The 72,089-nt window shown below is 32.7% G+C and overlaps 1 protein-coding gene across 1 annotated transcript; it reads left to right on the top strand.

The window, feature by feature from the left end:
- Nucleotides 1-21,595: 21,595 nt before the first annotated feature.
- LOC126888509 (uncharacterized) lies at nt 21,596-63,036 on the top strand. The gene is made up of 2 exons (XM_050656851.1): nt 21,596-23,029; nt 62,944-63,036. Exons 1-2 carry the CDS (start codon nt 21,596-21,598, stop codon nt 63,034-63,036), a joined length of 1,527 nt encoding a protein of 508 aa, XP_050512808.1.
- The last annotated feature ends 9,053 nt before the right edge of the window (nt 63,037-72,089 follow it).

The raw sequence follows: 72,089 nt of genomic DNA, 5'->3' as shown, positions 1-72,089 counted from the left end.
TATTTATATGTATATTGCATGGAAACAGGAAGGGACTGACAAAGTTTTAATTATCTACCGGCAATATCCCATAAGTAATCAATAGGATTCATGTCGGCAGTGTCAGGGGACCAATTCAATATCCGAATATTTATCTTACTTATATATTGAGTAACACGTGAGGAGGACTTGCCTTATCATGCATTAAGAGGAACTGATTTCCTGTATAAAGGGCGAAAGGAAGAAAATGTTCAAAGAAAAATGTCTCTTCAATGTACCTTTCGCTAATTAAAGAGCCTCCACGTAAAGAAATCAAATATTTTCTTGCTCACAATTTTGTTTTTGAAATTCCACCCCAATCACAGAGCCTCCTTTAAATAGTGATGCCTCTCTTATGTTGTCGATATCTCTAAGGGTAAGAATAGAACAAGTGGGTCGCGGTGGAGGTATAGGTGGAGGTGGTGGTCGAGGTCGATGTGGATATCCATGTAAAACAAACACATTGTAGTGAATGGGAGAGAGTAGAGCAGGTAAGTCGCGGTGGAGGTTTAGGGCGATGCCATCCAGGAGGTTTACATCGATGCTTTTGAAAATAAAATGAGTTTATTTTACATGGATGTCTACTGCGCGGCCTACAAGGATGCTTCCCTGTGATTGGTCTGTTCGAAGCCAAGTTGTCATTACCTGCGCTATCTGAGTTGATACTTTTTATATAATCCCTTTTTTGTATTCAGTTTATTTTTAAATTTCTAAAGTAATTAAATTCAGTAAATTTTTGAAATATGAAGGAGGATCTGATTATTTACAGCTTACATTTCATCACTATCATCACTTGACTGACACAACATCGCAAAAGCACAGTCTTTTTGTCATTCAAATTTCAATAAACTACTTTACTTGATAGTGGTACTAGCTCGACTGACAGCGCAGGTGACCTCCTTGCTATGTGGTTACAACCGGTCAAAAAACCGGTTATTTCAAAAACCGGTGTTCGGTTTTTTTAATCATGGCGGATACCCAATAGGTTACATTTACATTGCGCTTTAGTTTGCGACAATTCATTCGAATCCATATCAGTATAAAAATCAGTCATCAGTATTGTGAAATTGGTTTCAGTCAGTTTAAAATTTCTCATTTAGGCGCGGGGCAAAAAATTTTCCCATTTTTTTCTCTGAATTCAATATTTCTCCGCTTATCCGGTTTCTCACCGGTTATTATTTTATAAAGAAAAAACCGGTTATAACCGGGACAAAAAAACAACCGAAAAAACCGATTATTGAAGAGGAAAAAAATCGGTTTTAGGTTAAAACCGGTAGGTTTTTCCCATCCCTACTGTCGACATCGACCGCGACTTAACTAGTAGGATCCACCGCGACCTACACCTCCACCTCGACCTACACCTCCACCTCGACCTACTTGTTCTGTTCTTACCCTTAAAGTATCGATCAGAACTGTTAAGGTTTGTAATGTGTTTTTCTGTTTTTAAAGTTTTGTTAAATGTTATTTTTTATTGATAAGTTTACTTTTATTAGTACTGTTTTGCTTAACCTTCAATTGTTATGGTGATTTAGTTAACCATTTAACGTATGTTGCGTCAATGGTGACGCAAAACTAAAAATCCTGCACTTTTATTACATAGGTACGAAATATGTAATGTGGTAATTAGTTTATTTTATTAATGAAACGTTTAGAAAAAATATACACACCTTAATACTTAGAGATTATGTATATACATATGCTTTTTCTCATGAGGATCTTTCAGTGCGTCACAGTTTTTCGATTTCTTTCTAACGCATTAAATTGTATGTGACATAAAAAAACGCACGTCGGTGATTACATTTCGTCGGTGACATTTATAACATTTTTTCTAGTTGTCAATAGATGGCGCTATAATCGAAAAAAAAATTATTTACTAATTATATAATATATCTACGAATATAATTTGTAAAATTTACAAGACTATACAAATCAAAGAAAATACCATTTTATAAATGCAATAAACACAATTGATTTGTTTTTATGTCAAATTGCAAATAAAATGTGACAACTCTCAGATTTGACTAAAATGTCATGTTAGAATAAATGTCATAAATGTGTATTATCACGGACTTACATTTTTTTCTATCATTTGTGACGCACTGAAAAATGCTCATGAAAGGAAACATATTCTTTTTCTCATGATCATCTTTCAGTGCGTCACAGTTTTTCGATTTCTCTCTAACGCATTAAATTGTATGTGACAGAAAAAAGGCACGTCTGTAAATACTTTGGTAATTATTCTAGTTCGGTGATTATTCTAGTTGTCGATATATGGCGCCATAATCAAAAAAGAATTATTTATTAAATAAAATAATAATATTATCAATATAATCTGTACAATTTATAAGACTGACTCTAGTTTCAACCTTCGTACCGTTAACACGTATCGAATACGAGCTAGATAGTTATTAAAAAGTAATTAGCAGAAAATTTATCACTCATTAAGTAGATATAAATAAAAGTTTATTTACATACAAGTTAAGTTTTTGTGAAAGTGGTAAATACAAGTAAGTGATATACGGAATATTGACTACTTTTCACGTAATTATTTGAAACAATAAAAAATATTTTTATTGTATTTTAATATACAATTGTATATACTAGGAACATTTTAAACACATTTTCAATTTTATTTGCGGTCTATACTTACAAGAACTGGAGTCGGTTACCAATAGGAGGACAGGGCCGCACTCACTCTTGCGGGTGATACCTGTTCTTCTAAAATGATCTCCACCGAAACAAGCATGGATCAACAATCTCAACACAACATAAATTCACCGAAAAGCTACTCACAGGTGACAAATCAATTCAAATTCCCTTCAAGAGACCAGGCACTAGTCTTCAGTGCAATCGAAAATACTCCACTTCATGACTACCTAATCCCTCTTGGTAACATTATTCAACCTAAAAACATCATTTTCGCCTCCCGCCTTTCCAACAACCGGGTTTGCATGTACCTCGCGAATAAAAATATCCTAGATCAGTTTTTAGATAACTATGGCCAAATCACTATCCGAGGAGAACTTTTAAAGGCTAGACGACTCATAACACCAGCCGAACGAATTGTCATGTCAAATGTATCCCCGACCATCCCACACCATGTTCTTGAAAAAGAACTGCTAAAAATCGGTTTACATCTTGTATCTCCCATAACATTTTTAAAAATCGGCGCAAATCTTCCCGAGTACAGCCATATTCTAAGCTTTCGACGGCAAGTATATGTTAGCCCTCATAATTTAACCATCCCAAGCGCCATAACAATAACATTCGAAAACACAAACCAAACAATATTATTTTCTCAAGATGGAAACGTCTGTTTCAAATGCAAAAATCCGGGACATAGGGCAGCAGCCTGTACCGAACCTACAAATATATCTACGACGCAACAAACTTCACTAAGCTCTACAGCTTCAAATACTACAACTGCAGCTGACTCGGCTGCACAAACAACAACAGCATCGACTCCTACGCCCACCCTCACCAGTACGACTAACCAACCTGAAACGTCCCAATCTAAACAAGCTCCAACTACATCATCACATCAAAGTACCTTTTCAGAACATACTGAGCCAAAATTACCAAACGTAAATACAGAAGTAACTGAAAACAAAGACACTCATTTAAAACGCTCTATCAGTGAAGTCGCTTCTCCAGAATCCGACAATACACTTCAAGAAAACCCATTTACAGTACCAAAATCTACAGCATCTCGAAAGAAGATAAAGACATCTAAACTTGAAGAAACGCATTCGAATGTATCCATTTGCTCCATGATACATCCTGCCAAAACCTTCATTGATAATCACGAACCACCATTTCCGCTGAACAGTGATCAATTAGTCTGCCTCCTAGAAAACATAGCTGGCTTATCGAACCCCATAATCCCAATCAATGACTTCACTTCTGATTTTAGAGGTCTAAGTGACATGTTAAAGGAAATCCGTCCCTACTTAAAAGAAAGGTCGATAAAAACAAGGCTGACTAACTTGAATAAAAAAATACTTGCTCACCTTGGAGAGGTGGGCTCCGGTATAGAAAGTGATGCATCACAGTCATCATAGATCAGCAGCTGGTTTCTATCCATTGTTATATTCCATATTTTATATTCTTTTTTTACATTCAACTCAATAATACACTGGAATATTGATGGATTCTTCCATCGTCTAGCTATGCTACAGATTATCATTGCCGAAAACTGTCCAGATATAATCTGTCTGCAAGAGACCAATTTAAAACCCCAACAAAAATACAGTCCCAAACACTACACATGTTTCCGTAAGGACAGGATGCTTTTTAACCATGCTAGTGGCGGTGTTATTACATTAGTAAAAAAATCCCTCGACGCAGATTTATTTCCCGTAGTAAGCAATTTAGAAGCGATAGTCATCAAAATTGAATCTTCCATGTCCTTCTACATATGTAATATCTACATTCCTCCCAATTCACAGGTAAATTACACAGATTTGCTACACCTTATAGACCAAATTCCAAAACCACGTATAGTCGTAGGTGACTTTAATGGACATAATATAATATGGGGATCTTCTAACACAAGTTCGATGGGAAGAACAATAGAAAACTTATTATATAACTTGGATTTAAATTGTCTTAATGATGGAACGCCTACTAGGTTCAACTCAGCATCGGGAGAATCCTCAGCAATTGACTTAAGTCTCTGTGATCCAATTTTAACTCCATCCTTATCTTGGGAAGTGCTGTCGTTCACCTATGGCAGCGACCACCACCCCATAAAAATCTGCAATACTAATACTCTACCGGAAATACAAGACACATTTGTTCCAAAATGGAAAACCGAGAAGGCTGATTGGGTGAGTTTCTCAACATATATTGATAATTCCATAGAAAGCTGTGAAATTAACTACTGCGATATCGATAGAACAATCACCAATTTTAATGACTTAATACTAAAAAGTGCCGAACTTTATATTCCAAAAACAAAAAAAATATACAATCATCATCCAGTACCATGGTGGAATAAAGATTGCGAAGAAGCAATGCGACAAAGTAAAAAAGCTCTAAATAGGTTTAAACGGCACAAAACCCAAGAAAACAAAATTGAATTCAAGCGCCTAAAAGCCAGAGCCCAAATAGTTATAAAAAAATCAAAAAAAGCCTCATGGTCAAAATACGTCTCTGAAATAAACAGTTCTACTCCAATGAGTGAAGTTTGGAAAAGAGTAAAGAAAATCTCCGGTTTGAAGTATTCCTCATCAATTAACACTCTTAAAATTAATAATACTATAGTCTCTACCTCACAAGGCATTGCTGAAACCCTTGCTTCCACCTTTGAACAACATTCCTCTAGCGAAAACTACAACAGTAACTTTAGAGACTACAAACAAGACAAAGAACACACTATCTTGTCTCTAGAAGAATCCTACGAAAACCCCCTATCTAAACCTCTTACTATCATGGAACTGAATAGCTCCTTACAGGACATGAAAAACTCAAGTCCAGGACCCGACAATATCCCTGTTCTCTTTCTTAAGCAACTGTCAATATTGGCAAAACAACATCTTTTGCTAATTTTCAATCAAATCTGGCAACGTCGGCAATTTCCGTCTACATGGTCAAAGGCCACAATTCTACCGTTTTTAAAATCCAGAAAACCTCGACTTGACCCAGAATCATACAGGCCCATCTCTCTAACATGTGGCATGGCTAAATTAATGGAAAAAATAGTCAACGCCCGGCTTATGTGGACACTGGAAAACACTCATTTTTTCTTACCAGAGCAAAACGGCTTCAGACGTAACCGGTCAGCAGTCGACAATATTGTAGACCTACAAAGTGATGTCCAAGAAGCATTAGCAATGAATCAAATGTGCATAGCTATTTTCTTCGATCTAAAGAAAGCCTTCAATACGTGTTGGAGATACAGCATCATCGAAAAACTGCACGCATCCAATATTCGAGGACACTGCTTAGCCTATATCGAAAATTTCTTAAAAAACTTCTCCTTCCAAGTAAGAGTCAACAACGTTTATTCAGATTTTCATACTGCAGAAAATGGTACTCCACAAGGCTCAGTACTCAGTCCTACCCTATTCCTAGTTGCCATAAACAACATAATAAATAAATTACCTAAACCTCTCAAAGCTCGCCTCTATGCAGACGATTTAGTGGTGTACATTAAAGGAGCAAAAAAGACTCTTTGTGCCGAATAGTACAGTCATTTTTAACTCGGCTAGAAGAATGGACAGCAAGTACAGGATTCGAATTCTCCGTTACAAAGACAACTGGGATGCTGTTTTCGAAAAAATCACCCGTTGCTCCAGTCCTTTATCTTCACAACAGCGTCATTCCCTTGGAAAACTCTGTGAAATTCCTCGGTATGTGGTTAGATCAAAAACTTTCCTGGAAAAAGCACATACAACACTTGGCGCTAACATGCAACAAAAGACTCAACTTGCTTAAAACCGTATCAAATCGTTTCTGGGGGTCCGACTTTTCTACGCTGCTGCTTCTGTACAAAACACTAATTAGATCCAAAATCGATTACGGTTCAATTGTTTATGCCTCCGCAACTAAGACTACCTTAAAACCACTAGATACAATCCACAATGCCGCACTTCGGATCGTTCTCGGAGCTTTTCACACTTCACCAATAGAAAGCATATATTCCGAAACTGGATAACCATCATTGCAGTATAGGCGGACAATTTTAACACTTTCACATGCTTCTTCCGTAGCTGCCAATAAGGATCATCCACTATTTGAAAATACCTTTTCCAAAAATAATCACGACTTTTTCTCCAATAGACCTCGTACCGGAAAACCTTATTACATGCGAATAAGATCAATTTTAAATGAACTCGATGCAACAATTCCAGACGTGTTTCACTGTAACATCCAATATCCCACTCCATGGTTCCCCCACTCCCCCCATCCTAGAAATTAGTCTGCCTCCCACTCCAAAAAATACACTAACACCTTACTTATAAAAAACAAACTGAACGAGATTCTTGAACGAGACTACCTAAACTGCACAAACATCTTCACCGATGCCTCTAAGTCCGTTGAAGGTATTGGTTGTGCATTTGTAACTCCAACGTCTACTTTTCAATTTAAACTACCGCCTAGTTCAAGCGTTTTCACCGCTGAACTATTTGCTTTGTATCGCGCCCTAAAACATGCAAACCTTTCAAATATTTCAAAGCCTCTGTTTCTCACCGACCCGCTCAGCTCTCTTCTCGCAATCCAGCATCTGTATCCTGAAAGTCCTTTAGAGAAACTAATAAAAATTGAGCTACAAATTGCCCAAGAGAACAACACAACTCCGAAATTTATATGGATCCCATCACATATAGGGATTATGGGCAATGAAGAGGTAGACAGAAGTTCTCGTAATGCAGCAACAAGTGCGATGTCCGAATTAGTGCGCGAGTATGTATCTAAAGATCTCAAAACGTTTTTTAAACAAAAAGTAATCGGTCAGTGGCAACGCGAATGGTTTCTATCGCAATCGAAACTAAAATCGGTAAAACCAGATACACGACAGTGGAAAACAAGTATTAGTTCGAGGTTTATTCAAACGGTTCTAACGCGCCTACGTATAGGGCACACCAAGATTACACACTCATATTTACTCTCGGCCAGTGAACGTCCCATGTGTGACCTATGTGCTACGCCTCTTACCGTCACCCATCTGTTAATCGAGTGTCCAAAATATCAACGTGAACGTTCAATGAACAATCTACCAAACACTCTACTAGCTTTATTAGGAGAAAACTGTCCAGTAAAAGACTTACTCAACTATCTAATATCTATCAATATTTTGTATCAAATCTAGTTATTTTTTTTTTACTTGTTAAAATAATTGTTAACCTTTGTTTATCAAGTAATGCCGCTAATAACCTGTTGGTGGATGCGGTAATTTTCTTTAATAAAAAAAAAAAAAATTTATAAGACTATACAAATGAAAGAAAATACCATTTTATAAATGCAATAGACAAAATTGATTTGGTTTTATTCCAAATTGAAAATAAAATTTGACAACTGTCAGATTTAACTAAAATGTCACGTTAGAATAAATGTCATAAATGTGTATTATCACGGACTTACCTTTTTTTCTATAATTTGTGACGCACTGAAAAATGTTCATGAAAAGGAGAATACCTTATTATTATGAATTAAAAGTAAACATTTAGGGCAGTCAATGAGGGTATTTGGCTCCGAATTCCATCCTACTAGATCGATTTACTGGATATTTTCACAGTAAGTAGGGAATAGGTCATAAAACAAAGTCTACATTATGCCGCATAGATGTGTGCTTTTATCGTGGGGGTGGCTCCCACCCCTTGTCGGGGGTGGAAATTTTTTTGGTTAAAATAGCCACGGAAATGGCTAGAGAACCTCATTTTAAGCAAAAACTGTTCCATATATTTTTTTGAAAACTCAATAATTTTTGAGTTATGCGTGGTTGAAAATTGACCATTTTCATTGAAAAATGACACCTTTGCGGACGGTTTTTTGCGAATACCCTAAAAACTGTGCATCTAACGAAAAAATTTTTTAAAATATTTTTGTAGCTTATAAAAAAGCAAAGAGATTTGTTCTTTTATAAATCTTCTAGTTATAATACAAAAAGAGATGTGGTAGGTGAGAAGAGTTTGTTTTTTTGGTGCATGCTCAAATCGGTGTATTTAACCTGAAATAACAGAGAAACGGTAGATTTTACGTGTATAATGGTACTTTGTTCCAGCAGAATGTTGAACCGATGTTGAACTGATTCAGGATCGTACTGAGCGTGCGCTTTACATAAAACGCGTACGGTTTTATGTAAAGCGCACGCTCAGTACGATTCTGAATCAGTTCAAAATTCTGCTGAAACAAAGCTAAAATACCTTTTTTAGTCATTGAAAAGATCCTTAAAATGCGCAACATTAAATGTCAATTACATTCAAACTGATCGAGATATGGTGCAAAAAATTGATGACTAACGTATTTTAAGAAAAAATGAGAAGTATATTTAACCCCTCATCCGTCAGAATTTAAATACATCGTTTTCGTTCTGCAATACTTTTTACAGTAGTGTTATTTCTATGTTCAAAAAGTTGGACGGGTTTAAAATATATGGTTTTTGAAAAAAATAAAATCAAATTATAGAGCGCATTTTTAAATTTTCTTAAAAATGTTTTTTCTCCATGTAACTCGAAAATTATAAGAGAAACGAGAAGAAGATATTACACAAAATGTGGGGTCTTTTTAGATAATTTTTTTTATTTTTCATTACTGTATCTCTTATCATTTTCAAGTTACATGGAGAAAAAGGAAGATTTTTAATAAAATTTAAAAATGTGCTCTATAATTTGATCCTATTTTTTCAAAAACCATTCATTTTAAAACCGTCCAACTTTTTAAACATAGAAACAACACTATAATAAAAAGTATTGTAGAAGGAAAACGATGCTTTTAAATTCTGATGTATGAGGGGTTAGATATACTTCTCATTTTTTCTTAAAATACATTAGCCATCAACTTTTTGCAGCATTATCTCGCTTAGTGTGAATGTGATCAACATTCAATATTGATCATTTTAAAGGTATTTTCAAGTACTACAAAAGATATTAGTATCATTATACACGTAAAATGACCATTTCTCTGTTATTTTCAGTTATCTTTTTTTATATACACCGATTTGAGCATGCACCAAAAAAACAAACTCTTCTCACCTACCATATCTCTTTTTGTATTATAAGTAGAAGATTTATGAAGAAACGAATCTCTTTGCTTTTTATAAGCTACAAAAATATTTTATACAGATTTTTCGTTAGTTGCATAGTTTTTAGGGTATTCTCAAAAAACTGTCCGCAAGGGTGTCATTTTTCAATGAAAATGGCCAATTTCAACTGCGACTAACTCAAAAAGTATTGAGTTTACAAAAAATATTGTAGAACAGTTTTTGCTTAGCATTAGGTTCTCTAGCGACTTTCGTGCTTATTTTCACCAAAAAATATTCCACCCCCGAGAAGGTGTGGGAACCACCACAAGATTTCATTAAAATCCATGCATTAGGATAGAATTCGGAGGTAATATCCTATTCTTGCTCCCATTGACTGGCGTAATTGCATTCTTTGCACTTCGACACAAAAACTAACAAAATAATAATACAAATATTTTAAAAACGTTAATTTGATTATTTTTTTTTTACTTCTTTATATTCGTCCTTAAAAAAAAAGAAATAAAAATTAAGATTTTTCGTTAAAATTTCAAAATAGAGGGTGTTTTGTACCTTGAAATTATTTGAAACTTTAAGTTTTCAAAAAAACAGTCGCCCGCACGCACAATGGTAGTAGGTCAACTAAGAGTGCTGCAGAAAATAGGAGAATTCATAGTTGGTCAGTTCCGTGCACCGATTGCAATATTAATTAAATTGTCACACTAAATTTTGTTGGGTCAATATTGACCCACCACACCAGTTAAGAGTTAAAACACACATTAAAGAATACATTAGAATATGTATTACATTATTTCGATGTATACGCATCCTTGGAGTCTGTTCACTGTGCTGGGTGTTTCAAATTTAAAATCAGAAAAACATTCCTTTTCTTTCACCCAGTAAAAGCTCAAAAAATAAATTTGAGTAAACCTTTGCACAACAGTTTAAATAACACAGAAAAATAAATAATAATAAAAAAACTAGCTGAATGCCTCAATCCATTCACGCAAAAATCCACTTTTAAATGTATTTTATATTAAAAGAAAAATTTTCACTAGTAATACCACTAGAGGTCAAATTATTTCCGGAAATTTTTTTGAGATCATGAATATTTTGAAAATTTCCCGAGTCGCAGACGAGGGAAATTTTCTAAAAATATTCATGATCAAAAAAAAAAAATTTCCGGATATTAATTTGACTTCGCGTGGTATTCGGTAAGAAAATTCCACACCAAATTTGCATTTGAAAATCCAAAGCTGCATGAACAGATTAATAGCGCGCCATAGCTTTGTCAGCAATTATTTAGGCTTTCAAATTCGTAATTTCTACTCATTGTAGTTGCATGGGAATGCCATTTCAAGATAGAAAATAGTATATTCTTCAATTTTACATAAATTTTGAGTAACTACAAGTGATAGAAAATTATTTTTTGGCGTTTTATTTTAAATTATATAAACAAATAAAAACCAGTCTGTCAAAAATGTTCTGTTATTGTAAACGTCAAAAAATTTCCACTATAATTCGCTGTTGGGTACCCCACGAGCAAAAAATTTCCGATAAAATACCTCCGTTGCCATGGTGATCTGTCAAAATAACGTATTTTGATTGGTTCAAAATTACAGGTGTGGAATTTTCTCTAGAATTATATTCAAATAATAAGTAATTTGGTATAAACTGCTTAGAATTTCCCTATTTCCCTGTATAGCAACTTAATATGAACTTGTGGAACTGTCGCTGATAGAACTAAGAGCTTATTTCAGTTTATCACGCATACCCATTAATACATTGTTCGTAGACTATCCTTGAGGCCCAAATAGTTTATATTTTATGTAGCCTATAAACATAAGAAGGGTTGCTCACAAGATGAATAGTTTTCTGTTCCCGTCCATTTCCAATTAGCTAAGGGTATTTTGGTATGTTGGTATTTTGATAGAAGCACCTAATATTTTTTGGTTAAAAAATAATTTGAAATTATATTGAATCAACGAGCTGAATTTTTACTACAATCAAATTAAATTTTGGAGCTCAAAAAATGGAGATAGTCATGGAGTGTTATGTCCTTTTCATGAGCATGTTTCAGTGCGTCACAAATGATAGAAAAAAAGGTAAGTCCGTGATAATGCACATTGATAACATTTATTTTATTTGCAATTTGGCATAAAAACAAATCAATTGTGTTTATTGCATTTAAAAAATGGTATTTTCTTTGATTTGTATATTCTTATAAATTTTACAAATTATATTCGTAGATATATGATTCGTAAATAATTTTTTTTCGATTATAGCGCCATTTATCTATAACTAGAATAAATGTTATACATGTCTGTAATCACCGACGTGGCTTTTTTCTGTCACATTGTCACATACAATTTAATGCGTTAGAAAAAAATCAAAAAACTGTGACGCACTGAAAGGTGCTCATGAGAAAAAGAAGTGATTTATTTTAAAATATATTTCGGATCAATATAATCTAGTACCTTGAGTCATATACCTAGTCAAGAGAAGTAAGATTATTTTCAGGACTTTCAATAGTCCAAGTATCTGACAACTAGTTTTTTTGTAGACGTTGTTAAATGAACTAGTTAGACCTTGAACCAGTGCCGGCTTAACCTAACTTCGGGCCCTGGGCGCTGAATATTTAGGGGCCCCCTTAATTGCTATTCATTGTCAGTTTTTTAACAAGAAAACACTTGTATTTATTGTAAAATCCATACTTTTTTAAACCAAACAAGAAGAATAGCAAACGGAAAATATATTCCAAAAAATATATTTAATAATATAAAAAAAAAAACAGAAATTTACACAAAACAACACATGACGAACAAAAAAATATATTCTAAAAAATACATACTTATGACAAAACTTAGATCACTTTTTTTTCTTGACGTCTTGACTAGGTATTAGCAATCTGTATATAATACTATCACTATTCAATTGCTCCAGGTCTTCATTTTCTATAATACAATAGTGATATGCGTCTAGATTTTCTTGGCCCTATTTGGCGTTAAATATAATTTTATTCTTTTTAAAGCCGAAAAAGACCGCTTGCCTGAGGCATTAGAAGTTGGTATCGTGAAATAAACTTGCAGTAAAGGTAAAATATTGGGAATTGTTGCCTTTACAATCTTTACATCTTGGATGACACCAAATTTTATAAATGTATATTTAACTTTTGGCATAATGTTATAGAATGAGTAATTTGATTATGCAAGTTCTCTTTGGTTTCATCAAAATCTTTTTTATATTTCACACATAAAGTATTAATTGACGTCTTAACTGCTTCTTTATCTAGCGTAGAGAAACATCGAAGAGCTCATGTAACATCTTTGTAGCATTTAATTCTCTTTAAAAGATCTTGAGTAAGATTGTGGCCTATAACATTAAATACTTCAATTCCGAATCTTTCTTGTCCCTTTAATTGTTTCACTTTCACCTGATTCATCGAAATAGCTATTTGTATAACAAGGGAGGAAAGTGCTACTTTTCCTCCCGAGAATGAAGTTTACTGCCCGACGCGTAGCGGAGGGCAGTAATCATTCAAGGGAGGAAAAGGCACTTTACTCCCATGTTATACATATGGTTTTTCCACCTTCCTCAAATAACAAGTCATTTTTTCATTTTTACTTAATTTATTTATGTAACTAACCAACAAAATTTATTAGAACTAAAACTAACAAGTACGTACAATATAACTGTCAACTGTCAAATATAAGTCAAATTAATAATGTAAACATTGTTAAATCAAAATAACAATTTACTGTTTTTTACCATTCTGCAAAATACAGAGTATTTTATAAATAAACTTTAAAATGTATAGAAACTTACGTAATAGAAAATAGATATTGTACAAGGCGTCAATAAGTTACATTTCATGAATGAAATACCATGACGTCACTTTTACTTTTCCTCCCTAGGGAGGAAAAATATTTTCCTCCCTAGGGAGGAAAAGTACAACTTTGCTCCCTACAATCAGGTCCGGAAAAGTATACTTTCGGTAGAGGTAGGTGGAAAAATGTTTTTCCACCTACCTCTACCGAAAGTATACTTTTCCGGACCTGATTGTAGGGATCAAAGTTGTACTTTTCCTCCCTAGGGAGGAAAATATTTTTCCTCCCTAGGGAGGAAAAGTAAAAGTGACGTCATGGTATTTCATTTATGAAATATAACTTATTGACGCCCTGTACAATGTCTATTTTCTATTACGTAAGTATCTATACATTTTAACGTTTACTTATTATACTTGACTGGTATTTTATTTTGTATATATAAAATATATGTATTTTGTTTACAATTGTAATGTTTACATTAATAATTTGAATTATATTTGACAGTTAACAGTTATATTGTACCTACTTGTTAGTTGTAGTTCTAATAAATTTTGTTGGTTAGTTACATAAATAAATTAAAAATGAATAACCATTTCCAATTAAAAATGAATAACCATTTCCAAATAAATTAAGTAAAAATGAAAAAATGACTTGTTACTTGAGGAAGGTGGAAAAACCATATGTATAACATGGGAGTAAAGTGCCTTGTTATACAAATAGCTATTTCCCTTCTTTGTTCTTTGAAGGTCAGTCGTATAGAATATGTTTGACGTCGTCGTCTTCGTAAGAAATATTTTTGGTTTCTATTCAATTTCGCTTAACATATTTCTTATGTCTCCAACAGATCTCAAAATAGGTGTCATTAATTCTACTCCAATTGACACAAGTCCACAGTTTCTTCACGTTCACGTTTTGCTTGTTGCATTAACTCGTTCCAAAGTTTTTGTCCAAATTACTGCCAACGGAGCTGTCTCAAAGGTATCCATTTTATTCTGCAATGATTACTTCCAAGAACTCATTGTAAATTTGGTGAGAAAAATAGCTAACTGAACCCTTTCATTTATTGGCATTCCGTTGTAAATGCTCAGCTAAGAAGTAGTCAAATTTAGCCTAGTATACAATTTCCTTTATGACGACTCGTTAAATCGTCATTGGATCAACGGAAAGCTAGTCCTTGAGAAGCAAGTAATTTAGCAGTGACAACAACTCTTCTTAGGACGTTTATCCAATAGTTCGCTTCGCGTTCTACTTGTTCTTTCAAGGCAGCGTCTATAACTCCAATTATTGATGATCTTGTTATTAATGTAATCATAGAGTTCAGATGAAATTTACTTTCTTCGTGAGATTTGAGCAAACTATTCAAATGTTTCCAGTGGGTCCATCCAAAATTAGTTAAACTATTTTTTCAATTGAAAATAATTTGCACGTGTAACAATAAACAGCTTTATCACTTGTGTCGTATATTAGCCAATCTTTCTTTTCTTCGCCTCCATTGAGTTTTTCTCTATAAAAGTTGCTTTTATTTAATCTTCTATAATAAGCTTTATCTCCATCTTGATACATTTATTTATAATTTTCTAAGGAATAACTCGTTGGTTTAAAAGTTCATAGTTTTTATAAAGTCATCAGTCTTAAAATCAGACCATTTAGCGGACTTTATTTTTTGAAGTTATACTTCTTTACCGGCGATAGAGGGTAAATTTTTATATGGGAAAACCTAGCGACCGGGCGCATGCGCATTATAACTTTGTTCTGATTGGATGTTCAAATGACATGTCAAAAATTATTCAATATGGCGGCTGTGGCACAGCTGTAGTTAGATTATTTATGGTTGTTGCGTTTTAAAATTTGTGTGAAAAGAAACAACAAACAGAAGTTAGTTAACAGTTATACTGCCTTTTTAAATAGTTTTCATATACCTATATTTTTGGACTTTTGGACTATTTTGGACAAGGAAAACTCATTCTAATTTGGTAAGTAGTTTTTATTACAACCAAACTGCCAATATTAAAGTGGAAGACCAATTAACAGAGGCAGTCTCCATAGATAGAGGAGTGAGGCAAGGATGCATCCTGTCCCCGGTGCTGTTTAATATATACTCTGAATGTATCTTCGAGCAAGCGCTGGGAGAACTACAGGAAGGCGTATTAGTCAACGGAGTGCGTCTGAACAACATTAGAGATGCCGACGACGCTGTAGTTTTTGCAGACAGTCTAGATGGTTTGCAAAGAATAATGTCGCGCATATCAGATATAAGTAGAGAATACGGACTTAATCTCAATACGAAAAAAACAAAGTATATGGTAGTCAGTAAGCGCGAAATATTAAATACACAGCTTTTGGTTAACCAACAACTAATTGACAGGGTCGACAGCTACGCATACCTTGGTACCAACATAAACAGCCAGTGGGACCACTCAAGTGAAATAAAACAACGCATAGGAAAAGCGAGATCAGCGTTCATAATGATGAAGTCTCTTTTCAGAAGCCACGATTTACCTCTTGCTACCAAAATCTCTATCATCAGATGCTATGTATTTTCTACGTTATTATACGGAGTAGAGGCCTGGACACTTTCCGAGGCTTCTTTGAGAAAACTCGAGGCATTTGAGATGTGGTGTTACAGGCGCATTTTGAGAATTTCGTGGGTGGATCGTGTGACTAATATTGAGGTTCTACGTAGAATAGGCAAGGAATGCGAGATTATTAACATAATCAAAGAGCGCAAACTAGAATATCTTGGCCATGTTATGAGGAATGAACAGAGATATGGCTTGTTGCAACTCATTCTTCAAGGCAAGGTATTTGGAAAGAGAGGACCAGGGAGAAGAAGAATATCTTGGCTTCAAAACCTGAGAAAGTGGTTTAATACATCGACAACCGGACTATTCAGAATAGCAGCAAGCAAAGTTAGGATAGCCATGCTGGTCGCCAACATCCGGAACGGATAGGCACCTTAAGAAGAAGAAGAAGTTTTTATTATAATCATATTGTAATTATACATTTGGATTAGGTTGAAATACATACATTTATTTTCTCAAGAATGCGGATTTTAGAGAAAAATCCCAAATTAGGTCCGATTTTTATTTTTAAATTATGATTTTTTGGCGTAGATTTATTTATCTAGTAGGTATGTAATGCTTTGATTTACATACTTAATTTGATTACCAACAAAAGTTCTACCAATCTTCATCTAATATATTGTTTTCTCACTGTTTTGTTATATTTTTATATTTTCTTCCACAAAATTTAAACTAAATAATTTAATTTTCAAAACAACTCTCAAACAGTAAAACGTTCAGTTACCGTATTTTTTCACATGATAAATAATGTGGGATTGGACGAGTGAGTCTACGCTTCGATTACGAGTCAAAGCGGCACGAAATTCAAGGGTTCAATTCCCGATGCAAGTTTTATTTTTTTATTTTTTTATGCATGTTATGATTGTAAGTGTATTTGTTATATAATTTTTTTTTTCAGAAAATGCGTATTTAAAATTTTTGCCAACAATTATTATCGTTCAGAAATCATTTTTTCTTTGTGGCATTTTTCAATGTGTTTGTGTGCGTTTTATTCTTTTATTTTTTTAAATTTTTGGTATTGTCTTAAAAATCACATAATATGTAGTAGAAGTATAATTTCTTACGTGCGTACAAAGTACACACACATTCTTGTTTATTAATAAAAGGAACGGGTCCCTACTACGGGCCCCTCCGGGGCACGGGCCCCTGGGCGCCCGCCCCAAGCGCCCAGTGCATAAGCCGGCACTGCCTTGAACTGGTATTGTAAAAGAAAATCTACCTGTTTCATGCCAAGAGTTCGAAGCCATTTTTTAAATACATATTAAAAACTTAGGTTCTTTGCACCTGTGCAAAAAACGCGATTTTTTCTATATTTTGCACTCCATTAAAAAGCTATATAGTTGGCATAAAATTCAAAATTTCATTTTTTACAACATTCAAAAAGCTTAAAATAACGGTTTTTAAAATATTTCTAGTTCTAGTTATTATTCTATGCTCTCTGGTGATTTGTAGATATCTTCTCATAAACTTCAATTTAACTCGTATTTTATTTCATATTGTTGTTGTCATTGGCCATACTTCCGCTCCATATAGGGTAATATTCAGCACTCCGCTCTGAAAAATCCTTTTCTTATTTTCTTTGGTTAGAATGTTCAATATCACTAGAACAACACAGTTCGTTCATCTAATGTAGACTGCACAGTTGGGTCTCGAAAACCCTAACTGTTTTTTTAGGAATAAATGTTATTTATTTATTTTTTTCTGCGGTATGTTGTACAAAAAAATGAACAATATCTTATTTTTAAAAAATGTTTACTTAAAAAAACATTTCTCATTAGATCTGATAAACATGAAAAAACATACTAGTGCTTTTATTGCACTTTTTAAAAATACGGAGATATGACCAAAAAAATTAAACAAAATTCTAGCGAAATATATCTTATCTCTTAAAAACCCTTTGAACTAAAATAAAACATAAATGTTATTTAAATTTTATTTAGCCAGTTACAACCTGAGGTACTTAGTGTCATATGTAGTGTGTGTGGAGTAAGTGTCTTGCTACTTTGCGAAGTCGACGTCTTTGTCTTTGCAAAAGAGACGCTAATTGTATCCGAACGTCTTCGGTATAAATGTTGTTACAAGATAACTATTTCTTAATCTTAGCCAGGCACTTCAACTTTGGTTCTGACACACATAACATAATTGAGCTCGATGTTCTAGACAGTACGATGTTCTAAAACATTTTTCCCAGTATACTGGCGATATTTTTTGCGAGGTATTGGGTTCTGTTTTTTCTTCTTCATTATCGTCGTCACTTTGTTCGTTATCAATGTCAGACTGATGTTCAGGAACATAATCATTGTTTTCATCTGATGAGTCTCCAAAATCATCTTCGATGGTCTCAGGTTCATCTTCATTCGTCCACAGGTTTTCAGCTTCCCACTCTAATTGTTTTGTTGTCAGTGGACGCTAATATTTTCTATTAGAATCTGCCATACTAGAAAATAACAAAAAATCACCTCAAAATTTTAACACCATTTAACTGCACACTGGGGTCCGAAGTACCCACAGCTCCACTAAAAGCGTCACAGCAAACTGTACAACAAACTTCGCGGCGCAATGACTGTCTCCCAACGTAGTCGGGTCTTAACTGAATTTACGTGCAAGGGATCGCCAAAAGACACAGGCATGTGCAAGTTACATTGAACGATTCATGCGCCTGGGTTTTTCAGACCCCAGTGAGCAGTTCCAGGGATATTACTACATGGAGTGCTTTCTTAGGTTGTTTTCGCCGTGCCATTTTCAGTTCTACATCTTTCATAAAAGTTCCATCTCGGCTTATCATTGACCTTAAATACTTAAAAGTCTTACAGCTCTTAATAGTCTCTTCTAATCTTAAGTTCTAATCTGCAATCTCTGATCCAATACATAAGTATTCTGTCTTAAATATCTTGAGTCCCCTTTAACTTATATTCTTCGTTATTATATATTCTATATCTTCGCTGTCTTGTGCAAAAATGAATTGGTCATCGGCAAAAAGTAGTAAATGTAACATATTCTCTGGTACTGGTATGTTCATTGATTTACATTTTCTCATCTTTTCAAAGGCTGATCGATGTATATGTTAAAAAGTGTAGATGATAGAGTATCATCAGACGACCACATCTCTAATTGAGGAGTTTTGTTGCGATAATGTTTTTTGTTATTTCATTGCCTAACCTTATTACCACCTGTGTCTCTTTACACAGTATTTGTGTTAGATTTACGCATTTCCCTCTAACGTGCATTCTTCTCTTTGCTTCCCTCAGTTGCTTCCTGGGCATGCTATCATATGCTTTCTCTAAGTCGATAAAGGTCATATGGGTTTCAATATTTTTCTCTTTGTTCTTTTCTATTACTTATCTCATGATGAATTGATGAATATGTTATCTAGACGTGATCTGGCTTTTCGGAATCCAGCTTGTTCTTCGCCGTAATGGTCCATGTATTGTTCTATTTTTTCGTTTATAACTGTGGAAAAGATTCTCGCTATTAAAGGCATTACACTCATTCCTCTATAGTTATTTGTTGACCTTTTATCATCTCTTTTAAAAATGGAAGATATGTATGATCAATTCCACTCATCTGGAACCTCCTCTCCTTCTTCAATTTTATTGAACAACGCCCGTATAAAGGATACGATCCTTGCGCCCCCATATTTCAGTCGTTCCATTTTTAAGATCCCTGGTCTTGGTGCTTTTGTTGTTTGTTGCTTTATTTAATGGTTTCGTTATATCTTCCTCTGTAATTTCGACTTCCTCCGGCATTATTGTCACAGGGTCTTGTGAGATATACTTCGGTTTATCCTCCTGCAATATTTTTGTGTACCACAATATGTCCACTATTTTGATTTACCCATCTCTAATATCTTTTCACTTCGTTTATTACTTCTGATGTTTTTTATTTTTTTTTTTTCATAGTTCCGTTCATCTGTTATAACATATCGTGTTGTTTAGGTCCCTACACATTCTCTTCTAGTATTCGAAGCTTACTTTCTTTTCTTCTAGTATTCGAAGCTTTACTTCTCGAACCTTATTTTTTGCCTCACTTGTTGTCTGAGTGTAACATATTCTTCTCTTGTTCCTGGGGTTGTGTAGTTTAGCCATTTGTGAAACTTTATTTTTTCTTTTTAATTCATTTTTCCTTTTAATAATCTCTCCTAGTTCATCACTATATTTCTTCAAACATTAATTCTTGTGTTGTTCAATACCAACATAAAATAATGTGTCAATTTCACATGCTAAGTTTTTTCCCAACACCAAATCTAATAAAGAGTTGTCAGAATCAAGTAAATTTCGGGCAATATTATGTTTTGTAACTTCCTCAAACTACAAAAATTTCTCTGCCGATAGCAAATATAATGTTTGTTTTATAATTTTCAGAAAGTTCACACATATAATAGAAAAAGTTTTATAGAGTTTATACGACAGTTTAATTTATTTGAGTATTTTCGGAGTACACATCGAAAGTTTTAAAAATTGTATTGGAAAAATAGCTTTTGATCTAAAGACCAATCCCAGAACTGAATTAGCGGAAACCACATAATACAGGGAAATAGCGGCAGAGTATAGTATTACACATATATGGATTTAGCCACACTTATTGGAATAATGAAAATTACATTGTGGACGAAAAGTATTATTTATTATTGGATAGACAGTTCCGCCCTTGCTCAATGACGGGAAAAAACAAGCATAAAAAATACACAACATATATTTGTCAGATTGTCATTAAAATTATTAGATTGATTGTCATAATATAAAATCACATTTTTTAACAATTTGTAATTAATTTTTTAGCTGAATACAAGAAGTTTTTAATATAATATATTACAGTCCATTCTATCAGAAGTTTGTCCATAACATTTGGTACCTTCGAGCCCGAGAAGCATAAAATTGTGTCCGATCGAACCCGATGATTGAGACAATGGTCTAATAGATCCAGATGGGTATGAAGATTATTGGTTTTTGAAGAATTTATGATTCAGCCAGATTGGATCCGCTCTGCCGATTGAATTAAATGTGAGGTTTTTCCATTTATTATCTTGATTGTTCTTTGTTTATCCTTCATATTTATTTCCTTTCAACAAAGTGCCAATAAATTATTAGATTTTTGAGGATTTTGGGGTTCAATTAAAAATTTTGATTTTGCGCATTGAATAGTTGATTTATAACCTATAATTTTATTTAGCTAAAAAATAATTACTTATTAGATTGATTTGTACACCTTTGTGTGTATGCAAATATGTATTTGAGTTGATTTGGAGTATTAGTTTGTGGAATGCTATACGATTTCTGATTATTATTAGTAGATATTGCTATTATTATTGGATTTATTTAAATATAAATGATTATAGGACCATAGCCAATATTCGGCTAAGTTTGATTATTAGATAAAAGACAGATTTAGATTTGACTTTTATTACTTGATTGCTTAACGTTGATTTTTGAGTTCGTACAATTAAATAATATTATTTGCTACGTATTTTGATTAATATAAAGCTAAAAATGCCTATGAAAGCTTCTGATTTTCGTCAATTATATCGCAAAAGAGATATAATTGAACAAAGATTAAACAATTTTATTAAATTTATAGAGTCGATGACAAATATCGCGATTAATGATTTAAGCGAAGACCATTTTTCGCAAATAGAATGGAATACTGAAAGAACTGAAAGTTTAGTTACGGAATTTGATGAAATCCAAATGTCAATTGAATTAAATTGTCAGGATCAAGATATTCAGCAAGAGTATGCGAAAAGACAACGATTAGATACTATATTTTCAAAAACTTTGTCTAAAGCAAGAACGATTTTAAAAAGAAAATGTTCCGATTCATCCAGTTCAGAGTCGAAAAGGTTAGATATAAATCATGAATATAGTGGATTAGAAGGTGTCAAATTACCTCCTATTCAGTTACCTGTCTTTCATGGAGACTATTTGACGTGGATTGAGTTTAAAGATACTTTTGATGGGTTAATTCATAATAATAAAGTATTGGCAGATATTCAAAAATATCATTATTTACGTGCGAGTTTAAAAGGTGATGCATTGAAAATTATACAAAGTTTAGATTTTTCTGCACAAAATTACAATTCTGCATGGCAGACTCTATGCAACAGATTTGACAACTCTCGGATGTTAGTAAACAATCATTTAAAAGCTCTTTTTGAGGTTGAAAATTTAAATAAAGAATCTGCATTAGGTCTTAGAAGCATGATAGATTCAGTTAAAAAGCATTTATTCGCTTTAAAATCACTTCAACTACCGACTGAACATTGGGATGCTATTATGGTGTATTTGGTAAGTGGTAAATTGGATAAATTTAGTTCTAGGGAATGGGAAAAAAGAAAAATAGATAATTCTTTGCCAAGTTTAAACGAATTTCTTGAATTCTTGAAGAATCGTGCTGATTTTTTGGAAACTATAGAGTTAAGCAATGTGACAAAACCGGATTATAAATCTAATTACCAAGATAAACGCTCTAGGTCTCTGCTAACTAGTAAAAGCAGAAGTTGTAATTTTTGTAAACAAAATCATTTGATTTACCTATGTGAAGAATTTCTTAAACTTTCAGTAGCCCAAAGATGGGATAAAATAAAACAATTAAATTTATGCCGAAATTGTTTATGTACCGGACATTCCTACAAACAATGTAAATCGTTCGGTTGTAAGATATGTAAAGCCAAACACAGTTCTCTTTTACATGAAAATAAACCATCTGATATTCATGTTAAAGAAAACAGTTCAATTAATTTCAACCCGAACAATGATTCCGAGAATGAACCAAATAAAGTTAAGTTGTCAACTAATACTTCAGAAAATAATGTTAATAGAAATGAGATTGTTTTAAAAAATAATTGTTCAAATAATGATTATGTACTGTTGAGTACTGCTAAAGTTAGAGTATATGATAGATACGGAAATACTCATATCGCACGAGTAATCCTAGATTCAGGGAGCCAATCATGTTTTATTACAGAGGATTTTCTAAGTAAACTCGATTTAGACACAAATAGAGCAAATATTTGTGTTTCAGGAATTAATAATTCCGTTTCATCTTTAAATAAAAAATGTCAATTAAAAATTGGTTCTATATTAAACAATTTTAAGTCAAATTTACATTGCATAGTGGTGCAACAGATTACTGAGAATTTGCCAACTTATACTTTTAATGTCTCAAATTTCTCAATACCCCCTAATATAACTTTGGCAGATGATTCATTTAATGTAAGCAGTAAGGTAGATATGTTACTTGATGCTAGTTTGTTTTGGGATATAATGTTAGATGGTCGCATAGATCTTGGAAAGAATTTACCCTCCCTCCAAAATACTGTTTTTGGTTATATTGTGGTTGGTAAAGTTCCATATCCAACAAAAAATCATATTAGATGTCATTTTTCACAAATATTTAGTAGTGATGATTTACAATTAGAGAAATTTTGGTCTGTTGAAGAGCCAAAGTCTCATATTTCTTATTCAAAGGATGATGTTTATGTTGAAAATCATTTTAAAAATTCATTTTCTCGATCAGAAACTGGTCAATTTATTGTTAAAATTCCCTGGAAGGAACATCCTTCTGTCCTAGGCGATTCTAAACAATTAGCTGTTAAAAGATTATTGTATTTAGAGGATAGATTTAAGAAATGTCCCGAACTTAAAAATGGTTATTTAAATTTCATGAAAGAATATTTAGATTTAGATCACATGTCAATTGATTATAATTTAGATGCGGAAGGCACCACAGAACCTAATTATTTTTTACCACATCATGGTGTTATCAAAAATGAAAGCCTGACAACCAAACTCCGTGTTGTTTTTAATGGTTCTGCCCCATCGACTAATGGGAAGTCATTGAATGATATCCAATATTCAGGACCAGCAATTCAAAATAATATTTTGAGTATTTTGATTAGATTTAGACAACATGCAGTTGTTGTTGTTTCCGACATCAGCAAAATGTATAGGATGATACTTGTTCATCCCGATGACAGAAGAATGCAAAAAATTGTCTGGAGGAATAGTCCTTCTCAGCCAATTTCAATTTATAATTTAAAAACCGTAACATATGGCACTACCAGTGCACCATATCTAGCCATTAGGTGTATCCAGCAATTGTCATTTGATAATAAAATCAAGTTTCCTGAAGCAAGTGAAATTATTCTGAGAGATTTTTATGTTGACGATCTCATTACTGGATTTTCAAGTGAGGCTGAAGCTATTAAAAGATGTGATGAAGTGGTCAAAATATTGAAGTCAGCTTGTTTTAATTTAAGGAAATGGTCTTCAAACAGCCAATTGGTATTAGATCACTTTAAAGATTATTCCGATCCTTTAAAAGTACTTAATTTAGGAGATCACGAGTGTATTAAAACTCTTGGTATTCAATGGTCTAGTAAGTTAGATATTTTCAGTTTTCATGTTGAAAACCCTGATCTTTTATCAAAAATAACGAAGCGCACAATGCTTTCTGCAATCGCAAAAATTTATGATCCCTTAGGTTTAGCCAGTTGTTGTATAATCCTAGTAAAAATTATGATTCAATCTCTTTGGTCGTTAAAACTTGATTGGGATTCCGAAGTCCCCTCTGATTTGTGTGATAAATGGAAAAAGTTCCAGTCTAAGTTATGTCACTTAAATGATTTAAGAATTCCACGGTGCGTTCTGAGTAATAAACCTAAAATAATAGAATTACATGGATTTAGTGATGCTTCACAATACGCATATTGTGCAACAATTTATACTCGATGCATTGATTCACAAGGTTCTATAAATGTTCATTTGTTATGTGCTAAGACTAAGGTCGCCCCAGTCAAAATATTGACTATTCCTCGATTAGAATTGTGTGGTAGCTTATTATTGGTCCAACTTATGAAATCTGTTTCAGATTCTGTTACTTTTCAGTACATTCCATATTATTGGTGTGATTCACAAATTGTTTTTCATTGGCTCAATAATGACCCAGCAAACCTTCAAGTTTTTGTTGGAAACCGTGTTGCAGAAATTCAAAGATGTACTACAATTGAAAATTGGAATTATGTTAGCTCGTCTGAGAATCCTGCAGATATTGGTAGTAGAGGAATTTTGCCAGACCAATTAGCTCACTGTAAGCTCTGGTTTAATGGCCCTCAATTTTTATCAACAGATTTTGATAAAACTAAGTTCTATCATTTACTTGATATATCAAACCTTCCTGAAATGAGAAAGAAATCTAAGGCATTAGTTTCTATAAAAAATGATTTTAATTCACTTTTTTATAAATACTCGAATCTGAACAAATTAATTAGAATTATGGCTTATTGTAGAAGATTTGTTAATAATTCAAAGTCAAAGTCTAATAGTAGAAGGTATGGCCCGATTTCAGCAATCGAATTTACTGATTCAGAGGTTTTTCTTGTTAGATTAGCTCAGACAGAAAGTTTTGTTGAAGAAATTTCATTATTAAATAACGGTAAAGACCTTTCGTCAAAGAGTAGATTATTACCTTTAACGCCTTTTCTAGATGAAACTGGATTATTGAGAGTAGGAGGACGTCTTAGAAAATCTTCTAGGAATTATGATGGGAAACATCCCTTACTATTAGATAAGATTCATGTTTTAAGCAAACTAATATTGAGACATGAGCATGTGCAACTTCAACATGCAGGTCCACAACTCTTGTTAGCGACAGTTCGTCAAAAATTTTGGATAATTGCGGGAATGTCCCTAGCTAAAACAGTTGTAAGGAATTGCATTAGATGCTATCGGTTTAAACCCAAACCTGGTTCTACGATTATGGCTGATTTGCCAGAACATCGTGTTAATATATCACAACCTTTTTTCATAACTGGATTAGATTACGCAGGGCCAGTTACATTAAAGGATAGAAAAGGTCGCGGATGTAAAACGTATAAAGCGTACATATGTTTATTTATTTGCTTCGCCACGAAAGCAGTACATTTAGAATTAATTAGTTCTTTGACATCTGAAGCTTTCATGGCAGGCCTTAGAAGATTTGATTTTAGACGCGGTAAACCCGGGCATCTGTATTCAGATAACGGTACAAGTTTTGTAGGTGCCAAAAATGAACTAAAAATTTTGTATGATTTCATTAGAAAATCAGAGGATGAAATTGTCACCTCTTGCGCAGCTCAGAATATTATATGGCATTTCATTCCTCCTAGTACTCCAAATTTCGGGGGATTATGGGAAAGTAATATAAAAGGGGTAAAATATCATTTATCTCGTATTATTGGTCAAACCCTTCTAACTTATGAAGAATTCTGTACATTTTTAATTCAGATTGAAGGCACTTTGAATTCACGTCCTTTATATGCTCTATCATCTGATCCTAACGATTACACTCCTTTAACTCCCTCACATTTTTTAATCGGAAGATCGATGACCGCTGTCCCTGATCATACGTTTCAAGGAGAGATAAAAATAAACCAATTGTCCAGATTCCAACTGATTCAGAAATTGTTGCAAGACTTTTGGAAGCAATGGTCAAAGATTTACCTGAATGATCTCCAACAACGTCATAAATGGAGAAGTAGTACTTCCACCATTCAAGTCGGATCTTTAGTGCTCTTAAAATCTGACAATTTGCCCACTTGTCAGTGGCAGTTAGGAAGAATAGTGTCTGTTCACCCTGGTGATGATGGTGAAATTCGAGTGGTAACTGTTAAAACCGCTCATGGACTTTATAAACGAGGAATAACTAAAATTTGTCCATTACCATTAGCTGAGACTTGTTTCTAGTGTTCCTCATTAACTTAGGTGATTTGTGTTTGAACGGTCTTGGAGCTGTTCAAGGCGGGGAGTATGGACGAAAAGTATTATTTATTATTGGATAGACAGTTCCGCCCTTGCTCAATGACGGGAAAAAACAAGCATAAAAAATACACAACATATATTTGTCAGATTGTCATTAAAATTATTAGATTGATTGTCATAATATAAAATCACATTTTTTAACAATTTGTAATTAATTTTTTAGCTGAATACAAGAAGTTTTTAATATAATATATTACAGTCCATTCTATCAGAAGTTTGTCCACATTGTTTAATAAACTACCCTTTGACGTTTGGATTATACTCTTTCCGGAAATCGTTCTCAAAAAGGAAAAAGGAAATTGGTTGCACTATCGTGTATATTATTGCTTTCCTGTTACATGGTGAATTTGATGGATTTTTTTTATTGTTGATCCTCAGAAATTTGTTCAATGTATCTGGTCCGTGGGGCTAAATAGAGAAGAGATTATCTACGTATCTCCAACATACTATTGGTTTTTTTCTTATTTGTGTACTATGTTGTGTTCAAAATCCTCCATGAATATAGCAGCTAATAATGAAGATAAGTAAGAGCCCATAAGTAATACAAAATTTTGTTTAGAAGTCATTGTATATAGTCTAAGAGCTAGAGCCGAAAAATCATCGTCATATGTAATATGGAGTTTGGCATGTAAAATGTGTCTATTGCATATTAATAATTATGACCCCCTTCAGGATATCTCAATGGATACAGGCAGTAGCAATAAGGGATAAAAGGGGAAAGTTAGTGTAGTCTTTAAAGGTTTTCACCTCCTATTTTGTTAAACCTCCATCGATTTGCATGAAAATTGGTGACTGGTTAGAACATACCTCAAGAAATAAAAATGATTTGGTGCCAAGTTGCACTTTTACCCTGGGGGTGGATACCACGCCTTCTCGGGGGTGAAAATGATTTTATTAAAAATAACCCCACAAATCGATAGAGGAACAATTTATAAGTAAAATTTGTTATATCATGTTATTAAAATAAATCAATATTTTTGAGTTATTAAAGATCCAAGATTTGTCTGCTTAAGAGCACATGCGTGAAGTTACGGATGATAAAAAGAACATATTAATTGATTGTATGTTACTAAAAAATTATTTTTATATTATTTCGATATTATAAATTTAGCAAAAGTGTAATCGAATATGTCAAATGTACCCATTATTGGACACCCCCACTTTCTGGATATCTTCAGTTTATAATGAAAAAAAAAAATTCAATTAAATATCGAAATAATATAAAAATAATATTTTACTAACATACAATTAATTAACATGTTCTTTTTATCATCCGTAACTTCACGTATATGCTCTTAACCCTTAAACGCCCAACCTTTTTTAGGTTCCATGTACGCCCAAGGGTGGGTAAAAAATGTTCACCTCGAAAATAGCTAATATATTTATTGAGAGTTGTTAGAAATGGATTAAACTTAAGAATCTTATGCTTAATAAACACAGCATCTTCCAAAATATTAATATAAACAATTTACAAACCTTACAACAAAATTACAATGTACATCAAAATTAACATACCAGTAAAAGCCAGCAATTCAGATTTGTCGATTTTCACCACATTCTTCCTTTCAACCTCCTCATTGGCGGATAATTATGTAGATTATGTAATTGTATGTCGATAATTATATGAATTATCTTCCTGCCAACTAGAAATTATAGAGAAACCTTTAGTAACAAGTTTTACCAAGGGTATACTTTTTATGCCCACCCATATTTAACTCAAGATACTACTTTTATTTTCAAAAATATCGGTAGAACCAAATTAATTAACATTCGATAAAGGGCTGTCTTTTTAACAATAAATAATTTTTTAAAATTTTTTTAACACGTAATAAATATGTTACAGGGGAATACGCATTAGGTGGACATTTTTTACCCACCCTTGGGCGTTAAAGGGTTAAATAGACAAATCTTTGTTCTTTAATAACTCAAAAAGTATTGATTTATTTTAATAACATGATATAACAAGTTTTACTTAAAATTTATCCCTCTATCTATTTGTGGGGTCATTTTTAATAAAATAGTTTTCACCCGCGGGAAGGGGTGGTATTCACCACCAGGGTAAAAGTGAAAGTGGCACTAAATCAGTTTTGTTTCTTAAGTATGCTCTAACTAGTCACCAATTTTCATGCAAGTCGATGGAGGTTTAACAAAATAGGAGGTGAAAACCTTTAATGACTGCACTAACTTTCTTCTTTAATCCCTTATTGCTACTTCCTGTATCCACTGAGGTGTCAGCCTGAAAGGGGTCATAATTGTCAATATACAATGGACACATTTCACAGGAAAAACTCCATATTACTTATGACGATGATTTTTCGGCTCTAGCTCTCCATCTACTAGTTCACAAATGGTATCTGTGCAAGGTGTTATTAGCTCCAAGATATCTGATACATTCAGTTTTGTTTTTTTTTTGTCAATATATCATCCCTTTCTATATTGCCTCTTATTATTATTAAAGTTCTATCCAGTAATAGATTGGTGAAAAAACTAGCATACGTAGTATGGTATAACTAGACCCAAACCCAGACATCCAAAGTGAAAGTTATCCTCCAACACCAAATTGTTCTACATATATGGTCCACATAATGTTCAGAAAAAAGTCACACCATTTTGAGCGTCTGGTTTGGGGGAGAGGGGGGAGAAATCGGTAAATTCGTAGTTTTTTAAAATTCTCCCCAATATTTCTAAAACTATGCGGTTTAGCATAAACAACTTTCTATACAAAAATGTTCTACATTAAATTTGAAGTAAAAAAGGTCCTATGCATAATCCTTCTTAAATGAACGGTTCCAAAGTTACGGAGGTAGTATAGTATAATTGGTCCAAAAAAGGCCCAACCCAGACATCCAAAGTAAAAGTTTCTCTGCAACACCAAATTGTTCTATATGGTCCAAATATTGTTCAGTAAAAAGTTACTACACCATTTTGAGCGTCTGGTTTGGGGGGAGATGGGGAAGGAGTCGATAAATGTGTAGTTTTTTTTTAAGTTTTTCTTCAATATTTTTAAAACTATGCTTTGGCGTAAACAACGTTTTATACAAAAATGCTCTACATAAAATTGCTGCTAACAAAAAAGGTCCTATACATAATTATTGTTACAAAGTCAACGGTTCCAAAGTTACGGAGGGTGAAAATTGGAGGTTTTCGATACTTTTTATATTTTTTTGGGCAATTGATGATGATTTTGGGTGGTGAGGTTGACGCCTCTTCAAGAGCTTATCACTAACATACCATCGGCCACTGAAATAGCAAATTTTATTTACAAAACACAATCCTGTTAAATAAAATTTCTTTCATCAGTAATAACATTATAAATTACCCAAAAAATATAAAAAGTATCGAAAACTTCCATTTTTCACCCTCCATAACTCTGAAACCGTTGATTTTATAACAATTATGTGTAGAACCTTTATTGTTTTAAATTTTATGTAGAACATTTTTTTATAAAACATTGTTTACGCTAAATCACAGTTTTAGAAATATTGACGAAAACCGTAAAAAAAACTACTAATTTACCGACTTCTCCCCCATCTCCCCCCCTCCTCCAAACCGGGCGCTCAAAATTGTGTAACTTTTTACTGAACAATATGTGGACCATATAGAACAATTTGGTGTTGGAGGAAAACTTTTACTTTGGATGTCTGGGTTAGGACTTTTTTTGGACCAATTGTACTATACTACCTCCGTAACTTTGGAACCGTTCATTTTAGAAGGATTATATGCATAGGGCCTTTTTTATTTAGAATTTAATGTAGAACATTTTGTATAGAAAATTGCTTATGCTAAACCGCACAGTTTTACAAATATTGACGAAAAACGTAAAATACTACGAATTTTTTGGATCAATTGTATCATACTAAAATAGATTACACGTCCAAAAATATTCTTGTCAGTTCTGACATTACCAGTCTTATCCTTGTCCTCCGTTCAGTATGTCTCAAACTTAACATAAGAAAAACATTTCTTTTCTTCCATCCGGTATAAGCACAAAAAAGAAGTTTAATTAAACCTTTGCCCAACTGTGTAAATACCACAGAAAAATCTAAAATAATAAACAAAAAAAAGAATGTATGTGTACTTTGTACGCACGTAAGAAGTTATACTTCTACTACATATTATGTGATTTTAAAACCTTTTTATATACTTGGGTTGGTTGGTGTCACGGACTCCGCAAATTTTGTAATCCATTTTAAAAACAGTTCTAGGCTACCTAGACACCTGAAATTTTCAGGATAGCTTTGAACTAGCTAACAATGCAATATTTTACTGCTATTATACAGGGTGATTAATAATTAGTGGGGTGAAGCTCCGTAGATCCGTTATAGTAATGTATAGCGATAAAACTTAATAACAAAAATTGTAGCGAACTTTGAGCTTCACATTACAAAATTAGTTAGAATGTTACAGGATGTTCGATAACATAGTGGCAGACCAAACTTATTTTTTTTTTAAATAGAACACCCTGTATTTCATTTTATATTTGAAATCTTCGTAACTTTTCGATTACAAAAATATAAATGTTTGGTATGATATACGGGGTATTTACAAAGTTATAACCAATTTTATATGAAAATCGTAACAAGTTTAACTACCTGTATAAATAAAAGCAAGCACACAGTCAATGGTTTGTTGACGTCATATTTTTATTTATTGTCAAAATTTTCGTAAATGGTCGTTTTGCTAATTTTCTTTATATTGAATACAGGGTGAGTCAAAACGCAATTACATTATTTTCTCATTAATTTTAAATAGAACACCCTGTATTTTATATCATTATCGAAAAGTACCATTACAATACTATAATTTTTGTATAACATTCCCTATGTGTAAATTTATTAGTTTTCGAGATATTTTCATTTTTCAGAGTAAAATTATTAAAAATTACGGGTCTAAATCTTTCCAAATTTTAAGTAAGCCATGACTGAATAATTGTCTAAAACTTACAATTTACTATTACTGATTATCAATCTGTAATCAAAGTTGGCTACAATTTTTGTTATTAACTTTTATTACTATCTATTACTTATAACAGATCTACAAAGCTTTACCCCAGTGACCAATCACACTGTATGGATAAATCGATCTTTTTAAATTTCAAACTATTTTAAAAATGTGACTAATGCAATGATATTTTAAAATACGTTAATAAATCGATATCTACAAATTGATGGTGCCTCAGTGGCATTAGACTGAAGATCGAGAGGTCCCCAGTTGGAACCCGGCTGTTGCGTATCTTTTTTAATTGTTTTAATAAATAATTAAAAAAAGACTAAGTTTTCACTCTAATGGCATATAAAACAACATAATGCTATTCTACATCCCACCAGAATTAAAACAATGGGAACTTTCTCTGGTTACACCTCCGAGGCTTCTACAATTTGCAAGCCATACGGATGCTGAGGCTAAGGAAGATAAGGGAATCAGAGAGAGCAGCATATGTGCCTCCTGATGAGAGACTAATAAGTTTCGAAACCGGTAGAGGTGCTTGCTGCACTCTCTGATTGGACTAGAATATGGTTCGGCTGTAGTTTCGTTTTGCAACGAAATTGAAAATGGTTATTCATTTTAGATTTACATTTACTCTGATTGGAGTACGAACGGAACTATTCTCGTTGGAACTTTACCGCGCTGAGCAGATGGGACGTGAATTGCAAATTGTATAGAATCCCCTCATCTTCCTTAGTCTCAGCATCCGTATGGCTTGCAAATTGTAGAAACCTCGGAGGTGTAACCAGAGAAAGTTCCCATTGTTTTCATTCTGGTGGGATGTAGAATAGCATTATGTTGTTTTATATGCCATTAGAGTGAAAACTTAGTCTTTTTGCTAGCAGTTGCCGCTAGGGCATCTATGCCACTTCGTTCGTTGCAATCCGGGACTGCATGCCGGGGTTTTGTTTTGGTTGGATCAGGGAGAGCAGCATATGTGCCTCCTGATGAGAGACTAATAAGTTTCGAAACCGGTAGAGGTGCTTGCTGCACTCTCTGATTGGACTAGGACTAGAATATGGTTCGGCTGTATTTTCGTTTTGCAACGAAATTGAAAATGGTTTAAATAATTAAAGGTTTATATACTTAAAATTATATATACCATTTTAAACAACCGTGGTATTTATACTAGTGTAATTTTTGGAATCATAATTAGAAATAACGATTAGTACACCTACTAAAAATTCATATTTTATAAGTTCTTTCCAAACATGATGTGTCCTAGATGTACAATAACAAAACCGTAATATTATAAAAAGTACTTTTTTATTAGAGTGTAATTTTTGGAATTTTAAGCATGTTATCGTTAAATCGTTTATCGTTAAATTATTTTATATTCTTTCCTATAAATAATAAAAAGGTTTTATTATAAAAAAGTTCTTTTTTATAAAAGTGTAATTATTTAATACCAAAAATTTTAAAAAATAAAAGAATAAAATGCGCACAAACACATTGAAAAATGCCACAAAGAAAAAATTATTTCTGAACGATAATAATTGTTGGCAAAAATTTTAAATACGCATTTTCTGAAAAAAAAATTATATAACAAATATACTTACAATCATAAAATGCATAAAAAAATAAAAACTTGCATCGGAAATCGAACCCGTGAATTTCGGGACGCTTTGATTCGTAATCGAAGTCTAGACTCACTGGTCTAATTCCACATTATTTGTCATGTGGAAAAATAGGGTAACTGAACGTTTTACTGTTTGACAGTTGTTTTGAATATATAAATTATGTAGTTTAAATTTTGTGGAAGAAAATATTAAAATATAACAAAACAGTAAGAAAACAATATATTAGATGAAGATTGGTAGAACTTTTGTTGGTAATCAAATTAAGTATGTAAATCAAAGCATTACATACCTACTAGATAAATAAATCTACGCCAAAAAATCATAATTTAAAAATAAAAATCGGACCTAATTTGAAATTTCTCTCTAAAATCCCCATTCTTGAGAAAATAAATGTATGTATTCCAACCTAATCCAAATGTATAATTACAATATATTCTTTCCTATAAATAATAAAAATTACTTACCAAATTAGAATGAGTTTTCCTTGTCCAAAATAGTCCAAAAGTCCAAAAATATAGGTATATGAAAACTATTTAAAAAGGCAGTATAATTATTAACTAACTTTTTTTTGTTGTCTCTTTTCACACAAATTTTAAAACGTAACAACCATAAATATTCTAACTATAGCTGTGCCACAGCCGCCATATTGAATAATTTTTGACATGTCATTTGAGCATCCAATCAGAACAAAGTTATAATGCGCATGCGCCGGGATCATAGGTTTTAACATATAAAAATTCACCCTCATATCGCCGGTAAAGAAGTATAACTTCAAAAATAGCGGAATTTTTAAGCCTGTTCATGAAAAAATCAAATATGAAAATGAGCATAATTTTCTATATCCTCAACTTATGCCTCGCATTATACATACTATCGATGTAGTATTAATAAGTGTGATATTTACATGTCGACTATAATCTATCAGTCATTTAGCGTATAAAAGTAGGGCATTTATACCACTAATTCCTTAATCTGTACAAACATATTTTTTTCATTTCGCAGTTGAATGTTTCCATTCGGTGTAATTGATGGATTAGGATTTTTTGCGAAGCTTTTCCGAAGTTTGTGTCCCGTAAATAATTTTTTCCTTTGCATTTTGAGTCAAAATTACGATTCAAAGAAAGTTATTACGATAACGAGTCTCTTCGTGTAGTATAGCTGGAAATCAATGTGGCCCCTGAATCATTTTTATCATTGATTTTATGAAGTTAGAAATGGTAGGTATCACGAAGAAAAGTTATAACCAAGACGTATATTAAGATGGATGAAACAATAAAAAAAATACTAATCAAATACTAATAAAATAATAAAATTACGCCCAAACCATAGAAGAAAGATAGTGTAGGAAACAAAGGTTGAACCTTGCAAAATGGACACAAGTCCGGTTTTATTTTTTTTCTGGTATATCAAGGGGTGCTTATTATAAGACTAACTTTTTCTGAAAAAATTTCGCCCCGGAACCTCCCTTTTCAACCCTTTAAAGGGGGGTAATTTGTGGTTTTTGCGGAACCTAGCCCTTCCTGTAACTTTTACAAAAAATTTCTTTTATAGAAATATGAAGAGGACTATATTTTCTACGATTTATTTCCGACACCTTCTCTCTATCATCTACCGTTTAGCGGGGGTGGCGCCTTAAAGTTGACAAGTTTTTAAAAAAGATGTTTTAAAAAAAATATATTTTTCCCTAACTGTAACAGAAATTAAGAAGAAATCCTGCGGCAATTATTCACAAATAATTGACTGATTTTTTGGTATAGGTTTCACTTAAGGGTAATTGCCCTTTTTTTAATTACAGGGTGTTACATTTTAAAAAACCTCTTTTTATACCATCTGAACCGTTTATGCTAGAGTAAAAAGACTTTCAGCGATTACCCATATACTGGTGCTATTTACAAATTTGTATAATGCACCCCCCATTTTTTCCCTGGAACCACCAAAAAAAAAAGAAGAATTAATAAATAAATTGATTTTCTTGGAATCCTTCACACACAATGCCCTTTATTAATATGCTTTATATATCATTTTGTGCACGTTATTCTTACCCATGCATGGACACCAAAAGCAATTTCTTAGTGCAACCCCTGTAGCAAAAAAAAATAAATAAAATGGGGGGTTGAACATTTTTTTTTGTTTTTTGCTTTTTGATCCATATGGGCATATGCTTCATCAATAGTGCTTTTCAAAAATATATATGGTTATTGCAACATCTCTGCGAAAACCACCCCTATCCTTGAAAATATACTGCAGAAACTACCCCTATCCCTTGGCGAGCATGTTTTTACGATTTTCTCATTACCTATATATTCTTTTTAAACAAAACTTATACAAGGTTAAAGACCACTATTTACTCTAAAAATTATGTCCTACTCATTTTTTCGTATAAGCAACCGTTACGGCACAGTGGCGCCGTAAACCTCATATATGCTTTGGCGGGCTCCAGTTTTTGTTTTTTTTTTCGTCATCTGTTCGTTTCATTGATAAAGTACGTATGCAAAATAAAACAACACAGTGTAACCTACAAATTATGACTTATGCACATTTTACATTATTTGCTCCCCAAAGCCACAGTGGTGGCCCAAAATAAATTTTTGCATATTTTCGCCACCTACATGCATTTTATTGCATTAATGCTACCTTAACAGCACAATATTTACCCTTAGGTGGTCGCTACGCAGTGACGGATCCAGGGAGGGGTGATGGGGGTAATCATCTCCCCCCCCTCCCAAACCAAGTGATATTATATTCAAAGATTATAAAAATATTCATTTATTTTTATAGAAATTTAACCAATTGGCACCCCCATCTTAACGATGCTGGATCCGCCACTGTCGCTAAAGCATAAAAAGTCATTCTTATAAAAATAATATTAATATAATATAAGTATTTCTATAAAAATAAATGAATATTTTTATAATCTTCAAATAAAATATCACTTGGTTTGAGAGGGGTGGGGGTGATCGTCCCCATCACCCCTCCCTGGATCCGCCACTGCTTAGCGACCACTTAGGGGTGAATATTGTGCTATTAAGGTAGCATTAACGCAATAAAATGCGTGTAGGTGACGAAAATATGAAAAAATTTATTTTGGGCCACCACTGTAGCTTTGGGGAGCAAAGAATGTAAAATGTGCATAGGTCATGATTTGTAGGTTACACTGTGTTGTTTAATTTTACATAAGTACTTTATCAATAAAACAAACAGATGACGAAAAAATAAACAAAAACTGGAGCCCGTCAAAGCATATATGAGGTTTACGGCGCCACTGTGCCGTAACGGTTGCTTAAACGAAAAAAATGAATACGACCTAATTTTTAGAGTAAATAGTGGTCTTTAACCTTGTATAAATTTTGTTTAAAAAAAATGAATAGATAATGAGAAAATCGTAAAAATATGCTGGATAAGGTATAGGGGTAGTTTCTGCAGTATATTTTTAAGGATAGGGGTAGTTTGCGCAGGGATGTTGCAATAACCATATATATTTTTGAAAAGCACTATTGATGAAGCATATGCCCATGTGGATCAAAAAGCAAAAAACAAAAAAAAAATTCAACCCCCCATTTTATTTATTGTTTTTGGCTACAGGGGTTGCACTAGGAAATCGCTTTTAGTGTCCATGCATGGGTAATAATAACTTGCACAAAATGATATATGAAGCATATTAATGAAGGGCATTGTGTGTGAAGGATCCCAAGAAAATCACTTTATTTATTAATTCTTCTTTTTTTTTGGGTGGTTCCGGGGAAAAAATGGGGGTGCATTATACAAATTTGTAAATAGCACCAGTATATGGGTAATCGCTGAAAGTCTTTTTACTCTAGCATAAACGGTTCAGATGGTATAAAAAGAGGTTTTTTAAAATGTAACACCCTGTAATTAAAATAAGAGCAATTACCCTTAAGTGAAACCTATACCAAAAAATCAGTCAATTATTTGTGAATAATTGCCGCAGGATTTCTTCTTAATTTCTGTTACAGTTAGGGAAAAATATATTAGGGAATTCATCACATGCTTAACATGTGTCAGATCTTGGGTAACCAAAGGACAAATTAAATTTCGTGTTAAAAATTTGCCGATATATTGTAACGTAAGTAACTTTAATGGTCGGATGTTTTTCTTTGAACCATTTCTGTAATGTCCAAACTCTCTGGTAAATACTTTTTCTTAGATTCGAGTAAACTGTAATCTATTTTTAAAAGACTTTGTGGTTATATTATTGCTTCACGCGATTCTGGATGCAACTTTCTATGCTGGGAACTATGCTTACCACGTTTGTCTTATGCAGAAGTTCCTGTAGCTTTTAAATTTTTTTGTAGGTGTTCAATTTTTCCTTTAGTTACATCATGTATTGACATGAATGCTTTAAAACATACATTAATTTCTTGGGAAACTCCATTACGCTTAACTCTAACTTTATTGGCCGTGCCGTTTCTTACACTTCAGGCTCTTGAGCTATGGTTGTACAGAAGGATCCTGAAGATACCATGCACAAAGTCACCAATGAAGAAGTACTACGGCTACGGAGGATGAACACAACGGCAGATTTAGTCAACATCGTGAAAGGCCGTACTTGGGACTTATGAAATCAAGGCAGATACGAGCTACTTCAATGCAGTTTACAAGGTAAAATTGAAGGAACAAGATCCCCAGAACGAAGAAGAATATCCTGCCTTGCTAATCTGAGAGCATGGTATAGAAACATCTAAACACAAATATTCCGTATAGCAACCAACAAAGTCATCATCGCCAGAATGATCGTCAACGTTCGGAACGGACAGACACCCTAAGAAGAAGAAGAAATTTCTAACAAACATAAACAAAGTAAACTAATTAAACTCGAAATAAAAACGTAGTTAATTTTTGTTTTTGTTCAAGTGGACTCTCCTTGTTTTTATCTTTGACGAGTGGATATTTCCAGTTTTTATCCTTCGCTATACTATTTTAAATAGGCATATTTTTTATCGGACGGTCCAAGTTATTATCTACGAGTATACTGTAAATAGTAAATACATAAAATATCTGTTAGATAGTGTCACTATCTCAATTTCTTATAAAGTGTGACATTCCCTGTTTTTTCCTTCACACTTCAACTATTACCTCCGATTTCGGTGAACCTCCATCGATTTTGATGAACATTGGTGGGTGGTTAGAGGATACCTCAAGGAACAACAGTGACATGGTGCTAACTTTCGCTTTTAACCTGTGGGGGGAGGCGGGGTTATCACCCCTTCTCGTTGGTGAAAATAATTTTATTAAAAAGATAGAATTTGTTATATAGCTAAGTTATTAAAATAAATCAATATTATTAAGTAACTTTAGTTATTCGTGAAAAAAATACATATTTTAAAGCGGATTTTCATAAATAACTCAAACACTATTCGTATAAGTTTTTACCAAAAAGTTATTAAGTATTACCAAAATTAAAGCTACAAAATATGAAATAATTAAAACATTTTATTGTTAATTCCAAGTGACTAATTTTGAATGTATATTTTTTTTTTCGGTGAGTATACTCAAATCAGATGGAAGTCGTCGTCCATCAACTGTAAAACATATCCTGGCGCAGACTGTGGAAGCGATCATTAACTCCTGGTATTGAACGTTCGACTTCGTTTTAAAGTCCCCAAGAGAAGACCCCAGAGAAAAGTCATGTCTCTAAATCCATCAAAAATCAATGACTTCCAACAAAACCTACAAGATGCTCTTTCATTAGACCAAGTAGATAGTGACCCTGAGAACACTTGGATCTATCTCAAAGATAAGGTAATCTAGGCTGAAAAAGACTGTGAGGCAGCGGTTTCAACTGGCCGTAAGCCATGGATATCCGATAATACGTGGACTGTGATTCAACGCAGAAAAGAATATAAAACTAGATACGGAACAAACGATGAATACAGAGCGCTATCGAGAAAAATCAGAAAATAGTGCCGCAAAGATAAAGCTGATTACATGTCTCAAATATGCAGAGAGATTGAGGAACATGGCTGTCGAAATGAACCGAGGGACTTATTCCAGAAGATCAAACTCCTTACCAGAGAATTTAAACCTCAAACGTGGTATGTAATAGATAAGGATGGTAATTTAAAGACCGATACTGATGAAATATTGGAAACATGGCGAAACTACTGTGGCGAGCTATATAAAAATAACGAGTTATCAGCAGAAAATCAGTGGCCTTCTGACTACCCTAGAGAACCTACTGTCTTACTCGCTAAAGTCAAAGATGCAATTAAATCACTAAAGAGAAATAAATCCCCAGACATTGATTCAATACCATGTGAAATACTACAGTTACTAGGTGACAAAGGATTACATATCATCCATTCTATCTGTGTCGCTGTTTGGAATTCAGGAAAATGACCATCTGATTGGTGTACCTCAATTTATATCCCACTACATAAAAAGGGAACTACTACCAAATGTAAAAACTACCGCACACTGTCACTAATAACACATGCTAGTAAAATCTTGTTGCGTATCATCAAAAACAGATTAAAAACCTATCTACATTACCAAATACCTCAGGAACAAGCGGGTTTGTAAGGGGTAAAGGTACAGGGGAACAAATCTTGAACCTGAGACAACTCATTGAAAAGTCTAGAGAATTTAAAGTACCTATGATTATATGCTTCGTTGACTACCAAAAGGCATTTGATTGTGTAAGCTGGATAAATCTGTGGTCAATTTTAATAGAAATGGGCGCACCAATGCACTTGGTAACACTTATTAAAAATCTGTACCAGTCTAATATAGCGATAGTACGACTAGATCAGAAGTTCTCAAACCATTTCAAGACCGAGAGAGGTGTTAGACAAGGATGTGTGTTGTCACCTGACTTATTTAACATTTATGGTGAACATGTCATGAGGATGGTTTTAGAAGGATGGGCCGGTGGAGTAACAGTAGCTGGTAGGAAAATCTCCAATTTATGATTTGCTGATGACACTACACTTATAGTAGCAAATGAGCAAGAAATGTTTGATCTTCTGCGAAGAGTTGAGTAAGGAAGCAATAAAGTTGGTCTGAAAATCAATAAAGCTAAGACAAAAATAATGGTGGTTGACAGATTTGACACTATTCAACTGACTAACATATTACAGGAATACCAGATAGTAAACACCTTTGTCTATCTCGGGTCTAGTATAACGAACGATGGTAACTGTGAAGCAGAAGTTCGGAGACGTATTGGTATGGCAAAAAATGCGATGAGTCGCCTAACTAAAGTTTGGAAAGACATATCTATCTCTCAAAATATCAAGATGAGACTGGTGAATGCCCTTGTATTCTCAATATTTCTATACGGAGCAGAGACTTGGACTCTTCGCGCATGCGAGCGCCAAAAAATTGATGCTTTTGAGATGTGGTGCTGGAGAAGAATGCTGCGCATACCTTGGACAGCTCATAGGACAAACGTTTCCATTCTAAACCCACTCAATATTAAAAAAAGGCTGTCCACAATATGTCTGCAACGAATTCTGCAATTCTTTGGTAACGTGGTTCGCAGAGGTGACGACAGTTTGGAGAGATTAATTGTTTCTGGAAACGTTCCGGGGAGAAGATCAAGAGGACGATCACCAACTATATGGTCTGACCAAATAAAGCATTCAGCTGGAAACTCATTTTGCGAAGCTCTTAGAGCAGCTGAAGATAGAGACCAATGGAGAAACATTGTTAGGAATATTGGTAGAAATCACGATCCTCACTAATGGGGAAACGACAGGAGAGAGATACTCAAATCTACGTATTCAAGATATACTCAACAAACTTTTGGCAAAGTACTGAGAAATACCTGTCACACATGTTCCGGAGGAAGTTAATATCATCAAAATTAAACTGATAGCAACACTAATGAAAATAAATTATAAGTACTAAGTACCTAACATTGTTACAATGCTACTTTTACATGAAATTTATTAGTCTCTCCCAGACCTGTCCTAACACTAATTAGTATTCTCTCATATATGTCTCTCACAATATTTACCTATTCAGAGGGAACTCCTTTCTTATTGAGTACCCACAACGTAATCTCTAGAGGGAATATACTATATGCTTTCTTAAGTTAAATGAATACCATAGAAGCATTTGTTTCTTTATTCATCCATTTTTACATCAACTGCCTTATAATGACGATTGGATCTGTTGTTGATCTGCCTTGCATAAAGCCAACTGACTATTGGATATTTCCGTTTCTTCACGTATCTGTCTGTCAATTACTCTCTCCCATATTTTTATGGTCCGACTAACTAATTGCATGGCCGAAGTTGGTATATTGTTGTACATATCAATTCGTCTGGCATTTGTCATTCGTCAAGCTGGCTATTAGCCAACTTGTTCCTTTCTCTCCTAATGCTGCCTATACTTACCCGGGACTATTATATGGTACAACTGCTATACCTGTATTTATTTTTGAACTTGTTGAACCACCTCCTTTTTTGTTATTTTGGTGACCATTGCTTTTACTATCTCCCTTTTTCTATTGGTTTTGTGTCAGATTGTTCATTTAATAAACTGTCGAAATACTTTTCCATCTCTTTGTCACATCCTTCCAATCATTTGCTTCCTCTGTCCTAGATTGGTCATATCGCTTGTATTTGTCGTAATATATCTATTTCTCCTTTCCTGGTATCAAGTTAAATAATCTGTTAATGTAATATATACAAGATATAATCTACCGAAATTTGCACCCTAGATCTCTCTGTTACAGTGAGAATCACACCTCTAGGCTATTCGACCTCTTTAGTTGATTAGAAAAGAAATGATTTTACAGATGCAGTAATGGGCAAGCTACATCTTATAAATAAAACTAGCTGTAACAGTTGCCAAAGTCTTTTATCGCTAATGTCAAAACTGCTTAGCATTTATAATCCCCTAGACCTACACAGAATACAAAAGATTGATAGGTCAAATAAAACATATTTTGACGGCAATCCTCTATTTACTAATTCGAGTATTTTTGTGTTGTCTAAGTTGAATTTACCTAATTCAATTTCAAGTTGTGAAAGACAATTTTCTAAAGTAAATTTGATAAAGCAGAAATGTAAGAACCGCTTGGTAAGACACACTTTATAAGGCACTATGCATTCATCCCAGTCAGTTTACCTTCAAAAGGGTTGTGTCAGTTTCACGCCATCAGAAATAATGACAACAACTATGAATACAACAAATTTATACAATAAAGAAGATGATGATGAACTTCAAGAAGTTTAGTTCACATTACTGAATAGTGAATAATTTTTTTTCTAAAAATACTGGTCCAAGGGCTAATGAAAAGAATGTATTAACCTTCGGATGACCAAGGGGGGAAATTTGGATCCCAGCGTATATTGTTCTTTAATAAATTCAAAAGTATTTTCAATTTTTAATTCATTATTTTTTTATTTGACTTGGATATCATTCTAGATATCCCCATATTTTGAAATAAAAAAATTCCGTATATTTTACGAATAAAAAATATATTCTGAAGTTGATGTTTAGTAAAATACCGTCTATTATGTGGAATTCCAAGTAGTTTTACACTGCGCGTTATCAAAATCTATTTTTAGACTGTGGTGCTTGTTATGTACGAATTATGACATTCCTGTCTGCTACAGTTAATCATTATTATTATTTTCTGGCGTATATTATTATAGTTTCTTGGTATGTTGTGTACATATAAGATCTGGCCCGCAAATATCTTACTGAGGCTGAGTTACAGGAGATTGTTACTGCTAGCGATTTTTATGATGATATAGAAGATGAAATAGTATCAGAAAACGAGGATGTTTTGTTGGATAAATATTTAAATGCTGAAAACATTCATTCCAGGTCATTTTTGACCTGGGGTCATCTTTTACCCCCGTTGGTCATCCGTGTAACAAAAAAAGGTTGGTCATCAGAAGGTTAACAAACAAAGAGATGAAATAGAATAAGGCAAAATGTTACAATAGACCCATATAACGTTGAAAGAGTGGAGAGTTCTAAATGTCTCGCAGAGACAATCACCGAAGATAACGATATCGCGAAAGAGTTAAAACGAGTAATTCTGGCAGCAAACAGATATACACAGACCCAAACTTATATGGAATCACCTGATATTTCTTATTATTTCGGGCGAATTTAAAAAAAAAACGAACACACGAAGTCAAACTATATTTATTTTAAAGCAATTTAATAACAAATACATAACAATTAAATAAAGCAATAACTTATTTAACAAACAAATTGAAAGTAGTTGTCTTAAAGTCAATAGCATACAAAATTTCAATGTAAAACGAATAATGTTTAACTTGCTTTTATCTATTTTTTTTTTGTATTTTGTGGTAGTCAGTATTATCACCTCTAGTCCTTATGCAAGCTTCAGTTTGCGTGGGCAGGCTCCTAATCAAATTATCAACATTTTGTTGTGGTAGGTTGCTCCATCCTTTAAAAGCAGCTTGTACTAGCCGTGCGGTGTTTTGCGGATTATCCCGGCGAGCTCTAATTTTTCTTTTAAGCATATCCCACAAATACTCTATAGGATTAAGCTCGGGTGAGCAAGCAGGCCACTCCAAGCAAGGGATACCTTCTGCTTCAATGATGCCTGTAGTCACTATAATGGTATGTAGAGGTCCATTATCATGCAATAAAATTAAATTTTCTCCTGTTGCGCCTCTCCAGAGATTGACTACAGATTATCAACATACTAGTCCTGTCGCCAGGGGGGGTACAACGGCCTCCTTTATTCAGATGGACTTACCCAAGTTTTTTTTATGTATTTTGGCCCGTAGAACACGAATTTTTTGGGTAACAGTTGATCCGGATGTCGATAAGATTGTTATAAACAAAGAAGTTGAGGAATTAGATAACAGCGATTTCTCGCAAAACAAAACATTTTTTTGTATTTTTTGGGCCATTCTAACCAAAAAATGTTCCTACTAATTTTTTCGTAGAATGCATAGTTTTCGTGATAAACGCGGTTGAACTTTTAAAAAATCGAAAAATTGCAATTTTTTAACCTGAATAACTTTTGAATAAAAAATAAAATAGCAATTCTGCTTACCGCATTTGAAAGTTTAAGTCAAATTATATCGGTTTTCAATATTTGCATTGCTAAAAATTTATTTTTTTATTGTTAAAAAAAGCTATAAACACATAGTGTTTCCCGTGCCTAATACATGCGTTTTAACGCATGCTACGTAGAAATAGCCTCGCACTCACTTTTACCTACTCTACCTACTCGTTCGATTTTAAATGAGAAATCATTGAAAACATCACTCAACACTAGGTGTTTATAGCTTGGTTTAACAATAAAATAATAAATTTTTAGCAATGCAAACAATTAAAACCGATATAATTTGACTTGAACTTTCAAATGCGGTAAGCAGAATTGCTATTTTATTTTTTAATCAAAAGTTATTTGGGTTCAAAAATTGCAATTTGTCGATTTTTTAAAAGTTCAACCGCGTTTATCTCGAAAACTATGCATCCTACGAAAAAATTTGTAGAAACATTTTTTTGTTAGAATGGCCCAAAAAATACAAAAAAATGTTTTGTTTTGCGAGAAATCGCTGTTATGTAATTCCTCAACTTCTTTGTTTATAACAATCTTATCGACATCCGGATCAACTGTTACCCAAAAAATTCGTGTTCTACGGGTCAAAATACATAAAAAAAACTTGGGTAAGTCCATCTGAATACAGGAGGCCGTTGTACCCCCACTGGCGACAGGACTATACCTGTGAGCAGTTAAAGTTGATTGGATGAAAATTAAAGGAGTTTTTTTACGGATCACGATTCCTCTTCAGAATATTACACTTCTCCTTGTATATTTGTGAACAGATCTGACAGTTTTCGTTCTTGCTTGTCTTCCTCGACCTCTAACTACACGATTTCGTGGGTCATCTGATTTTCCATCTGATTACATTAAATTCTGACTGTTTTTGAAAATAGCACATTTTGTCAATTCCCAATGTTCCAGTTTTGGTGGTGAAGACACCAATTTAGGCGATCAATCTTGTGCTGCCTCGATAACTCGGGAACCCATAACTGTCACCTGCTGTATACTTCTTGGTACGAACTCTTCTTCTTATCCTTTCAACTGAAACAGTTACACATGTAGCTTCCAAAAGCTGCCTTTGGAGCTGCAGGTGAGAAATGGTTGGGTGTCTTCCAGATGATTGGACAATTAAACGATAGTGGAGAGCCGTTATTACTTTTAGCGACTTTCCCTTGCTTTATTTTTGAGCTTTCCTAGTTCCTGTTACCTAGCATATGTTTTGGACAGAACGCCCTGTATTACGCCTAGCTCTGCAGCTATGTCCATCTGAGAACATTACTTTCTCCACAAGACCAATAATATTTCCTCGTTGTAAGTTCTATAACCCCACATGAGGCATATTGTAGTTTTTGGACGCAACAGTTAGTTTATTTATTTTCGTTCAACTTGCAACTCAAGCAAATAATCTATACCGTACCGGGCTGTACTATCCGATTGACTTGTATATTTGTTTATTTTCAATAAAAACCTTTAATCTTCGCAACAATAACAAGTTTTTCAAAAGAAATAAATATTACTTTGAAATACATGGTGATTCCATATAAGTTTGGGTGTGTGTATGTGTAGCCTACACAACACTATTAAATCTACGAGCCTGACAAGAGTATCAAAACTCGGTATGTATAAAACAGTGATTAGACCTGTACTCATGTATGAACGTGAGACGTGGACACTGACAAAAGTAATGAAAAGGAAACTAAGATGTTTTGAGAGAAAAATCCTCAGAAGAATATTTGAACCTTATCACAACCCGAATACTAAACAATACCGAATGAGAACAAATGTTGAGGTCAAACAGATGTATAGGGCTAGTGATGTAGTCCAAGAGATTAGATCACAACGTCTAAGATGGGCAGGTCATGTTCATAGTCTCCCTAATAACCACCTTGCCAAGTTAATCTGGGAGGAAGCCCCGATAGGAAGAAGACCCTTGGGATGTGTACGAATGCGATGGACAGATAATATAATATGGTCAGATTTAGAAACAATGGGGCTACCCACTGACCCAACTATCATTGACGATCTTTCGAGTTGGAAGCGAGTTTGAAATCAGTTTGAAATCAAATCTGAAGAAGAATAATGTTTACTTCAGTTTTTTCTTTTAAATAATTTGTATTCTTTTATTATATTAGTTGTAATACTTACAGAAACATACCTACGAATAAATTGGTTTGGCGGCCCTGCTTTCTTATATTTTCTCTATCGTTTTAAATAAGCTTTTCTCTGTTACTTCCATTGAAAACGCATATCTACGTTAAGTTATTTTCTATACTGTATATACAGGGTGTCGAAAAGATTGGTCGTAAATTATACCACAGATTTTGGGGTCAAAAATAGGTTGATTGGACCTAACTTATATACAATACAGCACACAAAAAAATTACAGTGCTTTGAAGTTACAAAATGAAAATTTATTTTTTTTGTCATCTATCGAAAACTCTTAGAGATTTTTTATTGAAATTGGACATGCGGCATTCTTATGGCAGGAACATCTTACAAAAAGCAACAGTGAAATTTGTACACACCATAAAATTTTTATGGGGTTTTTTTCCCTTAAATCCCCAAACTTTTGTGTACGTTCAATTAAATTATTATTGTGGTACCGTTAGTTAAACACAATATTTTTACAATTTTTTGCCTGTTAGTATTTTTTCGATAAGCCAGTTTTTATCAAGATGCGGCTTCTTTTTTAATGTTTACATAAAAATTTTACAATTAACTAGTTTTGATGGGAAATAAGCCACAATTTAATACAAAAATTATTTTATTTGCGTTTCGACGCCCAAATCGGGTGTCGTTGTCAAAATACAAAAAATATTATGGTTAATTGTTAATTAACAATAATAAACATCAAAATTAGTTAATTGCAAAAATGCCACAAGAAAATAGCTTCAAAAAAATTGTATGGGGGTATCGTTCCTTTAAACCCCCAAATGTTTGGGTACGTTCCAATTAAACTATTATTGCGGCACCATTCATTAAACAAAGTATTTCTAAAACTTTTTTGCCTCTTAGTATTTTTTCGAAAAGGCATTTTTTATCGAGATGTGGCTTCGTCTTAATATGGTTCAAAATATAACCAAAAATGTAAATTATAAATAAATGTTCATATTATTACCAGTCTCTATATACTCTGAGCTAATTAGAAAAATTCATGGAAAAGTTATTTACCAGCAATTTTATTGCTGGAATCGAATTATAAGATCCTATACAGGGTGTTTCATTAATAATTGTCCATATAGTAACTGGAGAAACCTTAGCACAAAATACGAAGATTTAACCTAAAACACTTAAATAAAATGTGGTTCCTTACTAAGTTACAGGGTGTTTTATCTAAAATATCAAAAATTATTTTTGCTTAGCATTTTAAAACTATTCTACGTATCCTTTTCATACTTGGCAGAAAGTGCGACTACTAGACACACTACTAAATTGTGATAAACAAACGTTTCTAGCTACTACCAGAGGCGTACGACAGGGGATGGTGAATGGTTGACCCTTCTCAAATTCTACGTCACTGGAGGAATTACGATTTTAGTGCCATTTTTAGATTCTCCAATACTTTCTACGTAAATAATGCTCTCTTCATTGGTAATGATAAAGTCATTAGTTTTCGAGATATTTGAAGTTAAATATGAAACGGCACAGTTATTTTGATTAATTTATGATATGATTCATATGCGATTAAAATTTAAAAATTATTTATACCCAGTACTTTCAAGCTATTTGGCGTATCCTTATCATACTTGGCAGAAAGTGTAGGTGCTGTACACCCTACTAAATTAAGATAAATAAACGTTTCTAGCTACTACAAGAGGCGTACGAGAGGGGATAGTGGCTGGTTGACCCTTCCCAAATTCTACGCCACTGATAAAATTGCTATTTTTGTGTAATTTTTGATTTTACAATACTTTTTATGTAAATAATATACTGTTCATACGTAACGATAAACTGATTAATTTTCGAGATATTTGAAAATAAAAATGAAGCGACACAATACATTAATCAAAATAACCGTGTAGTTTCATTTTTAACTTCAAAGATCTCGAAAACTAATGACTTTATCGTTACGAATAAAGAGTATATTATTTTCATAGAAAGTATTGGAGAATCCAAAAATTGAACTAAAATAGCAATTTCGGCAAATTCTAATGGCGTAGAATTTGGAAAGGGTCAACCATCCACTTTCCCCCGTCGTACGCCTCTGGTAATAGCCACAAACGTGTGTTTAACAAAATTCAGTAGCTTGTACAGTACCTATACTTCCTGCCAAGTATGAAAAGGATACGTCGAATAGTTTTAAAATGCTGAGCAAAAATAATATTTAAATTTTAAGATAAAGCACCCTGTAACTCAGTAAGGAACAACATTTTATGTAAGTGTTTTAGGTTAAATCTTCATATTTTGTGCTAAGGTTTCTCCAGTTACTATATGGACAATTATTAATGAAACACCCTGTATATTAATAATATATGTATGCAAAGTCCGCAGATAGTGTGCTACTTTTTTTATAAACAAAATGGCGCCCACAAATCGTATTTTTTTCAATTTTTGCTCTATAACTCCAAAGATTTTAACTTTACACCAAAAATACTCAAATAAAAATTCATCCCAATTTAATTATACATAGAGGCATGTTTTTCCCTATTTGCTCCGACGAAAATTTTCCTCAGAAAATGTGGGTTTTCACAACAAAATCTCGAAATTTCAAATAAATTTTTTGGGCAAGTAATTATTTATCAATAAATTAAATAACTTGGTGAAATAAAAGCTTTCTTGGTATAGATTATAACTGCAGAAGCCAGTGAAAATTGAACAAATATTTTAGCAACAATTCAATTGTTATTTAACAATTTATAGTCGCAATAACAACCAAAATAATCATGACACACTGATCAAACTTAGAAAGATTATAAAGATGTGATGTCTATTTAATATTTTGTCGACAAAATATAAATTTTTCATTTTTTTGCATAATCTTTAAATGTTTAAAAAAATTGTTGTAAACAAATTAACATTTCTCATAAATTGTTTATTATATTATAATTAAAAAAAAAATACTTAATATGCGTATTTCAAAGGTCTTGAAAATGAATGCTTTAAAAAATGTTTCCAACCATTTACAAAAAAGTTATGAAACAGCAAAGTAAACATACGATTACTTCGTTGTTTAAAATTTGTTTTAATTGTTCCAAAGCTTAAAAGTGGTACAAACTGCTTATGGTACAAACTAATTACTCTCAAAAAATACCAAACATTAGTTCAATGGTTATATTTTAATCAAAGATTAAAAATGTTTTTTTGTAATTTTAGCGCGAAAGTAGGCTTGATACAGAGCCGTGGACGGGTTATAATACATAATTTTATTTATTAACTAGTGCACGTCGCGCGGCAGCCGTCGTTTCGAGTGAAAATTTTAGCTACGGTACTGTAGTAGTCTACTTTCGCGCGTGTAAATTACAAAAAAAAAATATTTTTATCTTTAATTAAAATATAAATATTAAACTAATAACCGATATTTTTTGTATGTAATTAGCTTGTTCTTTAAGCTCACTTTTACACTTTGAAAGAATTAAAAAACATTCTAAACAACGTAGAAATCGTATGTTTAGTTTGCTGTTTCATATCTTTTTTGCAGATAGTTACAAAAAAGTTTTAAAGCATTAATTTTCAAGATCTTTGAAATACGCATTTTACCTATTTTCTAAAATTAGAATATAATAAAAACTTTCTGAGTAACGTTAATTTGTTTATAACTATTTTTTTTAAACATTTAAAGATTATTCAAAAAAATTAAAAATTTATATTTTGTCGACAAAATATTAAATAGACATCTCAGCTTTATAAGATTTCAAAGCTTGATCAGTGTATCGTAATTATTTTGGTTATTATTGCGACCGTAATTTATTAATTAACAATTGTATTGTTGCTAAAATATTCGTTTAATTTTCACTGGCTTCTTGAAATATAATCTCATCCAAGAGAGCTTTTATGTCACCGAGTTATTTAATTATTGGTAGATAATTACTTATCTAAAACTTTATTTGAAATTTAAAGATTTTGTTGGGAAGACCCGCATTTTCCGAGGAAAATTTTCGTCGGAGCAGATCAGGAAAAACACGTCTTTATGCAGAATTTAATTTCGGTGAATTTTTATTGGGGTGTTTTTGGTGTAAAGTTCAAATGTTCGGAGTTATGGAGCAAAGATTGAAAAAAACACGATTTGGGGGCGCTATTTTGTTAATAAAACAAGAATGTGTGTGTACTTTGTACGCACGTAAGAAGTTATACTTCTATTTCTATTATATGATTATATGATCATAAACGAAATTAATATACTTTTTATTTATATTTTATTTAAATATTAAACTAATTTATACTTACTACTTCTCAAACATTTTTATTAAAACAGCGCCAAAAATTAAAATAATAAAAGAATAAAACACACTAACACATTAAAAATGCCACAAATGATTTCTGAACATTAATTGTCGGAAAATTTTTTAACTAAATACGTATTTTCTGAAAATAAAATTATATAATAAATATACTTACAATCATAAAATGTATAAAAAAAATAAAAAAATAAAAAAATAAAAGTTTCTATTGGGTTTCGAACCAACTTACCAAACGGCTGGTATTTGCGTTGTATTGGGGTTCACTCGCATTAAAAGCTTCGCCACAGAGACAGTTTGTCATTATGTGCGAAGATCGACTAACTAAACGGATTAAACTTTTGACATTTTTAACTTATGTAAATCAAATTATTTTGATTTTGAATTGAAATGATTTAGAATTGAAAAAATACAACAAAACATAGAGTAAGAAAACAATATATTAGGTGAATATTGATAGAAATTTTGATGGTAATCAAATTATGTAAATAAAAGTATTACATACAACTTATGTATTTTGGTAGGTTCAAATAGGTAGGTATCGGAGCCCGTATAACGACTAATAAATTTCGCAATCACTTGCATCGTGCAAAGTGGCTATGTTCAAATATCATAACAAAATTTGATCAACTATTTATAAAACACTTACCAGTGTAAGATTTTTTAGCTTTGAATAAGCGAGATCTGCGGCACTCATACTAGTCACAATGTGATGGGCTTTCACATTGGCATGCAACAATCATCTCTTCTATGTAAATAAGTCCAAAAATATAATATGAAAACTATTTAAAAAGGCAGTATAACCATTAACTAACTTTTTGTTTGTTGTTTCTCTTCCTACAAATTTTAAAACGCAACAACCATACATTATAACCAAACCACAGTCCCACAGCTGTGCCACAGCTGCCATATTGGATAATTTTTGTCATGTCATTTGAACATCCAATCAGAACAAACTTATAATGCGCATGCGCCCGGTCGCTAGGTTTTACCATAATATAAAAATTCACCGTCATTACGCACGGAAAGAAGTACAACTTCAAAAAGTAGCACACTATCTGCGGACTTTGCATACCTATATTATTAGTATATATTGATGTGATCTTGATTATTGATATGAGATAATATTCTTATATGTCACTTAATTTAATCAATGTATTAATACTAATCTAATTAATTAACCAGATCACATATCAATATGTTTTCAATCTCAGGGCGAATTATAAATTAATTACTTACTTTCGTGGATTCTAAATATTTCTTAATGGTTCCTAATCGGGATAGAAACGAAAAGAGTAAAAAAAATACACATATGGGTTACAATTATAATCAAAATATTTTTTATTTTATTTAAAAAGCAATCACTGCTTAATATTTGCTATTTCTTATTATTCTTAAACATAACATTTACAAATGGGAATCTTATTTCCTTTTGGTTTTCAATTGAAAGTTTTTTTATTAACATTTAACTATTAGGAGTTATTAGCAACAACTCTATTTAAGTTTGATGAAGCTTTTCTGATATTATTGATTATGTTATTCAATTTTTATGTGGAATTTAATACGAAAAACCCATACATTCATGTCCAAACAAATGAGACTGACCTTTTCCTGGTGAACTGAAAATGTCCTCACACAAAGCCCGTTTCTGCTATCCTTGGCTGCGATCAAACCTCGTCCTGGCTTCCAGTAATGTACTCCTTTGAAAAACTAGCTCGAATAGCTCTCGTTCCTGCTTCGGTGGTGATGCTGTGTTCTACCTTTTTCGAAACTGCTATCAGCTACCGGGACACTCTTGGCTCAAGGAGGTTCTTTTACTCTCGACCTGGCCTATTTCTCGTTCCACGATAGATACTCCACACTCACGGAACTACCGGATTTCTCACTCTCCGTACACTACCGTCTACTACTCGACTTCACTTCTCGACAGCTCAAAACATTCTGATCTCACTTTGTCATTCATTCCCCTACTTTCTAAATATCCCTTCCAGATTCACAAATCAATCTTCCACCACCAACTCTCATTCGTAATATTCCTCAAAACCAATTTTTAATCTTTCTAAATATGCTTAATGGATTTCAAAAGAAAATATTTAATTCCCATTCTAAAATACTTTCTTACTATTTACAAATTTTAATGACCTATTCTCTCTTTCAAATGAGTCTTATTTAGCATAGGCTAATGATCGAAACCTTCCGCGAAAAACGATAATGAACTATCATCTATTTCACTGAGTTTTATTTAGCATAGGCTAATGATCGACCTTCCGAGAAGAACGATAATGGTACGCGTCATTCACTTTGTTTATCTAAGCACATTGTTCCGAGTTTCGTACGCTTATTCTAATCACTTCTTAAAATTAAATATAACAATTTGTTGTATACAGGTTGTTTTAAATTTATATGCCCGTGGTTGAGAAAATTTAAAATATTTTATATTAAATTGAATTTTGTTTATCATTACTAAATTTTAATTTTTATATCAAATAGAAATATAACAATATATATATAATCATAAGCTTCGATTCCAGCAAATTTCTGGTAAATAACTTTTCCCAAAAATGGCCTATTCGCCGATAATCAGCCCAGACTAATAATCGCACTTAACCATATACAAATATGTGGTGGAATTTGACAAATATTCAAAATATCTCGATAAAAACTGGCTTTTCGAGAAAGTACTAAGAGACAAAAAAGTTTTAAAAACACTGTGTTTAACTAATAGTACTATGTATAATAATAATATAATAGGAACAAAACCCCCATAAAATTTTTATGGGTTGCAAGAATTTCAGTATAATTTTTTTAAGATATTCCTGTCATAAGAATGCGACATGTCTATTTTCAATGAAAAAATCTCTAATAGTTTTCGAAATATTGAAAAAAATTGATTTTTATTTTGTAACTTCAAAGGGCTGTAACTTTTTTTATGTGGATATTTGTACTAAGGTAAATTAGGTTTAATCAAACTATTTTTGACCCCAAAATCTGTGGTATAATTTATGACCAATCTTTTCGGGACACCCTGTATATGTATTGTTGTTATTGTATATATAAGTATTGTTGTTGTTGTATATAGTTTCATCCCACAAAATAAGTGTCAAAGGGTTCTAATTTATTTTATATACTACAAAACCTCACGTATTCTGTTTTCATATTTCCGATTTGTTGAATCAGGAGCAAGGAGCAAAAGCAAGATTACGAGAATGGCAAATGGTAAATTGTCGCTGGATCCGCGCAGAGTATCATTGATCACACATATAAAAGTGTAAGTACGTGACTTGAACGATAATGAAAATTTATTTTCTACATTTGTAGCCAAAAGACACAAAGCGGAAATTGCCTTTAAAGGCGTTGCTACAGAAATATGTAGTGTTTTATAACTGTGGATATGTTGTAAAAAATTTTTGAACATGTATGATAGTCTCCGGATTAAAAAGCATAAAAAGTTAATAAACTAAGCGCATAACAGCATAAATGTTCACTTAAAAAAAAAATCGCTAAAAAACTAAAAAAAGCTTATTTTTTCATAACAAAAAAATCTGGAGTAAAAAAATCGTAAATTACAATTAATTTATACAATAATAGTTATTTATGTACCAAGTCAGTAAAGTGACTCTTTATCGAACGAGTCTGATATTACGAAAAGAGCGAGCGTAACGAGTGAGGCGAGTAACAGACGAGTTCGTTAAGGAGTTTTTATTGACGTGGTGCATACAAAATTTTATCGCCAACATATATATTTTAATTGATGGATTCGACCGTTACTTGATGGAAGTTCATTTTATCTAACAATAAAAAACTGAAAACGTTTGTTTTCTATACTTCCACAAAATTTACACATCCACAAGTCACTTAGATATAATAAATTTTGTGGAAGTATAGAAAACAAACGTTTTCAGTTTTTTATTGTTAGATATATATTTTAAATTTAATGTCATCCGAACCACTGGGGTTATAAACGACAACAATGGAAAATACATATTAAAAATAAAAAGAGATTGTAATATTAAGTAAATACATATGTACTAACAAAAAGTATAGGTACCTGAAAAATTTGTGATACAATTAAATGTCCTTTATTCCTATTTCCGTTAAAAACTGTATGATATTGTTGATATTTGTATTGTCTCTAAGAAGCTCAGATATGTCCCTAGGAAGGTAGTACCTTTAGTAGTAGGTTTACTTCTCGTTTGCTGGTATATTTGACAATCGGTTAAGATATATTTTATTGATATAAAATAATATTTGCCAACATAATTTGACATTGGTTTTAACACTTACTTGAAATTTACAATTTCAAAACTTTTAAATTTTAGACGTCATAATAATTTCATGACAGTGATGACAGATAACTTGCAAGATGGCCGCTTTCGATTTTTAATTGATAGTTATCTATATTGAATAATTACTAAATTGGTAAAGTTTTAATTTATTTTATATGATTATAATTACAAAATACTACAGAATTTCACTTTTTGACATAAAGGGCCTAGCCGGGTAAGATGGTGAAAAGTGCCCCCAACCCAATTTAAATCCCATATAGGCCACTTTTTAGCACATATAGAGAAACTCACTTACTGAAATTTTGAGCCCCCTAGGTGGTCACGTGACCCCCCTAGAGCCTAATTAGGCTTTTTATGTTTTTATTTTTTCTCTCAGCCGCATCAAGAGCTAGCCAAAAACTTAAGTCAAAAAAGTTGTAAGTTTCAAAAAGATCTATATGAAAATTTTTTTTTTTTATTTTTTTGGCGGGAAATTCGAATTTTTAGAATAATTTTAAACTTTTAACTACCTCTGAAAAAAAACTAAGACACTCGCTTTTACGAAAATTAATTATAATGTGTATTTTTGCACAATCTTTCACTCTTAATTTTTTCAGATTTTTAAAATTGGTGAAACGTACCTTTAAAAATAAAAAACCGCATTTTTTTGTTTTTTTTTTTCGTTTTTTGATACAATTTTATACATATTTTTCAAAAAATTTAACACCTTCACTAGAATAGGTAAAAAACTGAAAAATAATTGGGGTTGGCTTAATAAAATTTTTTTGTAACCATATCCATTTTCAAGATACATGTTGAAGAAAACAAAATTTTACATATTTTTTACGATTTTGCCAAAACTACTGGCAACATTGTAATAAATCTTGGCGCATTTTAAGAGGTGGTTATTGTGCATGTTTTGACATACAACTAAGGATTTGATATTCATCATTGATGCGCATAGGGGTAATGGTCTGAACATTTCAAAGAAAAAAGATGGTACGCCACTGACATATTTCAAATTAACAATCATTTTTGAATTCCTCGTTCAATTTTCAATAAAAATCTATCTTCTTATTTTTTCATACGACGCGCCGTTTTGCTGCAAAAAATAAAAAATCTTAACGCTTCCAAAGTATTCGAATTAATTTTGATAATAATGGATGTACGAGTTTATTATTATATGTAGAATGTAGATGTAGAAAGTACTAGAAGTTTGAATACTTTGTAAGGGTTAAGATCTTTTATTTTTTGAATAAAAATGGCGCGTCGGATGAAAAAATAAGAAGATACATTTTTTGTAACAAATTGAACGAGAAATTCAAAAACCATTGTTAATTTGAAATATGTCAGTGGCGTACTATCTTTATTCTTTAAAAAGTTCAGACCATTACCCCTATGCGCGCCAATGATGAATGTTAAATCCTTAATTGTATGTCAAAACATGCACAATAACTACCTCTTAAATCCCGCCAAGTTTTATTACAATGTTGCCAGTAGTTTCAGCAAAATCGTAAAAAATGTGTAAAATTTTGTTTTCTTCAACGCCCTGTATCTTGAAAATCGATGGCGTTACAAAAAATTTTTATTGAGCAAACCCCAATTATTTTTCAGTTTTTACCTATTCTAGTGACAGTGTTACCTTGTTTGAAAAATATGTATAAATATGTATCAATAAACGAAAAAAAAAACCGAAAAAATGCGGTTTTTTATTTTTAAAGGTACGTTTCACCAATTTTAAAAATCTGAAAAAATTCAGCGTAAAAAAGATTGTGCAAAAGTACACATTATAATTGATTTGCGTAAAAAACGAGTGTCTTAGTTTTTTTTTTCAGAGTTATTTAAAAGTTTAAAATTGTTCTAAAAATTCGAATTTCCCGCCAAAAAATAAAAAAAAATTTTTCTTATTGATCTTTTTGAAACTTACAACTTTTTTAAATACAGTTTTTGGCTAGCTCTTGATGCGGCTGAGATAAAAAATAAAAACATAAAATGCCTAATTAGGCTCTAGGGGGGTCACGTGACCACCTAGGGGGCTAAAAATTTCAGAAAGTGAGTTCCTCTATATGTGCTAAAAAGTGGCCTATATGGAATTTAAATCGAGCTGGGGGCACTTTTCACCATCTTACCGGGCTAGGCCCTTTAATTGATTATTTCATTCATAGGAGATTCTGACCAACAGAAAGCTACAGACATGCAAATTAAGGTGATTATTTCATTCATAGGATATTCTGACCAATAGAAAGCTACAGAGATGCAAATTAAGGTGATAATTTTTGATAATCTCCCGTGGTTAAGCATATTACGTCAGATGCCCTTCGTTGCTATGAAAAAATACATTCAGTGACATTATGACAATTAATGTTTTAAAAATTATAAAAGTGATGGCTTTCAATCGTCAAATATTTATAAAAACTGTGCGTTTAATGGTACTTAAATGGTACATAAATAAGTTACAATAAAATTTTGGTTTTGAACAGTTTTATTCATGAAATAATCGCAACAAATTGCACTCGACCTCGAAAATTAATATAGAATTTTTGCTCTCGTGACACTTTGACATAATTTCACTCGCCTTCGGCTCGTGAAATTAAAACTGTCAAAGTGTCACTCGGGAAAAATTCAATAATTTCAGAGCTCTTGTGCAATTACTACTGATAATTTTTGATAATCTCCCGTCGTTAAGCATATTACGTCAGATGCCCTTCGTTGCTACGAAAAAATACATTCAGTGACATTAATGACAAATGTTTTAAAAATTATAAAAGTGATGACTTTCAACCGTCAAATACATATTTATAACAACTGTGTGTTTAATTTCACTAATTGGTACTTACATATATAAATTACAATAAAATTTTGGTTTTGAACAGTTTTATTCATGAAATAATCGCAACAAATTGCACTCGAACTCTAAAATTAATATAGAATTTTAGAGTTCTTGTGCAATTACTACTGACAATATCGCCAATATTGCATACAACATTTTTAATAATTAAAGTAAATAAATTGTAAGTCCACTCAAATACTCGCCATTCGAATACTGCCATCGACCACTTATATTCAATCTCGGTTAATTTGATTAATCGTGACAGGTAAAGTAAAATTCTTCTTTCAGTACAATAAAGTGTTACTTTACTGCCGCAAATTAGGGCAAATGAGTACAATAATGAATGACTTTAGTGACGGTTGGCGATAAAATAATTTATTTAATAAGGAACGACAGCTTTAGATTTAATTTGATTCGGGGATCACCACCATCGGCTGTCATATGTTTCTTCTTTTCAGAGTCTTCAGAACCGCCTGCAGTCTATCCCAAAGCGAACTAATTCTGACTGTCCCAGCGACATCTATCTAGAGAAAGAGAAATTTCTCTATAGGTTGGAATGCAGAATCCTTAGTGACTATCTATTATCAGCTTTTTACAAATTTATGAAGCATACAGACCAATAAATGTCTGAAAATGGAAGAATTATTGTACGATATACACTCATCACCTGCCTGCTTCTCTAGATAAAATTTCAACATAATTCTGCATCCTTAAAACTCAAATATGAGTAAAATAATATGTGTGACAGTTCATGGACTTATCTTTTAGATTTTTATATTGTCCGCTATTTATTGGCCTGTAAACTTTATAAATCTGTAAAAAGCTCAGATAGTCACCAAGGATTCTGCATTCCGATCTATAGAGACATTTCTCTTTCTCTAGATAGATGTCGCTACCGCGTCCGTACGCATATATTTTATTATTTTGCTTAGTGGGACAGCCAGAATTAGTTCGCTTCGGGATACACCACAGGCGGCTATGAAGACTCTGAAAAGAAGAAACATAATATGACAGCCGATGGTGGTGGTCCCCGAATCGAATTAAATCTAAAGCTGTCTTTCCTTATTTTATTTTATTCACATTTAAGTACTAAGGATGCAGAATTCTGTTGGAGTTTAGAGAAGCAGGCAGGTGATGAATGTATATTGTAGATTCTCCCATTGTCCGCTATTTATCGGCCTGTATGCTTCATAAATATGTAAAAAGCTCAGGCTATAGATGGTCAAAACGGATTCTGCATTCCGACCTATAGATAATGTTCTCTTTTTCTAAAAAAGCTTATCTTCTGTAAAAACGAGCAAAAAAAGAAGATGTGTGTACTTTGTAAGCACGTAAGAAGTTACATTTCTATTATATGATTCCATCGAAATTAATATGTACTTTAAACAGTTTATTTATATTTTATTTAAATATTAAACTAATTTTAATACTTACAACTTTCCAAAAATTTTTATTATAACAATAAAAATAATTAAAAAAAAATAGAAGAATAAAACACACACAAACACATTGAAAAATGCCACAAAGAAATGATTTCTGAACAATAATTGTTGGCAAAAATTTTAACTAAATACGCATTTTCTGAAAAAAAAATTAGATAACAAATATACTTACTTACAAATATAAAATGTATAAAAAAAATAAAAAAATAAAAACTTGCATTGGAATTCGAACCCGCGTTTATTTGGGTACTTAGTAGAGATGTTGAAAAATTATCTATTCGTTACAAAGTACTCCTTACTTACGAATACCAAAAGTAACGATTACTATAAAGAGAGGCAAATCCTTACTTTGGTTACTTTGATTACTTTGATTACTCTAATTACTTCGTTACTTTGTACCAATCGTATCAGAGCGAGTATCGACTATTATATCTACTCTGATTACTTTGATTACTCTGATTACTTTGTTACCTCGTACCAATCGTATCAAAGCGAGTAACGACTATAGGGCTTTTCATTCACAGTCATTAGTTTCGATATCCTGCCATATGTTGTGTAATCTGTGTATAATATTAATATACACGAATTTTACGACATATGACAGAAGCTCGAAACAAATGACTGTGAATGAAAAGCCCTATTGTATCTACTTTGATTACTCTGATTACTTCGTACCAATTGTATCAGAGCGAGTAACGACTATTGTATCTACAACCAGTACACTTGATTACTTTTTACCAATCGTATCCCAGCGAGTAACGGACGGGACCGGTATTTTACAAGTGTTATCGAATATCGTTATCGGTATGAAGCGTTTTAAGGGTGTGAGAGTGAGGAGAAGGTAAAAGATGAAATAGAGATGAAATATTGGTATACGTAAAATATGTAATGTATGTCATTAACAAGGATCGAATGCGAGAACCCTATATTTTTATCTAGATCTACGCCAGTTGCCGATGTAGATTAGATAGTAGATCTTGTTATATCGGAATACCTATACAAAATACCTACCTACTGTTAAATACGATTCTCGATATGATTACTGTTACTCAAATACAAAAGTAACAAAAGTAATCATAGTAATCAAATCATTTTTATCCCTTAAACAGATCGGTAAAAGTCGTTGTTATATTGGAATACTTATACAAAATACCTACCTACTGAAAAATACGATTCTCGATATAATTACCGGTACTTAACTACAAAAGGAATTATGGTAATCAAAGTAGCGATTACTGTAAATGATAACTTTATACAAAAGTAACGATTTGTAACGAATACTCGAAAGTAACTATAATCAACATCACTAGTACTTAGGATTCGAAATTGAAGCCTCTACTCATTTAACCACTTACACGTACCTGTCATGTGCGAAGCTAGGCCCACTGAACGTTTTACGAATTAAAATATTAAAATACAACAAAACATAGAGTAGGAAAACAATATATTCGATGAAGATTGGTAGAAATTTTGTTGGTAATCAATTTATGTAAATCAAAGCATTACCTACTAGATAGGTACATATATTTTCCAAATAGGTAAGTACCTATGTATTTTTTTATTACAATACTGAAACATTTACAATAATTACGTACCTGTTGCATTTAAAAACTATTTAAAAGGTCGCTACAATCATAAACTTGCTTTTTTTCTCTGTCTTCACAACAATAAAAACAAAAACTAATATACACAACATTTGTTTATCCATAACCGACATATTGAACAATTGTTGACAGGTCATTGTAATTACCCAATCAGAGCCCGTGTAACATTTGAGCTGCGCTCAGGACCAAGACTTTTGATAAAGTCGCGCACATATAAATTTACTCCCAACGCGCCTAAAGACGTATAACTTCAAAAAGTGTTGGTTTAAATGCTCCAACGTAAAGTATTTTATTCTATCACTTAACATTCCTACGTTTGATAAGCTTAAGGAAGGCATTTTTCAGAGTAAGACTTAAAGATGTAATACATCATCCACACAGCAGAAGTACACTGCTGAACATAGGTCTCTGTCTCGTGCTTTCAACCCCTTCTATCTTGCATCGATCGACGCTTCTCTTGTCTTCCCTAGGTGTCCATTCCCATAACCTATTTGTTCATCACCTTCTTAATTCGCCAGTCCATCGTGTAGATAATCGGCCGGTGATTCTCTTGTCTTTCCTTGGTCTTCGTTCCAATAAACTCTTTTGTTCATCGACATCTGTCATTCTAGCTATTTGTACTCCTCATTTCCATTTTAGTTTGGCTATCCCTTCTATGACGTCAGTCACTTTGGTTGTTCTCCTGATATCTTGGTTTTTTATTTTTCCTGTAAAGTTATTCTAAAAAAAATGGATCGCTCCATTGAAGTGAATAGATCCAAAGTTTAAGTGTAATACATTTCTTATATGAAAAAAAGAACCTGTTTGATATCAAAAAGGTCATAAAAACAATTGAAAATTTTTCGAAAAAATAAAAACTCGAGGTCATAAAACAATCTATGAAAATAATGACATAGACTTATGAATATACACATATGTCCAAAAGTTTGGAATAATGGAATATTTCATCTTTCTATTGATTTTTATATATAAAGTCTTCTGAATAGTTAAACATCATTTTGTTTCAATTCTCAAAAATACTAAATAAATTTCAAAACCAAATAAACGATATGCAAAAAAATGATTTATTCTCTTCCAGTGAAAAACTTACAATGTACAACTTACATTTAAAAATAAATTAGTATAGAAAAAAATAATTTTTAATAAAACTAATAATTAGTATTTCCTCCATTGGCCAGTATGCATGCCTGTAGGCGATTTGGCATGCTGCCGATTAACTGGTCGAGCTGGGCTTGCGGAATTCTCTCCCATTCTTCACGAGCAGCATCTTTTAGTTCTCGAAGTGTAATAAAAGGATTGTTCCGCTTCTTGATACGTGTTTTCAGAATATCCCAAGCATGTTCAATAATGTTCATCTCGGGGGAATTCGAGGGCCACTGTAATGTAGATATTCCTTCTTCTTCCAGAAAATGTTGTACTGCTGCTGTTCGATGAGGAGGTGCGTTGTCATGCATAAACACAAATCCATCAGCTACTGCCCCTTTGGAATAGACGTACAGACGGTCTTAAAACTTCCTTGATGTATACAGCACCAGTGACTCTTCTCTCCAGAACCAGCAGTGGCGTCCGTGTACCACTCATAATACCATCGCAAACCATAATGCTGCCACCTTCAAATGGGACACGCGGTTGGGCTGTTTCTAGTCGGGCTTGTCGTCCTGGGGCCCTCCAAACCAGTGTTCTTCGCGAATCAGATATCAATCCAATTTTTGACTCATCCGAGAACATCAAGTTATTCCAGTTAGGACCATGATACACCATTTGTCTAGCCCATTGCAATCATACTATTTTGTGTTGGTAAGTTAGTTTGGGAACATGTAGGGGTCTTCTACGATACGAATTTACCGCATTTAGTCTGCGTGTTATTGTTTGCCGTGAAATATTCAGTCCTTGAAGTCTAGAAATTTCTCTGGATATTCCACTTGTAGATTCCAGACGATTTCTACGAGCTATCAATGTTATCTGCCGGTCTGGCGCTGCTGTTGTACATCGACTTCTACCACTTCTGGGATGATCCTTGACGTGATTTGTATCTTGGATTTTTTTTTTAATTTTCGATACAGCACTCTGAGTAACATCAACAATATTCGCGATATCACTGTGACTAAAACCCTGTTGTAACAAAGCAATTACCCTAGATCTGTCAAAATGAGATATCACGTTTCTAGGCATTTTTAAACGGCTCAATTCAACTTTAAACAAAGACTGAAATAATGTGTAAATACGCTAATCAGTTAAATGTGACCAAAATGATACAAAAACGATTGAAATTTTTTGCCATTTTCATTTAAAAACGCTCTAGAATGAATATCAACAACAGTTTTGAAAACACCATAGGCGTAGATATATTATTTGTACGTATTCCAAACTCTTGGACATGTGTGTACATGTACATACTACTTACGAAATCTATGGATACGGGCAGTGGAATAAAACAGGGGATTCACTAAACCCTATGCTATTTAATGTAATCATGGATCAAGTCCCAGAGACTGTCAATAAAGAAAAGGATACAGACAGATAATGTGGAACGACGAAATTAAAAATCTCTTTTACTCAGTTGATGCAAGGTCGATAGCACAAAATGAAGGTAGCTTTCAAAGACTCGTTCAGAGACTGAATATAAGAGCAAAAGAATTTAACATGCTGATTTCAATTCAGAAAACGACAACAATAGTAATCGGTACAGAACAAGTAATAATTATATCAGGGGCGTCATTTGATAGGGGCAGGGAAGGGGGCATTTGCCCCCCCCCTGGCCCTGAAAATGACTGAAATTTACAAAAAATACATCAATTTTCATCATTACATCATATACGATGTATTGTATATATAATGCTTGCCCCCCCAAGCAAAATTTCAAATGACGCTCCTGAATTATATGGACTCGATGAAGGTATTAAAAAAGAAGTTAAAGCTCACGTAGAAAGAGGAAATAGATTAGAACATGATGCCCTAGTAACACTATATGGCAATAAAACCAAGAATCCAGTATGAGATAAATTATGTTGTGTTCGGATTCAAGTTATTTTCTGATTACCACTGGTGCTTTTTGGAACTGTTTGCAAAACTGCAAATTTTAAGCACTGCACTTTTTACTGCATTTTCAGCCATGATATTAATGATATTTATAATATTTTTAGTTTATTCGCACTCATTTTTTATAAGTGTCTCTGGTTTTTAATAAGGTAGTTAAAGCTTTATTGATTATAATTTGTACTATCTGCTGATTTGAATCGAGTTTCGAGTGTAATATTATCCCAAAGCATTTTAATTCACTCACCAGATTTAGATATTATGTACCATTCAGGTTTGGGGGATTTAATGCCCTCTAAATTCTTGTGGTAAATTTGATGATTGTGGTTTCCTGCTCACTTATGTTAAGCCCTACATTTAAAGTCCCGTAAGTATGTTACTATATTCAGAGCCAGTTGTAGTATATCTCTGACTGTACATTCAATTTTCCGTGAGCTAGTAGTCATCCACAAAGTCCAGGGTATGATCTCTGTTGTTACTAAGTCTAGCTATAAACCTTTCCATGACCGGATTCCACAATAGATAATGCTTTCTGAGAGCAGCATTTGGCTAACTGTGCTGCCACTACGAGTATAATAATACTTCAGTAATATCGCGTATATTATACAGGGTGGTGAATTGGAAAACGGGCCATAGGAAACTCAATGTAAAATTCTAAACTGTTGAATTCCTGCTGTTGATTATTCTACATCAAAAGACGTGAGAAACTATTTGTAGAGGATTGAAATCTTTATTGAAAACAATTGTTAAAATTGTGCTACGAATTAAACACATTCCAAAATTTTGTAAAATATAATAAATTTTATCAAAGTATTTGCCAAATTTAGGCCACACACAGCACAAGAATGTGTATAAGGTTGCCTTCGGTCACAATGAAATTATTATATTACCAATATTTTGAACTGTCAGTATTTTTATTTTATCGTTTTTATTGTTTAAAAAACAATGAAATCGAAAAGATGTCCTCAGTTGAGGAGAAATTAGTAATAATAAAGATGTTTTATTCAGTCAATAGTTTGCGTACTGTCAGATATAGTAACGTGTGGCCTTACTTTTACGCACTTACTTAGGTATGGCAAATGTATTCTATTTTTCAAAATTTTGGACTCTGTTTAAATCGTAGAACAATTTTAACTTTTGTTTTTAATACAGATTTTAATCCTCTACAAATAGTTTTTCATGACTTTTGATGTAAAATAATTAGGGAAGCAGGAATTCAACAATTTAGAATTTTACATTGAGTTTCCTATGACCCGTTTTCCAATTCACCACCCGGTATATTATGTACTGCTCTTTAGCGTACAATATATCTACCAACACTTTGTAAACCATATAGTCCATTGAAATGTTACAATTTTTAGGCCATCGCTTACATTTGTTAGAGGAGCCAAGTTTATTTTTTTAATGTGTAGAGAAGATCAGTAGAAGCTTAAGTTCAAGTTTTTGGGGTCGCCACCCTTGTCCCCCGGCCAACATCTTGAAAAAGGGGTGCGAAGGGGTTTCGCGCTATATCTCGTAAACTACTAACCCTGCAGAAAATCTAATTAAGCATAATATTATGTAGAAAATTAGAAAATTAAATTTTCTAGAATTTTGTTTCTATTACTTTTTATCGTCAAGTGACCAACAAAAAAGGTATAAACAAAAATAGGTAAAATTTTTTAACAAATTTCCTTTTGGAGGTTATAACTTTTTTCAGTTCATTTTACAATAAAATAACATTATAAAAATTTTGTGAAGGGTTTTTTAGCGAACAATTTCCATTATAAAGTTATTTAATTCTATTTACTTATCTATGTTTTACAGCACTCCAAACTTGACCTGATTCTCGAATGCTCATAGGGATACAATAAAAAGAAAACGTTAACTTTACTTTTTTATCTATATATTTTTTATTCATACAATTTATTATGATCTTAACATTTCTATGCTATTAATCTATTTCTGACGTTTCTTCCCGCTATAAAACTAAGAATCCTCAGAATATATAGAAAAGGCCCAAGAAGTTGATTGAGGATAAATTCGCCGATCCAGAAGAAGAATGACGCAACCGCAAAATGCAAAATTCTTCAGAAGAGCAAAAACGATTTTTAAATATTTAAAATAGGGATTATCCCTATTATATAATGCCTATTATAGAGCTGAGTTATCCAATATCGAACTAGAGGATAATGAACAAATCACATCCTGTAGTGAATACACGTACCTGGGAGTAATCTTCGATAGAACGGGAAAGGACGATGAGGAAATAAAAAAAAGGGTAACACAAGCTAGAAGAACAATTGGATGCCTAAATGGAATACTTTGGATCTCCGAAATAGGAATACAGCAGAAATACAACATCTATGAAACACTTATTAAAAGCAGCCTACTTTACGGAGCAGAAACTTGGAGAATAACCGAGAACAGCAGGAAAAAATTAGAAGCTGTAGAAATGGATGTGTTTAGAAGATCGTTAGGTATATCCCGTAGGGAAAGAATTCGAAATAAGGAAGTAAGACGACGAATTGGAATAGATGGTTACTTAACAACAGACATTGAGAGGAAACAGTTGATTTGGTATGGTCATGTTCAAAGAATGGAAGACACAAGATTGCCCAAAAAGATCTTGGAGTGGGTACCACCAAACCGCAAAAAACGAGGAAGACCCAAAAAGACATGGAAAGAAGGGGTAACCAAAGCAATGAGTAGAAGGGATCTTCGAGATGGCCAATGGGATGATAGAAGGACGTGGAAGTTAGGCATCGGACAACGTCGAAAGACGTTCTAAAACCGATACATACATACATAAAATAGGGATTAAAGGAAGAGTAATCGTCCAGGAGCATCGGTATGGCGTTTGTTTTTTGACAACGATGGCTTTTATTTTCATCGATATTAGTTCGAATTTCATTATCTTAATTTAACCGCCCCATTTACAAGCCTACCTTGCGTCATTTATGCATCTGAAACAAGGTCTAATATATAGTCCAAGTAATGAAGCTTAAAATAGGACAAAACCTCGCCATTTTTACAGAATGGATCGATTTGCTTGAAAATTTGAGGATAAGTAGTGGATAGTTCAAGGATCAAAATCTATATGAGGCCGAAAGGCGCTTTTACCATGGGGGTGGTTGCCACCCCGTTTGAGGGGTTGAAATTTTTTATTATATTTTAATTGCAAAAGTTGGTAAAAACGTTCATTCTAAGCCAAAAACGTCCTATACATTTATTTGCTAAAATTGATAATTTTCAATTTATTCGCTATCGAAAGTGTTAGTCTTATATCGAAAATATCAATGTTTTTAATGAGTTTTCTGCTAATAACCCCAAAAGTTTTCGTTTTTTCAAAACAACTTATGTAACAAAAATGTACCTTTATAAAAAATAAACAAAACCGTTTTTTTTTAATTTTCTTAAAGACCAATAGTAATCGAGCTATACTTTATTATATGTTGGCTCTTCTTCGTCAAATGCTAAATATTCTAGTTTCAAAGTCAAAAGACGGGAAAACTATGCATTTTTCGAGGATAACTTATTCAAACTAATATAAAGTACTTAAAAATATCTATCCTGATATTAAAAAGAAGTCTCTAGCTCAAAAATTAAGTGACTTATAATGAAAAGAACGTCAGTCCCCATTTTCTTCAGCGAAAAAGTGATCACAAGCAACCCCCTATCACCACTCTAATTAAAATTTGTCATTAACCTTATTTGGCCTTTTTTATTCATGTATTTTTATAGGTTCTAGAAGTTTCATCGGCTTAGAATGATTAGTTTTTAAAAAAAATGGAGTTAAAAATGAATAACGAATTTTTGTAGTTTGGAAAAAATGCCTTTTTCTTCAGAATAGCAAGATTAGCATCAGAGATACGAAAAAGTGTTTAAATACGAAATTGTAGCTTGTTTAATTCCCAATAACACAGTTTACAAAAATATTTTCTACGGTAAAAATTGAGTGAGCTATTGACAATTAAAGCTTGTAATAACATGCAAAAACCACCTTTACCATCCCTCTAAAAGTCACCTCTTTTTGCGACTGAGGATTACAAAAATATTTAGTATTAATTGACTTATATATCTTGTAAAAGCCTACAAAATTATTTTTTACAAAACTTTCTAAGATAAAAAATAAAAAAGTTACGGTTAAAAAATCAATATATCTTTTTGAAAAAAAAAAGGAGAAATCCAATTGGAAGCATAATAATGTAAGTTAGCGGTATTTTTAGTCATTGGGCTTATTCAATTTTATTTATTTATGTATTATTGATAGATTCTAGAAGTTTGACTGGCTTAGAATGATTAGTTTTAAAAAAACTGGAGTTAAAAGCAATTAAGGAATTTTTGTAGTTTGGTAAAAAATGCCATTTTCTTCAGAATAGAAAGATTAGCATCAGAGATACGAAAAAATGTTTCCATATAAAATTTTAGGTTATTTAATTCCCAAGAACTTGGTTTGAAAAAAATTTTTCTACGGCAAAAACTGAGTGTATTGTAAATTAGTAGATATCGAAAAACATTGATTTTTTCTATACAAAACTAACACTATCGTTAGCGAATAAATCGAAAACTATTAATTTTATCAAAAAAATGTATAGAACTTTTTTGCTTAGAATGAACGTTTTTATCAACTTTTCCGGTCAAAATATAATTAAAAATTTCCACCCCCGAGATGGGGTGGCAACCGCCCCCATGATAAAAGCGCCTTTCGGCATCATATAGATTTTGATCCTTGGATTATCCACTACTTATTCTAAAATTTTCAAGCAAATCGATCCATTCTGTAAAAATTGCGAGGTGAAAAGCTTGAGTTCCTGGCCTAATAGCGCGTATTTCAGTAACGACGCAACTATCCTATAGTGGCTCAGCATATTTTTACAGTTAGGTCGTTTTTTTATCATCTGTACATAGTATTTTAGAAGTTAATTACGCAATAAGCACGAATTGACAACATTTGTAGTTACGCCATTCTTCTTCTTTACCGGACTGAATATCTGCCTGCTATTACTTTCATTATTATAATTTATCCTAGGTGGCACAGCAGTCGGTTCCTCTCTACTTAACTTATTCTTACAGTTGTGTTACCTACATTTTTATTTGTATTTGGCCACGTGCAGTCGTAATAATTATTGTGAAAAGTATTTTGAGTTTTATAGATATTAAGAGTCTTGTGGGTACAATTTATATTTTTGTAATTAGATAAGCGTTTTGTGTTTTTTTATAAGCGCGCATCATGAGTGGTGGATATTTTATTTGTAAGAAACCTCTGGGGAAAAATATGTGTCAGTGGGAAAGTCGAGCCATCTTTACTCACCGTTGTCGGCAAACGTTTTTCGTCTCTTTATGTGGCGGAAATAAATACGATCCTCTGGAAACACTGAGATACAAACGATTAGCTAAAACAGTGACAAAAAATGCATTTAATCTCTTCTCACTTTCTCCAACACAACATGCAGCCCGTTTTCACAGACTCCCGAGTGTATCACCAGATTTAGTCATGGCTCGCGCGGTTAACATTGTGATCCAGAAGATTGGGGTTGGAAAAACCATGGAAAATTTTGGATACCAATCCAAACTTTCAAGCCTCCAGTACCTCCGAGCTTATTAAAATCATCTTTTGCAGATGCAATGGAAACTGGAAGTGCATGTGATTGCCGAAAAACAGACCTCAAATGTTCAGCATTGTGCCTCCATTGTTGTGGTGAAAGTTACAGCAACATCATGGACATATCAACATATATTTAAGAAAACAAATTGGAAGATGAATTACCGACAATGACGCCAACTGTAACTCTCATTATACCACAAAAATTCACCTCGGATACTGATTCAGATCTTGACTCGCAGCGTGGACCATCGAAAAAAATGATAAAATAAAATCTATGATAGATCTTTTTCAACATATAATAATAAATAATATTATTTTGTCTAGATTGTCCGTGGATTAGGCCTATGGGGATACCACACAAAATACGCGCCTCCAGACTCTACCTCATAGGTGGCGGGTACAAGGGTCAAAAATAGCCTAATAATAGCATAGGAATGTTATAATCATAATAAATAAATATATAGATAGAAAAGTAAGCCTGTTTTTTTATTGTATTCCTATGAGAATTTGAGAATCTGGTCAAGTTTGGAGCGCTGTAAAACCTAGATAAATAAATGGAATTAAACAACTTTATAGTGGAAATTGTTCGTTGAAAAATCCTCTACAGGATCGTTATGATGTTATATTATTGTGAAATGAACTGAAAAAAATTATAACCCACAAATAGAAACTTCTTACAAAATTTTTTCTTATTTTCGTTTATAACTTTTTTGTTGGTCACTCGACGATAAAAAGTAATAGTTATAATATTGTAGAAAATTTAATATGCTACATTTTATGTGTTATTAAATTTTCTGTAGGGCTACTAGTTTGGGAGATACAGCGTGAAAGCCCTTTGCACCCCTTCTTTTAAGGTGGCGGTCGGGGGACAAGGGTGGCGACCCCAAAATCTTGAACTTAAACTTCTACTGAACCTCCTTACACATTAAAAAAATAAAATTGACTCCTCTGAGAAATGCAACCCTAAATGTACCATTTCAATTGACTAATAAGATATAATTAATAATAAAAATATTTTAACGGAAATATAGGTGTACAAATTACTGCTAAAAAAGATTACAGGTTAAAATATTGTGGGGGTAATAGAGAGGCGTTAAAGAAGAAATGGTAAAATTTAGTACAAATACAACTCTGAAGTGACGATTGGAATTATAATTGGTAAAATATTATGAAGAATTATAATTAGGATAACTGGCCCCACATAATAATGATAGGGTTGGAAATAATGCAGATAATTTTTTTAAGTAGTTGATGTGTGTGGTTACTCCCTGTTAATAGAAATACTTACCATAATATTAATAGTCCACGTGGTGAGACCGCTCCCGTCTGAAAAAATTTCTGATTCGGTTCCTTTGTGGATTCCTATTCAAAAATGTCCCCTTTAAATAAATCTGAAGGGTGCCGGCGGAATTTTTGGGCAGAAATTGTTTAAACAATTTTTTTGAACAAATACATAAGATCACGTTTTTTTCTCTGAAATATATATTTTTAGATTGTTTGGCTCATTATAAACAAGAAATGTGTCTTTTCATTTTTCTCAAAAATTGATAGTTTTCGAGTTATAAGCGATTTAAAATCTGAAAAATGCGAAAATACATATTTTCGAGGCTTAAAAACTCTTATTTAAATTAGTATTTTTGAGGTTACCAGATACTTAATTCGAAGCTGAAACATTCATCTTCAAGATTCTAAAGAGTGATCACGTCTAACTTTAATTTATACCGTTGTTTTTTAATTGTAAAATATGCATGTTTATCCGATTTTTTTGCCGGTGCGGCGCGCGCTCCATTTCAAAAATCTACTATTCTCCTTCGAAAAATATTTTTTCTAGATTCTTTGGGAAATTCTAAAAAAAAAAAATAAGTTTTAAAAAAAAATAAGTAAAAATAAGAAAAATGACATTTTTCTCAAAAGTTAATAGTTTTAAAGTTATAAGCGATTTAATCTCCGAAAAATGACACAAAACTTAGTTTCGGTTTTTAAATCGCTTATAACTTTAAAACTATTAACTTTTGAGAAACGTGTCAAGAAACTTTTTTTATTTAGAATGCCCCAAAGAATCTACAAAAAATATTTTTCGGAGGAAAATAGGAGATTTTTGGAATAGAGCGCGCCGCACCGGCAAAAAAATCGGATGGACATGCATTTTTAACAAATAAAAAACAACGATTTAAATTAAGGTTAGGCGCGATCTCTCTTCATAGTGTTGAAGCTGAATATTTAAACTTCAATTTAAATATATGGAAACCTCAAAAAAACTAATTTAAATATGAGTTTTTAAGCCTCGAAAATGCGTATTTTGGCATTTTTCAGATTTTTAATCGCTTATAGCTCGAAAACTATCTTTTTTGAGAAAATTTAAGATACCTTTCTTGTTTAGAATGACCCACGAAACTTAAAAATATATGTTATGGAGCAAAAAAACGTGATCTTTTGTATTGGTTTAAAAAA

This window comes from Diabrotica virgifera, chromosome 7 (assembly GCF_917563875.1).
Source record: "Diabrotica virgifera virgifera chromosome 7, PGI_DIABVI_V3a".
In the NCBI taxonomy this organism is placed as follows: Eukaryota; Metazoa; Arthropoda; class Insecta; order Coleoptera; family Chrysomelidae; genus Diabrotica; species Diabrotica virgifera.
This window is presented reverse-complemented; position numbering and strand designations above follow the sequence as displayed.

What these genes read in the sequence shown, in the direction of transcription:
- LOC126888509 (XM_050656851.1), top strand. Translation starts at nt 21,596, where the DNA reads ATGCCTATGAAAGCTTCTGATTTTCGTCAATTATATCGCAAAAGAGAT. An exon ending in GAAATACTCATATCGCACGA is followed by an intron (nt 23,030 to 62,943) that starts GTAATCCTAGAT and finishes TTCCACTTGTAG; the next exon opens with ATTCCAGACGATTTCTACGA.